This window comes from Channa argus, chromosome 5 (assembly GCF_033026475.1).
Source record: "Channa argus isolate prfri chromosome 5, Channa argus male v1.0, whole genome shotgun sequence".
Classification (NCBI taxonomy): Eukaryota; Metazoa; Chordata; class Actinopteri; order Anabantiformes; family Channidae; genus Channa; species Channa argus.
Window position 1 is genome coordinate 25,714,552 of NC_090201.1, and position 72,089 is coordinate 25,786,640.

Here is a 72,089-nt window from a genome sequence, read left to right on the forward strand (position 1 = left end):
AAGCTGTTTTGTTTTTTCCTCCCACCACAATAGTGAATAAATTAAATCCTCATAAAATGTAGGTTGTCCCCAGATTTACGCTGCAAAACTGTTGAAATATTCACTTCATCTTGTACCACTTCATTTACATTTTAGTTTTTGTTGTCCAGACTGTAGCTGATTCATTTTGGTGTCACTGTGTGAAAAAGAAAAGACAACATTTGTTCAAAATGAAAAAAAAAAAACGTTATTAGTTCCATAGTTTTTTCAGTTCTATTCTGTACAGATCAGGTAAGAAACAAAGACCACTGCAAAGGAAACATTTGGGGTTTCTCACCAAACTTCAGCTACTTGTAGGTGTAGTGACATGTAATAATAAAGAACCTCAGTTTGCCCTGATTTAACTAACTTCACCTATAGAGAATCTTCATCTACATCCACTATGAAAATGAAAGAAATTCACACAACCATGAACTTGATTCAGTACCTGTCCTGCTGGAGCACTTTGGTATCTGAATGGTGACAGTACCTGCCATGATGGGACCCTTTCTGTCCTGTCCACCTCTTCAAACTATAGTATCAAATAAAGGCCAAATAGCCCACAATATAACTTAAAATAATGCTAGTTATTATAATAAAGTAGATTAAAGTCAATACAATAATAAGTACAACTACTCTATTAGGAAAACAATAAATGTGATGATGTTGATACCATAAATGTTAAAGTCCAGTCCGAATTTATATGACAGACTCTCAAAGTTAAAAGCAGACATCCTCTAACAAGTAATCCAGCATAGCGGAGAGAGACAGGCTGCAGGTCTGACAGAGAACTGGTGTTTGTGGTGCCAGTACAGTATTTAGCTCGGGGCGCATGTGCTGGAGGAGATCAGGTGACCAGGGAGTGGTGGGAACCAAGTGATGAACCAATGTTTTACACACAGGAAATAACAGCAACTGAAATGTTAGAAACTGACAGGCGCGAGAAAGAGAAACGGGAAAATGCAGAAATGATGAAACTGTCGCCATGGCAATGCGTCATTGAGATGTAATGGCGTCCTCAGTGCTCCTGTTCTTCACTCACACTCAGTACCTGAATTACACAACAACAGAACACAGTGTGGCTCTGAGCCTCTGTAAGCTCCCAGGGATCATCAGTCATCTGCTGCCCAGCCTGCACACCTCATGCTTCTTACACATTCATCCTGCAGCCCCAGTGTGTGTTTGTGTGCGCATGTGTGCATGTGTGTGTGTGTGTGCGAAGGGGAAATTCATTTAGCTGAATCCAATACAGCAGATTTATGTAGTGTTAGCGACACTAAATCACCGTAATGCTGCTTACACACACAAATAACATAATTCTGGGTCTTTTGCTGCTTTCTGCCCTCTGCTATTTCTTATTTATCCCCTCAGCTTCTCCTCACGGTTTAAGCTCCCAAGCCCTCGTCGATAAGAAAAGCAATGATAAAACATTGAAATCTCTCTGACGATGTCATACTCATCAAGCTGCACAGCTCTCACGTAAAAATAAATCTACAAAACACAAGCTTCAGACAACACACCAACATACATTTCTTTCTTGGCCTTTCTAGTTCCTCTATCTTCCTGGTTTCCTATTTTTCTCAGTTTCTGATTCCTCCTGCAAGCCCTCCTACTCGCTCTCTCATTATCTCCTAGCCATTTGATTTTGGCTCCCGTTCTTTCTTTCTCACCCATTATTGTCAAATCTTTTGCATATTTAATGAGAAAGCACAAGAAGGAGGGATGGATGCATTAGAGGAATTTGGAGCATTAAATATTCTTTGGTGTTGGGAGCAGAGAGTGAACTGCAAACAATGAGGCTGACATCCCTTTCTCATACAGTTCTTGTGAATCCTGTGTGCATGATTTAGTAATTTAATAACATAATGTAAATCTCCTAAAATAATTTGAAAGTAAACTGTCATAAACCAGTTGATGCACAGTCAACATTATAGATGACATACGTGATAAATGAGATCACACAGGACATCGAGCAGCTTCCAGCTGCTGCCCACATTTACACACTAAGCTATAAGACCTCGTCCCTTCCTTGAATTTTGGTGTAAGTGTGTGTGTGCATGTGTGTTCAACCAGCGTAAGTGGAACATTTGGCCAACACCTGTGTCCTTGACAAGGTGTTATGTTCCCTCTGCCCCCTGCAGGACCTGCTCTTCCTTTGCACCTGCAGTACAATACAGACACTCATTAACTGAACAAGAGGACAGGGACACACAGACATACACACTTTACTGCCCACCTGGAATGTCTTTTTTCTTTAGAGATTTGGTAATTAATGACTGTTGTGTTGTGAGTGCATCCGACGCTGGAATGTCTTTTCTCATTTCTTGAGATTTATTGTGTAACGTTTCTGTTCGATTTTAAGTGAATAGAACAGATTTTACGTTTTTGTGCCCAGTCTGCGTTTACAGGGTTCGTGAGTCTTATTGTTTGCGTCCTGCAGATTTAGACCAGGAGAAAATGCGTTTAGGTCTGCCAAAGCATTAAAGGTTAGCAGAAGATTCTGCTTGGACTGATGAACTGATTAGATTTTAGCGGTCAAAGGTCAAGGTCAGTTTGATGTTATGTGTATCCCATCAATTAAGTCTGTCTCATTATCATGAGGGTGATATGCCAGGAGTAGATATCTTCAGGTGCCCACTTGAACTTGATTTGATTTGGAAGGTCAAAGGTTAAGACCAATGTGCTTTTATATGCTCAAGTCTTTCCCATTGTCATCAGCACGATGTCTCAAGAACACATGGATGAACTGGTTAGAACATAATTGTTGACGTTACATTTGGAACATACTTTCACACCCTCTTATGGATCATCTGGTATAACTTCAGCAATATTCAGTCCTTTCTTCTAGTGTCATCATCAGGTCAGATTTTTAACTTGTCCAGCACATTTCCTCATCATCAAACACCTGGGAAACTTTTAATCTTTTTGTTCGGACACATCATTGTCACAACCAAACCAGTAAGTGCAGTGCCTCAACGTGACCTCGACTACCTGGGCACGAGGTTGAGGAGTGATTTTACAGCTGCCGCGTCTGCTGTTTTGCACATCTCTCACTAGGTGGATTTTGCAGCACTGATAAAGTCTGTTGGTGTTTAATGTCTGCCAAAACGGGAGGCAAAGCTTCTGGCTCAAAAACAAACACTCCGGTCTTTTTTGCTGCCCCATCTGTGCCTGTGTCTCTTCCTTTTCCCTCCTGACTGAAGAGATGGCACACATCTTTTTGCCTCTTTAAATATCTCTCTCATGCATACAGTAAACAGTCATGATTATACATCATAACCAGCGATGACGTCTCAGTGATGTTGTACGTTTGACGTGTGGGCCGGGACAAGCTGCTGCATCGGAGGTGCCATGTTCACTTGTTGCTTGTTGTCTTTTCTCCCTCGGAGTGGGAGAGAAAGAGAAGTGATATTTTTGGGTTAGGGATATTTTTTGAATTAAACATATTCAATTGTAAATATTTGGGATTCTAGCTGTTTTCATCATTAGGAGCTCAGATGATGCCATCTGAAGGAGCTCTGGAAAAGCAGGTTTACCATAATTAAACGCTTTATAGTGTCAGCAACAAGATAGTGACAGTGGCAAGATGCTTCTCAGGATGACATGATAGGGTGTAGTCCCAGGAAAATCCACACCTGGGGGTCTTTTTTATTCTGAGTGACTAAATGCTTTTGTAAAGGTCTGTCTTTTTTCTTTTTTTTTTATGTCCTAAATCTATTTAGCCCGGTTGATCTTGCTGAAGTTCTCTTTTTAAAGGCAGACCTGGAAAAAATGGCAGTGTAAAGTTTCACACAGTACAATGCAACATGATACACACACACTGAAAAATAGGATGTAAAGATTTTAACTAAGCTAAAGAGTGTTTAGCGCCTCAAAGCTAGAAGGTCATACGTTCGCGTCTCGGTCGGCTGTGGCCCTTCCATGTCCATGTTAGCATGTTGTCACCATGGTTACATTGGTTTCCTCTGGGTACTCTGGTTTCCACCCACAGTCAAAGGCATGCATGTTAGGTTAATTAGTGACGCTAAATTATTCTGTGCATTGTTGTTGATCATTGTTTTTTTGGACTTTTACAGAACAGCAGAATCTACCCGATTGGATATAGGTTGTATCACAATAGCTGACACAACAAATTATCTAGTCAAAAAGTTATTGACATGGTCTAAAACATGCTAAACTTGATGATTTAGGTTGATGTGGTGAACAGATCAGAACAGTTTTAGAGGTGCTTCACACTCACTCTTTATTAGGTGCATCTCTTCAACTGCTTGGTGATGTAAATTTTATCATTTAGGCATGTAATCATGAATAGTTGCTGAATTTTCAAACAGAGAATCAGAATGGGAAAGAAAGTGGCAGGGTTGTTTCGGCCTGGTCTGGGTATTTCAATCTCACAACCATCTCGACAGAATGGTCTGAAAAAGAGAAGATACCCGTTGAGAAGCTGGAACATTTTGGCCACTTTCTAAATTCCTAATTGCTTTTCTAATTAATTTGTCACTGCATAGAAAATACACTATGGTAGTGAGGTGGCATGATCACAACTGCTGCTCTACACACAATAATTACAGATAGATGGACAGAATAAAACATGAAAACAGCCCATGTGAGCAAAATGAGGATATGTGCAATGTGGGCAGGACAGAACTGTGCACATACATTTATACATTTCAGTGATGTTAGATGTTTAGATCTGGTGTTAGGTTTAACATGTTAAAGGCCATTTATTACTATTCTTCCACTAAAAGTCTGGACTGGTTTTGCTCATGTCAGGTATTAATGAAAATATGAATGAATTTTTCTCATCTGTGTAAATGTATTAATAACATTTATGTCAATATAGTGAGTCACCTGCCTTACTGCCTTATTTAGTCTCAGGTTGTAAACACAACAGGAATGAAAAGCAGATGGTTAGAATTCTGTGTTGGGCATTTCCAACATGGAGACTCATATTTTACAGGCCTAAACATTTGTTTTTCCAACATCTGCCACCAGATCTCGCATTTTCATTGAAATGCATCTGGAGCAAGTCAGTCAGTTTGTTTTCTTTTGTTTTTGTCCTTATTTTTTTTTCTGCCTATCTGGAGTTTTTCAATTCTGCTATTTTGTTTATCCTACGTTCTTATTTACCTCTGTTCTCTTCTCTGTTTGGATGAAATACTGTAATCAGGAATTTTTCCAACATGTGATTGAAATTCACTGAGTTGCACAGAGAGACCAGAACCATCAGCTAACATGTTCCAACACACACACACAGAACAAACACACACACACACAACACACAATATTTAAAGGTCCATCCTTCAACTGATAATTTATAGCCATGCAGGCAAATTTGTTACAGTAAGTTTATGCTACTCTCAGCGTGTTCACGATGGCTGTGTCTCAATTCAGGGATATGCATTTTGCTCCAGTAGAATGAATGGATTGGTTTGGTCCACAGATGATTTTATGGCACTTTTGTCCTGGTCAGATCATGGATGTCTCAGTAGAACTGGTTACCGGATTGAAACATTGCACCCAATCGTAATTTTTCTGGATTCTAGCTTTTGAAATGATCCTGATGATCTTCATGCTTCTTCATGTTTGTTTTGAGTGAGCATGCAAGTGGGATTAGAATAAAAATGATTATAGCTTTTTCTTAGGCTATCTGTCTAGAGACCTGTCCAGGATTGATTCCATGCCCCACATAAATGGTTGGGATAATGTGTAAATGGACGGGTAGATAACTGAAATAAACTGAAAATGCTGACAGTTGATGGTGCTAGATCCTAAGTGTCAGGTTCACCGAGTTCACACTATTTTTCCATCCTGAGGGGCCAAATGCATTGTTATATTTAAGAATCCCATGGAAATCCATCGATTAGTACTTAAGGTGTTTCACAAAAACAGAAATGCCATTTAATTCATGTTGTGGGGTGAGTAAAAATTCAGTTTTACAACTGAACAATACAATTCTCACACAATTCAGAACAATCAGGATCAGCTATCCTGCTGAATCAAATTTCCTCCCTCCCCATGAGAAACAATTAATTTACCCTCCTCCTGCCTCAGTCTTCTGGTTCAACAGGAAATACATCATACTGAGGAGGAGCTGTTTTATTAGGACTTAAAGCAAAGCTCACCTCCTGTGGTTTTGACACAGGAAGATAACACAATTTACTGTTTCTCAAAAGCTCAGTCACATTCTTTCTTTTCTTTCTGTTGTCGCATGCAGAGATGTTCCTGCTTGTGTGTGTTGGTGTACAGTTTATGTGCACATGCAATTGTCTGTATTTGAGTCTTATCTGCAACACAGTCTAGTCAAAATTTCTTTATACACCTATAAAGACAAGTATATTTTTAGGGTGAATTTACATGTAAATGCAACCAGATTATGTTTTGTGCTATTTAAAGGTGGGAATACCTTTAAATTGAACAAATCAATATAATTTCCCCAGCTAACTTTTTTTTCCACCAAAATCTCCAATCTTGCAGTTGAACATCCAGTTTGTCTGACTACAGTTTTATAGGCACTCACAGATGATCCCCAACAGGCGACAGAAATCCACCTAGAACTTAGCTTTCATTTGGTGTCCTCGGTCTAATACAATGTCGCGGGGAAAGTATCGGTGAGGAGAATGTCAAGAGTTTCCTTTGAGGTGGGCAGATTCGAGAGGGGTAAGAAATTTTAGAGAAGCGGTCAACTACTGTCAGGATTGTAGTCATGCTGATGGAAGGGGGAAGTCCAGTCTTAAAGTCCATGGCGAAGTGGGACAAGGGTCTTCTAGGGACAGGTAAGTGGTGGAGAAGGCCTCTGGGAGGATTTCTGGGGGACTTGGCCTGTTCGCACTCCGGACATGCAGCAACGTAATCCTTGACGTCTTTGCGCATGGAGTGCCACCAAAAAAGGGTCCAGGATGCACCAGGATGACAGGTTAAGTTGGAAGTGTTGCACCAATAAATTACTTTAGAGCAAAGATTCTCAGGAACGTAAAGAAGGTGTGGCGGACAAGTGGAATGTGCTGGTGCATGGGCAAGGGCTTGAATGGCCTTGTCTTCCTGGTTGACTTTCGCAGTCAGGGTCCTGAGGTTGATCATCTGGGTCAAAGGGCAGTATAAGAGGGAGCAAAAAAGAGGTCCCACAGGGCCTGGCAGGTGTTTAGGCCTTTAGCAGAGCAGAGGTATTCCAGATTATTGTGGTCTGTAAGGACCAAGAAAGACTGTTTGTATCCCTCCAACCAATGTCGCCACTCTTCCAAGGCTAGTTTGACTGTTATGAGGTTTTTGTTGCAAACATCATAGTTCCTCTCTGCTGCAGAAAGTCAGCGGGAGAAAAAAGTGCATGGGTTTACTTTACTGTCCTTTTTGGAGTAATGTGACTGAACTTCTGCTACTCCTAAGTCGGGAGGATTCAACCTCCACAATGAATGGAAGGTCGGGATCTGGCAAGGTGAGTATGGGGGCTGTGGTGAAATGTGATTTGACTCTTTTGAAGGCAGTGGTTGCTGAGGTGGACCATGTGAACTTGACTTTGGAGGATGTGAGTTGGTGGGGAGGTGCCGCAATGGAGCTGTAACCCTTTATGAAGCAACTGTCAAAGTGGGCGAACCCCAAGAGCCTCTGCAGAAGGAGTTCAAAAGCAACAGAGGTTAGTGGGAGTGAATACCTGTTCCTAACTGCAATCTGGTTTAGGCCTCAGTAATCAATGCATAGTCTTAGCCCACCATCCTTTTTACCCACAGAGAAAATCTTTACATGCAGCAAAGATGGGTGATTTGATGTAAAGATAGGAAATGGTGGAAGGGGGTCCGCTTGGAAAGATGTAGGAGTAAGGATCCATAGCACAATGGCATGCCTGGTAGTGCATGAGTGGAACGTACCCATGGTGAATCTCCAATTCCTAATGTAAAAAAAGAACTCCAGAATCCATTAGTGGCACAACATAAGTGTACACACACGGAGTTTTGTGCTTTATACAAAACAAACCACTGCTTTCAATTCACATTGTACAGGGATGATTTAAAGGCATGGACGGGGATTGAACCCATGATCTTTGCTTTACGAGACCAACGCCTTGCCACTTGGCCACCACGCCTTCACTTAATGGAGCTGTGTTCCTCTACAAGTCTGTTAGCAATCCTGAAGACTATAAAAGAAAATATTTAATTTGTTAAAGGGATGATTTCAATTTGAAGGCATGGATGCTTATTGAACCCATTTTGTACTAAGGGACCAACGCCTTCATTAGAGGAGTTGTGTTCCTCTGCATCTGTGTCAGCAATTCTGGAGACTTCTAAAGGAAAGACTAAGCTTCAATGTTTCCGATTATCTTTTGATATTGACAGCTAACTAGTTTGCCTCTTACCAATTTCTTAAAACACATCAAACTCAAGTCCTCTTAATGGATGCACTTAGTTATAACATCAGAAGAAATGGGTACAGTAACTACTGCACGTGACCGAAGTGAGTTCTTTATTTACTTTCAGCAATACCTAACCAAAAATAAATGTGATAGTGTACAATGCAAACAGTTAAGGACATTAACAAAGTATTTTCAGAGTGTGGCAGCATATTCTAACATAGCAGGAGCAAGGTTAAAAAAGCAATTACAATTAGAAGGCGTGGATGGGGATTGAACCCATGATCTTTGGTTTACGAGACCAACGCCTTACCACTTGGCCACCACGCCTTCATTTAATGGTGCTGTGCAATCCTGGAGACCTTAAAAGGAAAGACTAAGCCTGAATGTTTCTGATTGTCCTTTGATATTGACAGCTAACTAGCTTGCCTCTTACCAAACTTAATAAAAGCCTGAACGGGGAAGTAAAGTTAGTGATCCTGACAAGGTTATCATGACAGCTACACACACATGCTTGTAACATATTGAATCTGCACTTACTTGACGTTATAAGTTGCATCGTTAGCCAGGACTGCTAACTCATTTTTTAATAAATCAACATACTTCTGTGTTAATGTAGTTGTCACGTGCAGAGGTGATCCAAGAGTCTGTTGGCAACCTAGGGAAAAATTATTATTTGCAGCATGCTAGCTAAGCTAAATATTTGACTTTTGGTGACTCCAGCAAGTTGGACACATTAGGCTGCTCTGCGAACTTTGTTAGCTAAGTTAAATGTCAAAGTAAACCAAAGAAACAATGTGATACCGGTGGAAGTTTTGTTATTCACGTGTTTCTTATTCAAGTGTTTGTTATTCAAGTATTCTAGTGTCTTATTCAAGTGTCACGTTAGCATTTAAGTTTATTATATTTATTTATATTTAATTGTTATTTTTTCCACTGCTCCACTTGACACTATCTTGCTTTTTCTCGTCTTCCTCTTTTTTTTCTAAAAGAATGATAACTCCTCTTCATTTTCATCAGCTGGTTTTCCTTGTTTCATTGTTTACACTGAATCACGCGCTACTTGCAACATAGTGAGGGTCGGGGGCCTCTTAAGGAGGTCTGCAACTGGTAGTGTCATTGCAAACTTTGCACAAAGCCAGTGCTGTACATAGTGTAACTTTTTTCAGCCCTTGGGCGCCCCCTATTGGCATGGGGCCCCAAGCAGCTGCCTGGCTTGCCTGCTGGCATGGAACGCCTCTGGTCACGTGGACAGGTCATGCTGGCAGACAGCTATGTACTTCCTTGTAGATATGTAGCTTTTGTTATGAAACAATAAGCAAAAAGTTCTTTTTTGTTTTGTTTTGTTTTAATTGGACCTGGGACTAATACATAAATTTTTTTTTACTTCTCCTTTGGAACTGAATTTCCATTCCCAACTCTGCTCATCAGCGTAATAATTATTTCAGCTCTTCAAAAAAATCATCACTAAATTTAACTCGATCTTTACAATAGATTGGCCAAAATGTCCTCACTTTTAAGGTTGGAATCGCAAACTGGTCCTCACAAATGTAGCAATACAAGGACACACAAACATACAGTACAGGGCTACCTGGTGATCCATCATGACATGGTTATATAACATTTTATCCATCCCTATCCCCTCCCTGCACATGAACACACACACACAAAAGCACAAAGGAAAAGAAGAGTAAATCTTTCTCTGCGTTCTGTTGTCTCACACACATACACAGACATTCTTGTTACACACACACACACACACTCACTGTGGACATCTTTACCTCTGGCTGCTCAGCCTTCTGTCTCTTCCTGGATGAACCCCAGAGACACAGCGAGACTGACAGCCTGACGTCATTGTGTGTGTGTTTTAGAAGCACAAGATTCTTTACCAACACACGATGTGCCAAGTCTACACGATCATCAGCTAGTGTGTAGGAAACTGTGCAGACCTTTGCAGGCAGATGTGATAAATTATGTCAGTACTGCAAGACAAGTAATATTCTGTCTCAGTAAGTACTTTAAATAACTTCCTGTTAGGTTCATACAGTAACACAAGCTTCATGTAACCCCAGTTTGTGCCTTTAAGGCACTACCAAACCACCGGGTTACAGCGGCCAGCTTATGGCATTGCCTTGCCTGTATTAAGGGTTTAGTAGTTTGGAAAAGCAGGAAAATAAAATCAATTTAGACAGAAATATTAGGTGGGTCAACAAAGGCAAAGATCTACCCAAAAGGCTATGATTGCATAGCTGTAATCCAGCTTTATGTTTATTTAGGAAAAATAATAACTATTATAATTGTGTCGCACCATCCGGCATTGTGGTTCCTGGTGCCAAAAGGGGGACGTTAGCAAATGCCTGCCTCCCTATGTGGGAGCACTCGTTCCATAAATGCCTCTGTGGGTTGAATGAGAGTTTGAAGATCTAGAGGACTTGTTAAATAGTGTTGTTATTATCAGCAATGCATGTAGTAGCTGTAGTACGTTTGTGCGCGTTTGTGTGTGGACACCATGACTTTGCAAAAGTGTCCCAAATCCAAATTTTTTGCCCATATCAGATTTTTTTTCAAATCAGACACCAGTCACTTTCTTATGTGGTGCTAACTTGTGAACATCTGATGTTTTCCGATGTGACTTCAGTTTAAACTGTCAGGTCGTATTGCATCAGACTTTGACATCACTGAGATAAGTGTGTTGGACAGAGGGTCTTGTGGAGAGGCACTGGCAGATGTAATTAGCTGTCCAGTAGCTGAGAAAAGCTGAACACAAAATATTGAAACACAATAGAAAGATAATAAAAATAGAAAACTAAAATTGAAAGCTGAATTGCAAAAGTAAGATAGACATTGTTATAATATAGAGATGGAAATTGAGTAAAAGAAAAACAGGTGTAAGGCTGCATTAATGTGTGTGTTTATGTATGAGACAGAGATGTCCAAAGCACAGGAAATGACAAAAATGAGAAAGAATAAGAGACGTGTGCTATTCCGCTCATAAACGTTTCTATGTGAGGCAGGATTATGATGGAATAACACACATTCAATTGCATAATCCCAGTGGACTACATGCTTGTATGTGTGTGTGTGTGTGTGTGTGTGTGAGCTAAGAGTTGGAGTAATTTCTTTCTTTTTCTTTCTAATTTCTTTACTTTTTAATCACTGACTCCCTAATATTTTTCCATCTCTTTTATCTGACTCTTTACCAAAATGTCACTTCACCAAAATGTCCTCATGGCCCCGGCCTGTTCCTTAATTATTTCTTTCTCTTTCAATTCACTCCCTCTCCCTCCCTGGCTGGTCTTGTCAGCTCACATCAGTGTCAGCTGATCCTGACGTTGCAACCTGCAGTTGCCGTGGCAACGTCCCAGTTTGGACTGGCGGGCAGTCAAACGGATGGTGAGGGGCGGATGTGACCTTGATGCACCACCCCTGATTGCACTGTCCAGGTCAAAGGGGAAAGACTTTTATCTCCTGATTTATGTGGCTCGTGGTACTCGTGCTCTAACTAACTTAAACACTCATGTTCTCTTTTCTATCAGCCTCTCAAAACCAAAACACAGCAAAGTCCCTCATACCACCCTTGTCCTTATGAAAAACAGTAGATGAAACAATAGCACGATAAGCAGGGATGATTACTTTGAGAATGAACCAAAAAGTTGCTGCCTCTACACTCTGAGACATTAATTAAAAGTGGAGATGAGTGTATGCGTCTGAGGGGAGGGAAAAGAAACACATGACACACCAATTCCAAGACAGATAACAACCTCTCTGTAACTACAAAAGCTTGTCCAAATGACCTGGTAGTGACATAATGCCTATGTCGGCATGTAACGGTATCTTTTCTGTCATCTGTCAGTGATGGAGCGTTAGATTCAAATGAAGAGCTTTCGCTCCATTTGCACAGATGGAGAACTAAACCATCTTCAGACAAAGTCATGCAAAAACAGGGGACACCATCATTTTGGTTTCTGCAAAGAGGATGTGAAGTTCAGAGCAGGTATGTATGCTGCAGCAGTCACAGCTTTTTTCACTTCACTTGGACGTACGTAGCTTTACGGAGACAGAAAGAGAAGCAGAGTAAGGAAAATGCACGTATCATCAAACAAGCAAATACAGGTAAAAACACATGAAAGACAGGAAGCTGGATCCAGACAGACAATAAGGGGAAGAGAGTACTTGCAGGTGGACAAACCTGTGAGGAGACTCAAGCAGACAAGTAAAGGCAGATGATGATAGGAGCAGAAGACGAACAGAGATGCAAAAATCAAGGCAGAGCATATGACAGGAGAACAGATGGACGCAAAAGGCACGGAGGCAGAGAGACAAGCAGTGACACGGAAAAGGTGGAGGCAGGTACTTGTAGTAAAAGGTCAGTGCTCCCGTGATAAGGCGTGCTTGGACAGAGTGCTCACAGCGAGCAGCCGAACGCTTGTCAACACGATAGTGCACTTCCCCGGACAAGGTACACACAGCAGAGCACACAAGGATGGAAGCATCGCAGGGGAAAATGCTCTTTATGAGGCATCGGCAGGTTCCCGACTAAACAGAACAAAGCGCAAATATGATATAAAGGCCAGTGAGTAAAAATACTGTGTCCGAGGGCAAAAAAGACTAAATCTGCACTTGGTTGTTTGACATCACTGATTTATTCTTTTACTATTCTTTACTTATACATGTATTGCTTTTCTTGTAGCACTGTACAACAAAAAAGCTTGATTCAAATGGGGGATAACACCCCTCCCCCAAAAGCCTGCTCATGTTTTCTCTTCAGCCAAACTGCATTCAAGACAGTGAGGATCTGTGTGGAAACTGTGCTGCAACTTTGTCCCTAAAAAATTACGTTCCTACATAACTAAATGATAAATGGCCTGTACTTATATATATAGCAGTTTTCTACCTAAAAGTAAGCACTTTATACTGATTCTCAATCTCACCGATGGGGGCACGTCTATGCAGCTGGCCTACACTAATCAGGAGGGAGCCACTAGGTTGGGGTTCAGTGTCTTGCACAAGGACACTTGGACATGTGACCGGAGGAGCCGTGGAACGGGATCCGTTTCAACCTAAAACAACAATATGTGGACATGTTCAAGCCCAATTCCAAAAAGGTTGGGATGATGTGTAAAACCCAAATTAATACATAATGCAGTTATTTGCAAATCTCATCAACCCACATTTTATTCACAATAGAATATACACAACACATAAGATGTTGAAACTGAGACATTTTAACATTTCATGGAAAATATTAGCTCATTTTGAATTTGATGGCAGCAACACATCCCAAAAAAGTTGGAACTTCTTTTAACGGCTTTCTGTAAATGTCTGGGAAGTGAGGAGACCAGTTGCTGGAGTTTAGGACAGGAATGTTGTCCCATTCTTGCCTGGTGCAGGATTCTAACTGCTCAACAGTTCTGGGCCTTTGTTTGTTTTTATGATGCGCCAAATGTTTTCATTTGCCAGTTCAGCACCTGGACTCTTCTCCTGTTGAGCCGTGCTGTTGAGAGCAATGCAGTATGTGGTTTTTTGGTTTGTGTACCTGAAATATGCAAGACCTTATATGAAAGAGACGTTGTGTGTATGGAAGCATTTCTTTTGTCCTTTCGGTTTATCCCGTGAGTTTAGGGTCACCACAACGAATCATTGTCCGCATGTTGACAGTTTTTACAGCGGATGCCCTTCCTGACGCAACCCTCCCCAATTTCTACCGGGCTTGGACCGGCACTGCACAGCTCTGGAGGCGAATGGGCTGTTAGGGGTTCAGAGGGGGTGCCCAGAGTTTTGGTTCCTTTTGAATTTCATTAAACTTACGGCTGCAACGTTTCTTCTTCTGCTTCTTCCTCTGACTTGTCGGCACTGTGCGCCTTTTGGCCCATTACCGCCCCAGCTTCTCCTCGCTTCACATCCACGATCTTTCTCTAACCCTAACGTCAGTGGTTTTTCTGGCCTGAACCTAACAGTTTGTGTCATTCATAAAACACGTTGCATTGGAACACGATGAATAACTTTTTTTGCAGCTACATAAAATGCAATCACGTTGGCAGTTTAGTTGTATGGGACCATTTTTTAGGAGACAGGGTTGTGTGCTGAATTCTGTGTGCAGCATAATATTTGAGTCCAGCACCAGACTGGATGCTTCTCTTCTGCACTGTAAATGCATGTTCTTCCAATTCTTGTCAGGCATTTTCACAGTGTTGTCCTTGTTTCTTAGGGTTGTCGCTCTTCTTTCATGTGCACATGCAGAACTTTCAGTTGCAGTACGAAAGCAACCGCGTCCACAGTCTGTGTCCCTCCAAAGGCGGAAACCGAGTTCTTAACGAGGGACACTGACAGCCAAGAATGGAGAATACATGAAAATGAAAACATGTTTACAGGAACTGGTGATGAACGCAATTCAATTCAACTTTATTTATATAGCGGCAATTCACAACGAAGTCATCTCAAGGCACTTTACAGAATAAATTCGAGACATTATAAAAAACAGCGGTTGTGACATTTTCAGATATGCGCTGTGATATATTAGTGCCTTGTTCTCTGAGTGACATTGTGTAATGAAGCCTGCTTATTATGCACAAACAATGCGAGTGTCTGCCCACGTGCAATGATGTGTGTGTTGAGTACTTAGGATACGACCATGTGTGCATGTGTTTTTGTGTGTCTTCGTCTATGGTTGATTTTTTCCATTGTGTGTGTGTGTGCCCTCTGTCGCTTCCGTCCACTGAAGTAAGGAGATGAATGGAGCATCCGTCTCCTCCCATGTTCGCTCTCTGCTCCACAGAAAATGAAATGAAAGAATGCACAGTAAAGAGATGGAGAAAGAACGGGTGAGAAAGGGGGAGAAATGGAAGGCAGTGAAGATTAATAGGGGAGCATGAACAAAATCACACAAAGACTGGAACGAACATACGCAGAAATGATAGACACACAGAAAAGAACTATTCCTTCATGCACTAGTTAAAACACCTGTCAACTTAAGTTAAATGCAAATTTATTTGTGCAATTTGTTTTTCAACTGCTTCTTTAAATGAACTCAAAAAAAAAAACACAAGGACTGGAAGCATCATCATGCGACGCTGTGGGACGAGAACGTGTTGGGGCTTTCTCGTTACCCACGTGTGCCCTGTGAGATTCGAACTATATATAGCTCTAAATTACTACTGTTGCTCATAGCCGAGGTCTTTAGCCGTTGAGACTGCATTTGTTTGTTTAATAAGTCAAGATGAAAACTAGAGAGCTGTTCAACACTGGACAAAGCCAGTACTACGACTTGAAATAGAAAGAAACCACTGGTGTGCTGAGCAACACACACACACACACACACAAACAGCCTAGGATACAACAACAGCTGATGACAGACAGACTGGGAAGAGAAACCCAAAATCAACAGTCGGTGACAACAACAACCTTTCCACAGGAGGCTACAATCACCACAAATCCCAGCTTGCCTGCTAACACTGACACCCACGTGGAATTGTATGTTAAAAACACACTTAAATAGTGTTGTACACAGGGAAGGGAATTATATTCTTTGTGTATTAGACCGAGCGGTTTGTGCTCAGTTTCATTTGAACGAATTATGGGCTGATTCAAAACTGACTTTTGCTGAAAACTGGCATCCATTTTGTCCCGTCGGACTGAAAACACAGGCTAAAAACAGACCCTAAGGAGAGACACTCTAACAGTGCCCGACATTCACTTCTTTTTATACAGCACAGCTCTTTGCATTTGGAGAGAGGCTGAGGTTGGGATCTTTCATTTTACACCCAGTTTCTTAGTTGTAGTTAGTTTCGTTGTAGTTATAGTTTCTTCTCCGGAATATTTGTAAAGTTAAAGTTGTTGGTCATCGGTGAAATGAGGGGACTCAAGGAGCTGGAGGCAGGAAAAAGAGAGCAACTTGTCTGCTCTGCATCACCTCCTCTGTCACCGAGCCACACCCATATTCCCTCATCCACGTTTTGATTGGTTGGGCTGCCAGCAACAGTCTGCTCCAAGTGCCCCCTTTTCCTCTCCCTCCCCCCTCCCCCCCTCCGTCCTCCCTTCCCTCTCTCACTCCATGCAGCTCGCTCAGTGAATGAGTCCAGTCGGACACAAGCCGTTAGACAGCGCAGCCTCCCTCTCCGACTCTGTGATCATCCTTTCCCGTCTCAGGAGCAGACAGACAGTGGAGCGTTGGTGCTGCAACGGAGCGACACGGGACCGACAGAGGAGAGGACGAGCAGGACAGCTGAACGTTATCTGCGATACTATTCCAAGCAAAGCAGAAGCAACAGATTGCCCCCAGTTGATGCAACTGATGCTCTGGAAGCGAAGCCGATTTGTAACAGCGTCTGCAGATTCCACCCTCCTGGGTTTTGAAAGTCCGTTCCCCTGCACGAATTACAGTCCTCTAGCGTGTCGAGACATGAGGAAATGACAAGGCTGCGCGACAGCAAGCTTTGATTCAGTCGGGGAGCAACACGTTTCATGCCGGACATCAACACCACGTCGGCTGCCAGCGTCTCCTCCCTTTTTCCTTCTTTCAGCGAGAGCAAAACAAGAGCAGGGACGAGGATGTCAGATGTGACATGCTGACTTGTGCCCGCAGAGAGGATATAAAGAGGGATATAAGTCCGCTGCACACAGCCACAGATACATCAGTCTGAATGTGACTGGTTAATCACTTCCCCTCCGCCAAAGTGTGCAGCACGTATCAAACCTCTGTGATTCCTCGCAGGGTTTCGCCAACATCTTTCTTTGATGTCAACTTACCGCGAGTAAGTTTCTCTCCGGGGTTCTTGCTGGACTCTTCTTTTCGGGGTCAAGTGGATCTGCCGTAGGGGGCAGCTGACAGCCATCCAAGACGCCGCGAGCCGTACTCCGCGTGAAGAATGCCCAGCCGCGCTTGGCCAAGCCGGCCGACCCGGGCCCGACGGCGGGGCTCTACATGGAGCGATCGCAGAGTCGCATCAGCTTGTCGGCGTCCTTCGAGGCCCTCGCCATCTACTTCCCCTGCATGAACTCCTTTGACGAGGACGACGGGGGTGAGTGGGAGCCGCACTCACACGCAACCACAACACGTAAAATATAGGACACGGGGGGGCACGTGCTCTTTGTCACCTGTCTGCTGGAAAACTGATGCTTCCATCCACATTGACAGGCACTGCGTTACATAAATCCACCAAGGCTCAGAGGAAACTGTTGTTCAGCAAATCACCCTTCAAAATGAGTATAAACAAACACCTTGTATATTATTTATAATATACAAGTGATCTACCTTTTTTTTTCCAGTATCCATTTTTTGCCTTTGATTTGTTAACAGGATAGATTGAATGTGATTTATCAATATGTTGACATTGCAAAATTGGTAACTGGCATGTCAATTTAGGCAGAAAGTACTATGCAGTAAGTATGTGTTTATGCCCCCTGATTGCAGGGGCCACTAAGTGCCAGAACTATTCTTTAATCTTTACTGACAGTGTCAAAAGTGAAGCAAATGTAACCCGCTCATTGATCTGAGCTGCCACTTTTCCATCTCATTGCTGCTGCACCCTCAAAAGAAACCCTAAACACTAAATGCCATGGTTGCCTGGTTCTATGTTACACCAAAATGAAAACGTCCATAGCAGGACAGAAGAAGACATTTGAAGACATCAGCTCAGACATATCACTCCGTCTGTATTTCATTGTGAATGATTGAGCTGTTGTTTGAATACATTTTTTTTTTTAAAAAAAAAAAAGCAAAATGCACAGACATTGAATGACATGAAAAATATGTTTTAAGAGTTTTAAATAATGAAGTGTGGCAAAAAAACACTGATGTAACACTTAAGTGATAATGTTGGGCTTCAATTAAATGCATCAGGGTTTGTATGTGTGCATGCATGTACATCTTGACATTAGGATCTCGGAAAATTACTTTTCCTATATGTGAGGCCCCGTAGAATCAAAACAGGAAAGAACAACTTTACTGAGACAAAACTCACCCAAGCAGAGGTTTGAGCCACGAGCCAACGTTGTTGCAGTTCAGGTTCTTCAAAATCACGTGGCACATCTGTAGTCTAAATTTAACTTTGAATAGATTTGATTTAGGTGCGTGTGCCTCCATAAACAGTTCATTCCGGATTCTGATTAGTCAAAATCGGCAAAACTTTAGTACAATTCTCCCAACATTAGTAGTTGTGTGTACACACCTGTGTGGTTGTGTCAGGCTTTTATGACATTGTCTGTAGGATCAAGTTTATCCACCAAGTCAGTGCATCACATGATGTAATGCGTATTGTTCTGAAACAAACTCAGTATGATATTATAGAATGGCAGCAATAAAACCAGGGCTTAAAAAATGAATTAATTAAAGTATCTCTGTTTTTAAGGGGTGTAATAACGGGCTTAATGCGAGAGAGTGAAATCATTTAAATTCAAAGACTTGTAGAGGATCAGTGCCTTAATACACTGCTAGAGCATTATTTCACATATCTTGGGTCTGATGCATCTTCCCAAGGAGGTTGTGCCACAGACCACTGGTTAAAGTGGAACCTGCGTGAAACACAGATGATCTTTTTTGAAGGACATTCTTGAAATTATCATGAACAATGAATCATCATTAATTTGGAACCGATCCAGTGCAACTGTTGGGATTCAGAATTTAGGGGATACTTTTTTTTTTTTTTTTTTTGCACCCATTTCTGAATGAAGAAACATGTGCAGCAGTAGCGTGTCTATGGCTAAGATAAGCTGTAGAGTAGCCGTCTTCGGCCATCATAGGATTTGTGTTTGCTGAGTCTATAGAGATTGTTAAAAAAAAAAATTATATAATATATAATTAATTTAGAAAAAGTGGTGAATAACCCTTATTCATAATGGAATAACAATGAAAGAGAACACCATGGTCAGTAATCGAGTACATTTTCTTTTCACAGTTATAACTTGTTGGAACAGTTCGTACGTGGCCAAATGTTCTGCTTGGCTGAAACCACCTGTTGTAATTATTTACATAGTAAATCACAATCATTTTGAATCCAAGAGTTGCAGCAGCTCAGACTAAACAAACCATTCACCCCAAAGCTCTACGAGGGCGACAGCTCATCTTTCTCTGCAGCAGCATCTTGCACGCCACTCACACGTGCTGCTTTTCATGCTGGCAACTCGTGGTATTTGTGCACCCTTGCAGAATTGGGCAGGGGGAGACTTTGAGAAGAAAATGATCGTGATGCTTCTCACGAAGTGGGTTTGACCAGCTTGGTGTGTTTTAGCGGGTTAGTCTAACTGTCCTGCACTACAATATGTGGTTGGTTCCAATCACAAAGACCGACTGCTATAGGACTCAAATCTCATAAACATGCTGATGAATGCTGGTTTCTGCATTAGTAAAGCTCATCCCTCCCAAACATCATCCTTTATGCCAGTGATTCTTCCTGCACTCCAGTGGCCTGGGAGTGTCTGAATGAATCACAACCTCCCTGCTTTGCATCCAGCTGTGCACCATTATTGAATTTCATTCCCTGTTTCTCTTTCGCTCACTTCCTGTTCTCTCTGCTGCAGAAAGTCGCAAAGACATAAGAATGGTAATTATCATTACACGTCTCATTATTTTTAGCGCTGGTAATATTGTTATTCGTGGCTGCTAGACACAAGTTCTGCTGCTCATCGCTGAGGTCACTGTGTTGCATTTAAATGTTATGCTCAGCTTAGGGTTTTTTTTGCAGGTTTCATAGCTATTAGACATTTGGGTTAATGGTAAATATGGAGCTACAGAACATTGATTATTTGTGAATATTTTCCAAAATGTAGAAAGGCACAGGCAGCAGCGCAGATATATTTATTTATAAAGTTTTTGAGTGAGTCAAGACATGTAAAGTAATCAACTTATAGCATAACTTTCTATGGTTTAATTGACCTTAATTCCATTGTAAGATCATATCCAGTTTAGTTGTGTTAAGCGTCTTCCCAACACAGGACTCACACACACGTAAGGATCCAGATTCCAACCTGCAGAGGCACTTTTGTTCCCTATGTGCATCTTCGCAAGACACGTTCAATATCAGAACTGAAACACAAACAGGTAAAAGTTCCTTCACGCCTGAGCATTGCTCCTGCAGAGATGCTGTCGTTAACGCTCGCGCATTCACAAATCTCACACGTTTTTTCCCACGTACCCACACAAACACACAAGTTTGCCCCCACACACATGCACACGTACAGATATGAAAGCAGTGTGCGAGGTAATCAGAGCGGAGCGGCAGACCGTGGTTTGTGGCTCTCGGTCTAATTAAATGCTAATATGGCTGCTGATGGTGGTTGACTGCAGCTAAATAGAGGCCTGATTGCAGGTTAATTCTCTCTCTCTCCTTTTCTGTATTATTGACTCTCTGTCAACCTTCCACTCCCTCTCAGCTTGCTTTACACTCTTGAGGTTTAAAAATCCTGGTTGCAGGTTAAGCGTCTTTCCACCTTAAATTGTCTTTAATCACCGCTTCCCCCTCCCTGTTTTCTCTTTCTTCCATTTCCCCCTTTCACTTCAATATGGTTTAATTTAAATATGTCCTGGTGGAAGGACGGGAAGCAAGTCTGTTTCTGCTCTTGTCTCCCAGCAGAACATCCAGTGCAGTGTTAATAGAAGGTAGGACATTTCTTCTGCTTGCACTGCAGGCCCAGCTTTTGTTTTTATAGGTTGAGTGATTGTACTTTGGATTACAATTTACGGCAATTTGTGATTTTCAAGTCCTGCACACTGGACTGCTGTTATTTGAATTTGCTGTAATACTCATTGGGCACATGTTACAAAGTAGTGTAGCAGGAACAGGGGCATTTAGTCGGTCAAAACAATCTGCCCTGTCTACTCAAATCCAACAACACTGACTTAGGTTTGTATTAGCACAATGAATATATATACTGATTATTAATGCAAACAGGAAGTCACAGATACATTCATTCTAAACATAGCAAACAGTTTTTCATCCAGTGTGCTGGATTACATCATTATTGATCACTTTATGAATGTGTTTGGACTCTCACGGCACTAGTGCAGCTGTGGTAGAGTGGTTGTCGGCTGCTCGATCCCCAGCTCTTCATGTCTTTATATGTGACGAGTGGGACACTTAACCTCGAGTTGCTCCTGGTGGTCAGGGCAGTGCCTTGTGTGGCAGCTGCTGTCATTGGTGTGTGAAAGGGTGGACGTGAAGCAACTATAAAGTTACAGGCCATTTACTATTTGCTTAAGATTAGGAAAGATTGTTGTGTAGCTTCCTACAGAAACATACACCACTTTAAACACAAAGTCTTTATTAACCTTTTCACAAAATCGCTACCTTTCGCTAAACTCAACCAGTGTTTGTCTCGACTAATCGTTGCCATGTTGTGGACTCCGGACTTGGTCTCGGTCTGTGGGACGACACTTGTGTGCTTTTAACCCTAAACAATAATTGATTTAAGTTACATGGACAAAATATGGACAAACACTTACATTCATGTATCAGAAAATAGACCAATGAACCATACGAAAAACTGAAAGGACAGTGAATCGACACGTATAGTTTTTTAAATACAAGTATTATTTACCGTACATGCTGCCTCCAATCTGCACCTGAAATAAAGAAAAAAACCAGTTCCTGGCACCACTTATATTTAGTGATCTATGTGATACTGGCCTCTGAGTAAAAAGCAAAGAGTTTCTGAAGCTGCATGACCACATTAAGACAAAAGTAACCTCTAAAATAAAAGTTAGCTTTTCCTTGTTACACAAACATAGGAACTGTACTGTACGTCTCTTTATCATCTCTGGCCTGAACTTCAGTTTGCTGTTTTTCTCCCATGTTTCACAAATGATGAGCAGCATGTTATCCAGCATCACTAACAGCTGAGCTGCATTACGGAGTAAATGTAAAACAATGAAAAATAAAAGCTAAAGCTCTCGATAATGTGTTTAGGGAAATACATGTACTTTTTACACTACAGGTAGATTCTTAATAAAAGTATAAGTAGCAAATACATACATTCTTCTTCTTATTTTAATATCATTACTATTATATACTTTTAATTAACTACTACGGCTTATTTTTTGTGATTTCCCACTTTCACCTAATAAGTGTATTAGGCAATTAACTCCATAGGTAGTTTGTTCTTGTGCTTTGTTCCTGCTTTAATGTGTGTTATTGACCTGAGAAGCACTTTAAATAAAATGTATTATTATTATCATTAACGCATCTAAACTAAATGTTCAATACATTTTAAAAATAAATTTACACTCCCCCCCTCCAAAGAAGTATACGAACAGTGAGGCCAATTGCTTGTAAACTTGTGGAGGTAATGTCATGTCTTGGGCTTTGTGGCTTTTTCTGGGACGGGCTCTTTAATCTTCATTGATGATGTATCACATAGTGGCAGCAGCAAAATGGACTCTGAAGTCTACAGAAACATTTTGCCTGCAAATTTAAAGAAAAATGCAACCAAACTGACTGGAAGATCCTCCATCATGCAGCAAGACAATGACCCAGAACAAAGCAAAGGAGTTCACCAGGGGCGAGAAGTGAAAGGTGTTAGACTTAAACCCCATAGAGCTGCATTTTACCTGCTAAAGAGGAGACTGAAGAGAGTGACCCCCCCCCCCCCACAGGCTTGATGCAGTTAATGCAACTAAATATTAAGTCTTATTCACTTTAATACATTTTAAAACTTTCTGTTCCAATACTTTTGTTCACACGAAAATTGGGCAGGTTCAAACAAAAGGTGCCATCTTCTAAGGTGTGTATCACATCCAGATGTAAATACCTGGAAATAAAAGCTGAAATGTTGACGCTCATATTCACCTTTTGATGTCCGACCCAAATGTTTTCAGTCTGCAGAAAAATAAAGGGATTGGCTTCACTGTTCTAATACTCTTGGAGGGGAGTGTAGTTTTCTCAGTGGAGTTTACTCAAAGTTTAACCTATAACCTTAAAGTAAAGTTTAGAACATGTAATTCAACATGAGTAAACTTTTACTTGAGTTTTAAGCGTCTGCTACGTCTGCTTAATGTAACGTTTTCTTTTTGAAGCACTTTTATAATATGTCCTCCATGCATCACTGGCTACTTCGGATTTAAAGCTTAATAATTTATGAGATTGAAATTGTCTGAGCTCGGTGCATGTTGTCATCGTGATCTGTCCATTAATCAGAGGAAGAAAAACAACACTGTACATGGAAACTGAAAGGGTTTGTGTTTTAGGAAGGAAGAGAGTGATGCAGCATGGAAGCACCGATGTAATTAGAGCTGGGACGGATGGAGAGATGAGCATTTTTGCAAAGGGTGAAAAGAGAAAGCGATAAAGACACAAAGAGAGAAGAAAGCAGCATCAATCGCACGTCCATGTTGGGGAAAATAGAGAGGAGAAAAGAATGATAGAGGTTAAAGGACGAGGGTGAAGAGGGCTGAAGTGAGAGTAACAAAATTCAGTAGATCTCTTTTCCGTCATCCTGTCATCATTCCATCTCTGCATCTCCACTCCTTGTCAAGGCGCATGGAGAAAGAAGAACTGATACCCAAGTGATGATAAAACACATTTTTACATTTTTAATGAAATGTATTACTTTTTGTTGTAAACAGTGAGGCAAAGGTGTGAGTTGTACAGGACACAGAACGAGGGGACAACCAGAGGAAGAAAGAGGAGGAAAACTGTGCTTCGGAGTTGGAGAGATGACCCAGAAAAGTCAGGAGTAAAAAATGGACTGCCAAGAAAGGAGGTCTATTCTACTGGGAGGCGGCGGAGGAGGTGAAGGCTGCAGGTGTTCATTTGTTACACTGAGCACTTTGGCGGCAGCCAAGATGCTCTTTAGCATGTTGTAGTATGAACACAACTATGCACATCCACAGCTACAGTGCACCTGAGTTGGGAGGCTGCTGACTGTATCCCCCTACATCCATTTCTACTTTAATTCAGAATCAGATTGCAGGCGTGCGTGGTGTTTTAGACGATACACAACATGTGACTGCACCTGCTTTAGATGCTTTGTGGCTGTCCATAATTTACTGTCATACATGGAACGGACAGACCAGAACTGATCCTGACATAAATCACAGGCAAACTGCAAAGATCTCAATTTTCCATCTACGGGCAATTTAGATTGATGTTTTGGACTGCTGGAGGGAAATCGCATTAACCGGAGTACTTGCGCTTGTGTACTCCAGGTGCACAAGCACAGGTAAAAGGATTTATTATGTGCTCATGAACCCCGGTCAGCAATGACGGACTAAAAACGATAATCTCCAATTTCTATATCTATTCTAGGATCTCACTTAATCATATTAAAGCAACGAATGACCTTTCAAATGTCCTCTCCTATTTAAAACTGTTGGGAATATGTGCTGGGAACACACGGACGTCCAAATGGAGCTATAGAGAAGACATTTAAGACAGGTGGCATCAATGGTAAAGAAAGTATAACAAAGGGAGAAAGCTAAGAGCTAAAGGAGGAAGAAGAAAGAAAAGAAATGGAGGTGGGATGAGGCACTTCCAAAAGGCCCGACTGTCCTGACAGGCTGCATTGTGACAGACTGAGAGCAGGAAGTCAAGTTGTCATGTGGGCTTCAAGTGGAGACAAAGCCAGACGAGACGAACGGCTGCGAGCTCTGCGCTGCCTCTTCAAACATAACGTTACATAATGAATGAGAGTGTGATTTCATTCTTAATGCCACAGCCGTGCTTTGTGTTGTAATGACACAAATCACCAAGAGGCAGTTTAAATGTGTTGATCCCTTAGGCTTTGACAGCCCCCCCCCCTTTGTCTCTGATGGCAGGTTAAAGCCTCCCTTCTTGTAAAATGCTCTGATACGAGTGTCTGTTTGGAGTGGAATGGAAATGTTAGATAAGAGGAGAAGAGCCGTTGCAGGCTCCGTTTTTTGACTTTCACTTTGATTCTTCTTCTTCTTGAGGCCTCCCATGTTTCCTCTACACTTACCCCCTTTTTCATGCCACTTACACCCACTCTTTACTTAAAGGGGAGACATCAACTTCAAAAGCAGGGATGGGTCTTAAACCCACGATCTTTGGTTAATTAGAGGAACATCTTACCGCTTAGCCAAAGGCTCCACCATAAACTTACCCATGTCATGCACGTGCACAAATATGTTTCCCTGTCGACTTGTACGCAAGTACTGTAGAGCGGGTTGCTGTTGTGTATGTTGATTGCTCTCTCAATGTTCTTAATGTTTTCCAACCTTTATTGATTTAGGTATCTATCATCTGAACTGTTAATGTTTCAAATAGATCTTTGATCAGATTTATAACTTACATTGGATATCAGTGGATCTCTTTTGTTCAGACCCATCATTAGCTTCTTAGCGTGTTTTAGTTTGTTGCATTTGAAGTCACTACATATGTGCATGGATATGTGTCCAGGTGAGAGGACGTAGAAACCTTGAAGTGGCCTCGTTGCCTCTTATTTAAACCTCCTGGTCTGTCTTGTCTTCTTATATCCTGCCTTTGTAGTTATAGACTCTCTTCAGTCCTGTCTTCTTCACCTATGACCTGCCCTGTCACCTTTCTGCACAGTGTGTGCCCCGCGTTATTCCCGTGGCGATTAGAAGAGCGAGTCTCACTCAAAGGCTTTGAGAAGCAAATACAGTGCTTTTCTTTGACTGGGACTTCACAAACTTTGCTGACAGCACCTCTCCACAAATTGCCTACTTAAAAAAATGGAAGAAAGTTACAGACTGTTGCTAGAGGACCAGGATGTTCTCCAACTTTAGCTCTTCCCGTCCTTTAGGAACTATCAACCATTACAGCAAAGGCAATGTGATGTGTTGTCATCCGATCCAATAAAACCTTTAGCCTGAAGCAGGTGGCTTCACTAAATAAACGTGAAGTGGAATTAATATTGACTGATAATGCTTGTGAAAAGGAAAATGTACCAATTAGAATAAAGCGTATTTTAGTAATATCCTGGAAAAGTACATTACAATTCCTTTTCTTTTGCTTTGTAACATGTCTGAAACCTTTTTCTAATCAAGTCAAAGTCCTTGCTCAGGCATTTTTGTCATTTTGAAAGGTCCTTGTTGGAGCCTCTTCTTCTATTTTGGATCAGTTAATATGCGGTTTCATACAGACCTTGGCAGAAACAAATCACCACAGTGCCATCTACAATAAAAGATAGACGACTCTGTTGTGTGTGTGTGTGTGTGTGATCGCTAACACAAGTGCTCTTCGTGAGGTGGTGTGTGAGTGTTGGTCAAAGATCCGGCCAAATTATGGAAAATGTATTTCATTGGAGGCACCAACAGAATTGCTCTCCTCACTTAAAGTGATTGATTCTCCCTGTAGACACACAGTGAAGCTGTGCAGTCATTGCTCTTGAGTACAAGATGAAGAATGAGGACACAGGAGCCAACTCATTCGCTTTTGCATTCAAATAAATGGACTTTGTTGAGACCTTTATAGCACTAATGTGTAGGACACACTAGTGCGTACAGTTTGTCCCAAACATTAGTCTGATAGTCTTCCTATTGCATTTACTACAAGTCTGGGTCATTTTTAACCCTTGTTTGTCTTCAACAGTGTATTTGATGCAGTGTTAGCTGATCCGTCTGATCCGTCATTCCACCACTTTGGTCCAGAATCTCAACAACTGTTGGATGACTTACTATGAAACGGACAAAGAAACGACACATACTAAAGTCCTGGTGTCCAATGCATTAAGTTCATATGAAATCTAGTTTGTATTGTCCCAGTGAGCTTGGAAATGTGAAATTGTTTGCTTATGCATTAAAACTGCTCAAAGACTTTTTGGGCAAACAACATACCAGTAAGTGGAGGGAGACACTTTATTTGATGGCATTTGCTTTCTGAATGAAAGGTAAAATATCAGCTTCCCTGTAGAAAACTGTTGATCAGTGTTGTGCTGCTCTGTTGACATCAATGATTAGAGGAGCAGAAATACATCATCAATCTCTTTCCTCATTTTTATTCTCAAAGTTATGCTCTCAACCACTCATTTAGCCTTTTTCTATCGTTACCTCCTGTTTCACTTATTCTTGTTGCTCACATTCTGTCTAGTTCTTTCTAAATCTGTCTCCTTCTCTTTTGTATCTAGACAGATTTTTCTTTGAAGACCCTCCCTCTCTTTTTTTAAACTCTCTATCGCTCTTTGTCACTGCCTAACCAGCTCTTTGTTGAATATACCAAAGTTTGTCCCCCCCCCCCAAAAAAATTGTCATATCAAACAACAGTCTCCCTCAGCATCTAAATCTAAGCAATTGGAAGCTGCATTTGCTCAGAAATGCGCCGGAGATATTTAAGCCTGTGCAAGTAAATAATGTACGAACATCCTGACGTCTGTGTCCTCAGATTATCACTTCTGCAGCCCCGTAGAACAGATCCCCAAAGGATGCTCCGGGGACAGAAATCATAGGTATTTTTAGTCAACATAATTCAGAGGAATTTGAAAGTAGATTAAAAGCACATTAAGCAATCTGTTACCTTCATCATGCTCTCGGTTATCGGGAATTGCAACTATCTAAACTGCTGTTTGGATTTTCTGCCGTTTAAATTATGAAAACACGCAGTTTGCATTGTCATCCTGTTAGTCATTTTTTCCTTTTGGAGGCACACTCATCATGTTTTGCCACCAGCAAGTCAAAGGTTTCACTGGTCCAGTGCAATTCTGCAACATTTACTAGATCCGCTGATGCAAAATGAGGCACAGATAGCCACTGCATCAGACAGCATGTTCTGACAATGTTGGAAATGTCTTGAAATTTTTTTCAAAGCCAAAGATGAGGTTGGCCTTTGTGGGTTTGAGGTAAATCTCTCAACGGCTAACATCGTTACCATTGGGAGCATTGTTGCTATTGCAATTATAGATTACGTAATCCACACCTTCGAGCCGTATGCTATTACTTCTCTGCATGTAGCTAATTTAGTGATAACCATCACTCTAACCTTGATTACAACAGATAAAAAAATCCATTCCTTGCGTGTGTAGAATGCTTGATTCATTGAAATTTGCCACAGGTGTGTGTAAATTACAGCAGGTCAATCCCAGTGCAGCCGGTTAAAAGGTCACAAATGAACCAAAGATGAATGAAGATTTTTATGAAACAAATGTTTAATCAATACAGAGGTCTAACCGGAGTATTGGCAGCTGCAGACTCAATCAATAACTGTCCCACAGGTCACCAGGACACTCCATTTACCCTCAGTGCAGATGATGGAAAATATCCACTCTAATTTGGTTGTGTACCCCTGGCAGGTAGGAGGGAAATGCGATCATGTTAAAGCCTTACATACATCCACAACTTTGAATTACTTTTAACCCGATGAAGCTGAAGTGTCCCGCACATTTATTTTCCCGTTTGTTCTGCAGAAGTTGCTTTTACCCAAAGCAACCTACTGTAAAATGTGGCCAGGAGGCAATCGAAGCAATGACTTTGTGGATGACTGCTCTGCCAAACAAACATTACTTTCCACTCACTTCGGTGCAGGTTCTGTATGAACGCAAGGCGTTAAGGTCAAACGGGTAAATGCACAGTAAGTGATGGTTGGAAGTGATGCTAACATCCAAAAAGTGGCAGCTGACCTCACTTACATTGGCAGTCAGCTTTAAATTGCATGCCACTCTATTAAAATATGAATGTTAGGTACAAATGGCTGTATAAAATATTAGAGTTTCATCCATCTATTTACCTTAAAATATGTCATTTTAGCCATATAGTGTACTTGCATTTATACTTTTGTGGTCGTAAATAAAATAGAACACCTGGGAACTCTAGTCTTTTCCCATTGGCTCACAGACCTGGGGTGTCCACGTATGAGGACCACATTGCAGTATCACACTCTTATTCTAGATGGTGGATGTTTATTCTCAGTAGTATGTCACTGTTTTTGGTACTTAAAAAGTCACTCAGGGTCTTCTTATCAGCGTGCACCAATTCTTATTTCAGCATTGTCACTATCCGCTGGTATTGTGAGTAATTTTTACGACAAATTCTAAGGCCTTGACGTTGTACAGAAAGGCACAGTAACTTATTATGTTCTGGTATTAACAGAATTCTCTGTGCCACCATTCAGACGCACTCTACCATTAGTAGTACTAATACTAGAGTCAAATATTTTTTACTGAACTGGACCAGGGAGAAAAGGTCGAGAAGGTGAGATGATTCTGACTCTGACCCTTGAGCAGTATTTCCAATCAGTTTGGAAAATCATGTCCTTCTTTGCATGTTAGTCATGATGCTGCCTTGAGCAAGTCATGTGCACCCAACCTCCCTCTGCCTGTACAACTGTACAGGACTGTGACTGCACTTTGTGTAGTAGCTCCCAAGTGTTCAAATCCTGGGCTCAGCAAACTCTCATATTTGGAGAAAGGTTAAAAAAATGCTTATCTACCAATAAAGTAATTAGTTCTGACTCTGTCTTCCGAACTGTGGTTTGTGGTGCCAAGAGGTTTCAGAAAGAAGCTTTTTATTCATCTCTTAGTCATCGCTTGTCATCGGCTGTGGCAACTCCACAGGAAACTCATTTTTCAAATAAATGCAGCTATTTAAGTGCCTCCCAGGATCCTCTTTTCCCCCCTATCTCGCTCTGACAAGCACCTTATGCCAGATTTTCTCTTTTTCCGTAATGAATAGACTGATGGTGACAGAGCAATTTCACTCACTGGATATTGCAGTACATCTATTTTATTTTATTTAAGCATTTAATCATCTATGCAGGTTTGGTTGTGCAGCATTGCCTGGCCCTCTCCCCGCATCGTGTGGCTTCATTTTCACTCAGGAATGGGACAAAGAGAGAGAGAGAAAAAAAAAAAGTTTTTAGCAAATGATGATACAACAGATGAAGTGATTGCTTGGAGCTGTTGGAAGAATTACAAATAACTAATGTTTAAAACTTGGCAGAAGAACTAATAGATAGAAGTATGTGTGTGTGTGTGTGTTTGTGTGTGGTCTCTACATTGGTTATCTCACTGCCTGAAGCTAAGATTTATCACAATGTTTTATCTTTTCCCTTTTTTTCCTAATGGCACCAAAGGAGGTGATTTACCCCGACTGTCAAACTCAGTGTGGAGGTTCAGAACGGCGGATGGGTGGGATACGCCACAGCATGGGAGGCAAACAGAGACTCAGATATGTGTGAAGTTTAGAGCATGCAAGGATAAGATACATTGAGGACAACACAAACACAGTTAGGAGTGTTTGATTCCCACCATGTAACTCGCCCACTCACCCAAAAGAAGTTTGGATAAAAACCTGGACTGAATGCTGTTTAATGTAGAGGCGTTGCTGTTTAAATAGGTAGAGGTGTGTAATGAATTGTTAATGGCAATGTTTTAACAATTATCCATTAAAAAAAAAAGGGGTAAAGAGCATTGCTGACATTTTGCCACTCAACAGTTCAATATTCGAGACTCAACTTCACTTAAGAACTTTTTGTGCTTTTGGCCTCCTCTAGACTAATATGTCACGAATTGATGGATTCAAGTGTTAATCGCTGTAAAATGGCAGATTGGCCCCCTTTGGGATGGGAGGAGTGTGTTGGGGTCATGTTCACTAGTTATTGTAAGATGGAGCAGGAGCCTGGTGAGCAGAGATTCAATTTAGTAGTAAGTTTGTAGTCCTCACCTATGGCCACAAGCTCTGGGTAGTGACCAGAGGAATGAGATTATGACTACGAATGGTCGAATGTGTAGGGTGGCTGGTCTTAGCCTTAGAGGTAGGGTAGAGACTTGGGACGTCCGGAGGAACCTCAGAGTAAAGCCTCTGCCCCTAGGCTTCATAAGCTGTCAGTTGGGGTGTTTCGGCTTGACGGGATGCTTCCTTCTTTTGAAGGTTTTTTTTTTCCAAATGGGAGACCATGGGGTAAATAAAGAACACGGTTGAGAGACTATACATATAATGTATATATCTCAGCTGGCCTGGGAACATCTCAAAAGCCCCAGGTTAAGTGAAAAAATGGGGCATCTGGACCAACTTGCTGAACCTTCTGCCAGCACAGCAAGCAGCAGAATAATAGCTTTTTTTTAAAAAAAGCTTCTTCAGTTGTACAGACAGTATTAAAACACACATAACATAACAACATGTGGAAAAAGTTAATTTGTGTGAATACTTTCTGGATGTATATATATAATAACCTATAAACTTTGACAGAAGGTTTATTAACACTGAATTGATCTGCAGAACAGAAACTTTTTAGAAAGTTAGCCTGCAGCTAAGCTGCACCTTCTCTTGGAGACATTTATAGAACAGCTGCTTTTCACAATGGGATTCTGTTTTTTGACGGTATGACCTACCTTGTCTCTGAGTCTTCCCGTCAGTCGGTGTATTGGCCAGAAAAGTTGGCTGAATGGGGAGCAGCTATTTTTGTATCCGTTCTGCTTTCATTAATATCTCTCTGCTGGGAGACAAACTAATGAGTCCTGGCTCTCTGATTGCTACATCACAACTTTTGTGCGTCACATCAGACACTTTTTGTGCTACATCACAGTGGGTGCTCAACATCGCACGCTGTGATCTACATTCACCAGGCTAAGCTATTTTAAAATGGAGAGTGTTTTTAGATGTATTCATTTTTCCATTCGAGGGGCAGATTCAGCAGAGATGCACTTGAAGATTTGACTCATACGAAGAAAACTTTCCTTGCAGACGTCTGATTACATTTTGACTATTATAGAACACCATGAGGGCATTGGTATGGTGAAAGAAAGGAGAGAACGAGTGATATAGAGTGGTCACTCTTCTTTGACTTAAGATCTAAAACATCTGGAAACAAACAAACAACCAACAGCTGGTCACAGAGGGAAAAAGTGGCTTGGCTTTCCAAGCAGATGCTGATAAGACAACATCTGTCTCCTCATACCCACAAACATTTGTATTTCAGGGAGATTACCTGTAGCTACTGTTGACTTCTCAATCTGAGCATAGAATTTGAAAAAAATGCTCAAATGTGCATGTAGTGGCTTTAAATTCCAAACCGCCAATGGCTTTAAACACACAATTACAATTAGTTATTTAGACTTTTATCCAAAGTGACGTACAAATAAGTAGCCGGCTGTATGGGCAACTTTGGGGTTCGGTGTCCTCCCAGGGGAACCAGGAGCCCTGGCCCTGTGGCTTAGTATATTCATTACAATGAAAAGGTCTATATTTCATACATTTTTATGTCATTATTGTTCAAAACACTATGTATCTATGCCACTAACAGCTTGAGAAAACAATAAATCTCTATATTTTTATGTTCTCTACAGGTGGTTCCTGTTGCAATAACAAACTTTCATTTTGCAGTTGACGTTTTGACGGTGAAAAAAACATTAGGTAATAATTAATCCCAAGTGTAGGAGAAAAGATGCTAAAAAATTATTCAGATGTGAGGAAAAAGACGGAAGATACATTTATCAGTAAGAGGCACATCGAGAAAAAACATTGATATTAAAGAAAAAGGTCTTCGCACCGTCTTTGAATGCGGCCTGTGTTTTGCATTATCTGTAGGCTAAACATACAGCAAACTGCTGGAACAGTTGGACTTGTGCAGGCTCCTTTCCTGTGTTCTAAAATGGTCTGTGAGGTGTTAAGTTTTATGACATTTCTAGGTCTCACCAGCTGGATGCTGAGCATAAATAAAGAGATAAAGCGAAAGCATCACGGGCTTAATGTTATGTGGAAAGTGTTGGGGACATTGAGAATTAGTGTAGAAATGTTGCAAATACGATAAAATGTCAATCTTTTAAATTGTAATCTTTTAACTTGCGTCTCTTGCAAGATTGCCTTTAACCCCGTTACAGATAAAGCCTGCTGAATCGGAGCGAATTGGACTGAGATAATGTCCCATCCGCAGCATGAAAGTGTTGCTGCTGCAAAGCAGGGTGGCTGATGTGTCTCCAGTCGTTATCCACCTGCAGCCTCCCTTATGTAACTCTGCTCTGCCTCAATGGAGAATCTTTAGAAACCTCGCAAGTCATTTAAAAAAAAAAAAAGACAATTCAGCGCAATCTACAGTGAAGCACCTGAGTTTCATTTTCCATACAAAAGGGAGTGAAAAGGTTTTAGTTGTTACTATTGTTATTATTATTGTTCATTTCATATCGTAACCGTATAGTGCTCAAAGTCACCTCCTGCAGATTTACGTTTTATTGCAGTATGTAATGGTGTTAATATATTTTAGTCAAAGGGACATTATATGCCTTGGCCTTAGAGTAGTCATTGCACAGACTAAATAACACCCTGTTTCAAGACTTTGATGCACCCCTCAGTCTTTTAATGGCTGTTATATATCTTCCAGACTGAGGGGACTGATGGTGTGTGCTTTGATGCTGTGGGCACAGTCTGAAGTATCGGCTTTAAAGAAAAAAAGATGCCTGACTATTAAAGGCTTTCTGGTCATCACCAGGCTTTTGCAGAGAAAATGTAAAATTCCACTGTGAGGTCTGTGACTGCAGGAGGACGTTTGAACGTTTGAATGACAAGTTGTCCCACAGTAGTGCCGTGTTGGCTGCAGGGCAAACAGTAAAGTATATTTGGTTGGTTGTAAATTCATAAAGCAGAAGAAGATTAGGATTAGGACATTTTTTTTTCCAACTCCAAAAAGTCTTTATGTGGCCGTTCACGTTGTTTAACAGGTCACACAAGCACCAAAGTAAATTCATATAGTGACCCAGTGTTACGTCAACATAAGTGATCAGATGTTGGTGGTTATTCTGCCAGATTTATTATAACAGGGTTATTAAAGGATAATAAACAACAACAACAACAAAAAAGCTAACAGTTAACACCAGTAATTAACTAAGGCCTAAATCCTAAAACGTCAACAGTAACAGCACCTCACACACAAACACAGACTTACACACTTCCCTACAAAATGCTGAATACTAAAACACAGGTTTACAAGGTTCAAACAACACACATACACACATGAATACACTCTGCAGGTAGCTGAGAGTCCAGGCCCAGCTGTGAGTCATATAGTCGTAGTTTTCTGCCTGTTTATGGATGTGCGCACGGATCCATTTGGGCTGAGAATCAGTTCCAGTCACGTAAGCACGCTTTGAATCACTGCTGGTTCCTGGAGAGATGATGCATCAGTCATTACAAGCCTGGCTTTAGTCATATTGGGGCTCTGTTGGGCCGAGTGATTCAAGCTCAAATGTATTTTGAATATCTGACTGCGTTGCAAATAGTTTGGTTTTTTGCTGTGGAGTTTTTCAGAGATCCATCCAACCATCCATTGTCTATAGGCTACTTCTCATCCTGTGAAGGGCTGTGGAAGGTCGGAGCAGATATCAGCTGTCAATAGACAAGAATGTCTGAGAAATGATTATTTTAAAATCCCTCACCATCATATGGCTTCTCTTTTATGCCATTAGTTTGCACTGATGGTCAACAGCCATAAGTGGGACAAATCCATCAGAGACGAGACTCAGGCATCAATTTCTCTCAGTAACTACAGACAACACTACAATGCTACAAGACGCCCTGGGATTAAGGTCAGAAAGGGATGTGACTGCCATTATCCATCACCGTCCGTTGACACTGCCCCAGTAGTCTAAGATGCACAGACTGGACAGTAATTACACAATGTTCCACAGTCCTGCCTAACTGCACTACTTTTGTTTGATGTCCTTTTCTTCTGCTTCGTTTTCTGTTTGTTACTGCTGCTAACGATTTTTTGTGTGTACGTGTCTCCTTTTGCACTTTTGATGAAAAGCAACAAATCCACAACTATTCTCTGGAGCCAGAGACATTCTAGGAAATGAGGATAAGAAAACCACAAGCAGAAAAAGAAGAAGAAGAAGAAGCAGGTTGAGGGAAAGTGGGTTTACAACAAAAACATCACACTCTTGAAGCACGCTGAGCATCAGACTGATGAAGATTCCAGTGTATTTTTGTTGTACTAGCAGTATAGTGTGTTCTCTAAGTATGATTCCCTCAGTTGACTCCTTCGTGCACGTTTTGACCTTTGCTCTGTGATGGAGTAACAGAAGTGCTTATGAATGACAGCGTGCACTAACACAGGACATAACGAATCATATGGCAGCAGTCAGGGAACAGAAGCAGTAACCTAAATCTGCCAACGACCTGTCCCACATGAACGTGATAGAAATAGCACCGTTCTAGGTCGCTCTTTAATAACTGCAGGACTAACTAACTTCATCGTACGGTGGTGTTTGCCAGGGAACCTTAAAGCAATAGTCATTATCTGCAAAAATTGGAATTAGCACCTTGGTCATCATTGAGCACGTATACAGTTTTTACATACATGTCACCATTAACCCATCCCCCGTGGGGAGAGGGGTCGACCACCAGAGGCACCCAGGGAGCTAGGGACATAGCTGGTGCGTGGGCTGGGATGTGATCCTGCAGTGTTCTACATCCCAGCCTGATGATTTACCCACTGAGCTGAAAAAGGTTTTATTCGGCAAATCCTCATTTTAAGAATTGCGAGCTATATTTAAGAAAAGGCTTTGTTATATACATTAAGCTGTCTCATTTAAATAACCATAGCATTTCTGAAAACATTGGGCCAAACAGTTATGTTTTAGGTGTGTGTGTGTGTGTGAGTGTGCGCTCCTATGTGTGTCCTCAGTGTTAAAAGAAAACAACTTAAATGTCTTGTCCTGAAAACAAGGTCAGAGACCTCCTGCTAAAGCACTTGATTATGAACTCAACCTCCTTCAACACACACACACACACACACACACACACACACACACACAGGACACCTTGCAGCCAGTGAAGATAAGTCCCATAAAGTGCGCCGTGCATCGATTTTGTGGTCCATTTTGCAACAAGATGTATGTCTCTGCTCCGAGGAGGAGTGCTTTTGTCCTTGGACTTGTTAATGTGATTTCTCATCAGCGTGGTCATCCTTCTTTGGACACCGACGATGTCACGGCAGGACAAAAGTGGAGCAGAAACACAGAGTACGGAGGAGAAACCTGGACGTCCCGCTGCATCTTTTGGCTTTTAATTAATTAATTTAAGCACATCCAAACAAGTTGATGTTAAAATACTCAACAGACGTTCACCTCATCCTGATTACAAGCAATATAAACAGCATAGATGGGTAATATTTGCCCTTTCCCTTCGTTAGATCATATTTAGGAATTAAAGTGCTGCTCATTTTCTGTTTGTGTTTTAATAAAATCTAATAAATGAAGGAAAATGATCCAAATGATCCAATGTTAGTTCCATTGTGTGTACCACCAATGATACCCGCTATACCTGCTATTTATATATAGGAGCCCACATTAAAGTAATAGCGCATGTACAAAAACATAACATAATTCCAAAAAATACTAAAAAAAGGAATTTAAAGCTGCACAATTCCTGCACCGCACAAGCCAAAATTGTCTAGTAACCACTTGTTGAAAGTTAAACCTGCAGATTCAGAAGGACCAAAAGCATCTCGCATCTTATTCAGTGCTGTGATTACATTTGTAGTATTGTCAGAATTATCAGGAAGGAGAGTAACACAGACATCTCCTGTTACATTTTGGGTTATGCAAAGGCCAGTTTCTGCATCGCACCAGGATTCTCTGTCCCCTTTGGACCCGAAAAGTCTGGCACGAATAAGAACCCAAAAGATGTTAAAGCACAATATTGAACATTATGGTGGACAGAACAAAGTTTTCGGGGAACATTTAATTGATCTGTTCAACATTAACGTATTTGTGTATAAGCGCAGATCGAAAATCGTAGTTTGTTTAGTTGTGTGAATGTAACATGAGACAGGGTTGAGCTGTAAACACATGATTTTGATGTGTTGCACCACAAAGTGTTACAGTCGCTGATTATGTGAATTATCTTTTCATTGTGTTTGTTTTATGGTTTTACTCTGAGACCATAAAGAAACTATATCCACCATTTCTGATTTGTTTTGTCTGTTTCCCCACAGTGGATACAGAGGGCAGGAAGTTAAAGGGAGGCATCCAGAGGAGCACAGAGACGGGTCTGGCTGTAGAAATGCCCAGCCGGACAATACGCCAGGCCAGCCACGAGTCCATAGAGGACAGCATGAACAGCTATGGCTCCGAGGGGAAGTGAGTAACAAATCCTGCTTCAGTTCCTCCAAGGTTTTCCAGGCATCTTTTTTAGATTGTTGCAGCATAAAACGGGACGGGAGCCTTTTTAGGCTTTTTGTTCATCACGCACATCCACAGACGTGAAAATGGATCAAGCAGGTCTCGGTTATTTTGGGATTTCTACTACTACTACTACTGCTTCCACTAATCATGTTTACTTAATCAAACTCAGCTTGATTCTTTCAGCTCTTGTCCCGGTGGTTTGTCGGGTCTTTTGTTCGTACGTTTCAGCCTTTCTCCAAGTGTAGAAAAAATACACTTCCCCTCTCCCGGACATTCCCTCAGTCTTCTTCTTACTAATTATTGTCCCAGAAGCTGGACATTTTTTCTCTTCTTGTTGTTACTGGATGTATCCTTTGCTCTTGTGTGTGGGTTTGACTTTACCAAAGTAACCACATATTTCACAGGGATTTGTAGTTGAATCCAACACATGGACAAAACTGACACAACTTAATTTACTTCGTTGAACTTCTGAGAAAAGCTTTGGTTTTTGTGACTGTTGCAGCTCAAAATGCCTAAATTCTTTCTGAAAGAAATTGTGATGTGTTTCATTCACATTGCAAATACCTGGAGGGATGTGGTTTTTGTTTCAGTCAGCTTTTTAAATTAATTTAATAGTGAACTTATGTAAGTGCATTTTCCTATTCAAAAGAAAGTGTTTTTCTCTGCATCATAATCTCAATGTTTTAAGTGCAACATTTTCAGCCAGATCTGCCTGAGTAACTGACAAGAGTCAACTTAGCTTTTCTGTTGTAAATCTGAAATTTTCGTCTCAGATTTACAGTGACGAGAGTGAAATCTTACACGACTGTTAAACATTGGCCTCAAGCATTTTGTTGTTTCCCCGTTTTATTGTCGTAGCAGGAGATGTAACTTCCTCTTGCGTGCGTGTTTCTATTTCCCATCTAACAGAAAGAATCAGCAGGGGTTTTACATGATGATGCACAGATAGAGAAAGAGCTATGACATCAGCAGTACTACAGTAGTACTACTGAACACTCACACACTAATGCAGATCACTGCCAACCTGGCTACCAGCTTGAATTCCTGCAGTTACATAACAAGAAGAGGCAGGCAGACGGACAGACTGACTGATGGGGGCTGGAAGGGTTTAAACACCAAGTACAGAGGGAAAACAAGAGGAGGCAGAGACTGTTAGAGAGGATGCTTGCATCATTGAATGTGTTATCATGCATATTAATATTCCTTTTACCATACATGGATTATGCAGATATTCAGTTCCTGAGCTGTGACATGTAAACATGGTTTATTTTGTTTTCCCGACAAAGAAATACGACAATGCTGTTTTTCTGGATGTCACGTTAGTTGCAGCAAAGATGTCACATTATATCTGTATGAAAAAAAAAAAAAAGAAAAAATTTTTTTTTGTTGTTGTTCACGTAAATGCCAGACCCACATGGAAGCTTTAATCATTATGAGGTTCCTTTCTTAGAATAGTAATGTACATGTAAACAAAGTCCATCAAATAATGAGGAGGCATCAGAGTGATAGAGGGAGCACAACACCGGTACGAGAGAGAGAGAGAGAGAGAGAGGGAGAGAGGCTTAATCTGTTTTACGCTGAGCCTGTTTGCTTCAACGTATTCAAACCCGACAGTGTTTATTCCTCTTCCTCTTTATCCAAGTAGGCTAAACACACCCACCAATCACATCTTATTTGCTTTAGTCATGTTCTCAACAGCAACCGTGTCTCCTGGGAAATAAGTTTAAATAGTAGTAAGGAGCAGCTGCAAATATGCTTTGGAAAATGGTGCCTGTTTAACAGAATTAAGAAAATTCATTAATTAGCGCATTTAGTGTCTGTCAGCATGTTTGTAGTGAGTATATCTGCAAAATGTTCATTAGCATTTGTTTCCCTATAAATAGGTTGGAGTGACTTAACCACGGGCTGTGGTTATGTTCCCAGAACCACAACACTTGGTTAAGTGTAGGGAGACAAGTAGAGACCGAGTAAAGCGGAAAACCAAATTCAATATAAATTTGAGCATTTAATTGTTGCTACACTTGTGACTTTCTTATTATCAGATGCTCTCTGAGCAAATGTAAGTGTCTGTATGCTCTAAGCTACGAGCATCGCATCACACGGAGGGGAGCACAGCACAATCATTACGCCGGGCTGCATCACAGCATCACTGAAATCCTGTCTCTCCGTGTTTGGCTCAATGCACTGATTGAAAAGCTCTGTGGCTGCTCGTACACGGCCACGAATGAGCAGTTTGTTAGCCGACACCATCCAATCACATTTATGAGCTTATTGATTCATGGTCAGAGGCTATTCAGGAAGCAACTAGTGTGTGTGTGTGTTGACAGTCTGACGTCCTTCTTATCAGATTCAGATTTTACAAGTGTTCTTGTTAGGTTTGAAGGAAATTTCTGGAAAGGAAAGTAAGGAAACTTACACAATGAAACATGGTCAGTGAAGACACTGTTTTTATTCATATACAGTATAATACTATGAATGAATCAATGTGCAAAGTTGGAAGTATTCAGACTGGAAATATTACGTAATTGTTAATCAGCAAACTATTGTGTTCAAGTTCATATAAAAGAGATAAACCCAAAATTATAGCATAGGTTTACTTACAGCGTTTTTGGATCCCAAACTCCCCACAGTCTTGTATATAACAAAAATGTACAAAAAAACTGTTTAACAGTTACATTTTCCACAAAATGTTTATGACAAAAATTTCAGAGAATAATAGAAATGGCAGGAAAAGTAATCTGGAAACCCGCAAATGCAACCAAGTGAGAAATATGAGAGATATTCAGAACAAAGCCTCAATGATGACAGAGATTCCTCTCATCCTTTGCATCTGCACTTTGAACTTTTACCCTAGTGAGGCTAAATAGGCAATACTGTTTTTCGAATGCTTGGATTCCTCTGGAGTCTATAGAAAAGTAATATCTTCATTTTATTTCACCATTTATGATATTTTATAAAATATTTCGTTAAAGGCCAGTTTTTGTGTGTCTTGCATGTGTTGCTAAAGCCAAAAAAGTCCCCAATCAAAGAAAATCTTACATAACCTGACATAAATGACACAGGGTAGCTTTCCCATTTTTTAGTTTTTATTTTTTGCACTATTTATCAGCTATTACCACCCAGCTGATTCTGCACAGCTGTTTAAATTGTGGCTCAAGAAACTTTACTTTTTGGAGTTTCTGGCAGCCTTGTTTGAAAATGACAATCAAAAAGAATCGTCCCCGTTATGCACTTTTTATTTTCCAAAAAAAAAAAGAAAAAAAGAAAAAAAAGAAATGCTGCCTGCTTTGGGTTCTTATTGGGACACATGATATTTTTTAAAACTCCAGTTTCCAATGTCACATGTTGATGAGATCTTAACCAACCAAAAGAAGAATTAATTCGTGAAATTTGCAGTGTTGAAAAATGAAAGTATGAAATGTTACCAGTTGTAGGGGGTCATCAGCCTGCATAGCATGCGGTTTACACTGAGGATCATACTCGTGTGAAACAGCAGTGTAATCCCCAGATGTACCTCACACACCAGCATCATAATCTAAAGCTCAGGATTTCATCACCCAGTTGGTTAATGTTGGTCGACTTATTGGATGTCAGCACTATTTACATGGACACACAGAAAGAAAATCAACAAACTCATTTGAATTTCTCTAAAACCAATTCGCTGACGTGTTGACTGCGTCGTTGTTCATGCATTAGGTGCACACATGCACAGGGATGTGAACCCACAAAACTGGGAATCTGTCAGAAACAGATATACATAAAAAAACGGTGCAACTATTATTTTAAAAAAATGTTCTCTGAGATTCTGCTCATTCTGAAGTTAATTTAAATTAGAACAAAATAAAAATACACTGGAATGAAATATAAATGTAGAGACCAGGGGGGAGAAAGATGAAGGTTAAAGTGGTGTAGAGGGAGAAAAGGGAGGAAAGAAGATGGACAGATAAAAGTATAGAGACGGGGAGAGAATGTTATCTCATGGGGATCAAAGCAGCTGCAAACTGCGAGAGACGCAGTTGAGAAGAGCGGAGATCGATGAGAACACCACACAGATGCAAGAGAGGTAAAAGCCTGTGATGTTCAGTTGTCCTGTCTCTATCCGAGCACCTTCTGGAAGGGAACACGGCTGATTTGACACTGATGCAAAGTCTAAAATGAATGCGCTTGAATAGCTCTGGTGTCGTCAAATCTACGTCATCTGTTTTTTGGGGACATCTCCATCTACAGGGCTCCCACCTGTTAATGAACAAGTGTCTGTTAATGGTGGTGACGTGTAGCGGCTCTCATTGACCCGTGTAACCCGATGGAAAATAAAAGCATCTCTCTATGCATTCATGGAGAGAACCACTTCGTTTGGCTCCGTGTTTGCTGGTCAACACACTGACTGTGGAAATCCCAATGTGGTTTATTGATTTCTGTCTGATATTTAGCTGTTCTGTGAAACCCTTTGTGACCACGGGACCCACATGCTCCAGTATAAACACCCAGCTGCAGAAGCTTTCTGCGAGCACCATTTTTTTTTTTACTCACCCAGAATGTTTATACTAACATTTCATTACATTTTTGTTTTTCTTGTTTTGAAGTTGTGTCAGAGTCAGTCAAAAGATGTCAAGTCAATCTACTGTGAAACCAGCTTTGGGAGCCTATAGCGTGCTCACACTATTCAGGGGTTTGAACCCACAGGGGCCTTTGTGTATTGCTGTTTTTCCCCTGCATGTGCTTGCTGAGGTTAAAGACAGAACACTTGGCAGAGTGAGTTAATTGCAGTTTGTACTCGGTGTCGGAAAAGTCCAATTAGAAAATTGTGGAAGCACCTATACACACAGTACATGTGCCTTGTAAGCAATGTATCAGGAGCTGGACCTTAATCCCAACACCTCACCCCTGGGCCATTCTGCTCCAGACAATTCAGGGGTGTCACAAATTAAAAATATATACCCATATCACAACATGTTGAGGTATTTTTGCTCTTTAACCTCACACACACACACACACACACACACACACACACCTTTGATGGCGGTCTGCCACTAAAGCACTCTGTGCTGATTCCTTCGCAAACACCGAAAATAAAATAAACACTCAACGGGCTGAGCTGAGATTCAGCAACCTAATTATAACTTGAGGAATTTTACAAAGTTACAAAAGGAGTGATATACATCCACTTATCACTTCTCCTTCCTGGATTCCTCCAGGCTGTCTTGCATTGTCATCATCATGCAGTCTCAGACTCATTTGATCTACAGGGCCTTGCAGAAGTATTCATAAATACTTATGAAATGTTCCCCATTTTGTCATGTTACAACAACAAATGTAAATGTATTTTATTGGGATTTTATGTGATGGACCAATAATTGTGAAGGGATACTTTTGCAAGGCCCTGTATTAAGCTGATGTACACCGGTGAACTGCGTGAACAGGTGCACATCCAGACAACATGTTCCTGAACCAGGAAACATTGGAAAACGGGTCTTGAAATTCGAATGAAAAGCTGAACATCTTCCCTAAACTGAACCAAACGACTGCTGTAATAATTCACATTGGCAATAAAAAGCTGCCTCATAAATCAGTACTGTTCTACAGTTTTTCCTCATCGCACACCGCATTAACTCGTTTCCAGGCTGTATATAATCCAAATAAGTGTATGCAGCCTGTCCTCCACAACACTGATCTACTGTAAGTGGGTCAGTTTCCTCGCTGGCAGCTAGACAGTGTCCCTGGCCTGACTACAGTGTCACAAACTGGACCAACTCCACTCCAAACCTGCTGTCCAGTCCAATGTTACATAATGTCAGAGGTACCAAAATTAACTCTGTTGCTTCCAAACCGATGCATTCGTTATTTGGTGGACATTTTGGTGAAGAAAAAAAGCTTCATTTCAAGCGTCTACACTGTGTTTTCCAGCCGTCTATCTCATTCACGTCTGACAGGAACAGATAAGCTCCCATTTAAATGTATCGAGGCATCTGTGTAACAGCTTGTGTGGCACGTGGACATAACCATGGGCTGAAAACATATTTCCAGGCTTCGAGTGTATTTTTCTGCATCGTAACCACAGTGATTGTGCAGTGGGTTCTGAGTGCTTCCAAAAGTAGAGCACATTCTGATATTGTTTTCCTCACAGAGCCTGAATATCCAGTCAGCCATTTAAAGAGGCCATATTATACCTTTTGTGATCTGGTGTAATCTATATACTTCATGAAAGACAAAGGAGGTGAAATGAGAGAGTCAGAGCACTTTTGGTAAAAACTAATCTAATCATAAAGCTGCATTTTAATAGAGTCCCACAACAAAATGGAATTCAAATCCTACTTTATGTATAATTATAAGACTTTTAAAGTTATATTTAGCCTTTTCGCAACATTTACAAATAAGGTACACGCATCAGGACACACTTAGCCTAAGTTCAGTGTCTTGCCCAAAAATTGACAGATGTGTAGTTTTGGAAATGCCAGAGACCCACACACACACACACACACACAGTTGTAGTACACTTGGCAGTGTGCCACTAAAGCACTTTTTTTTATTATTCCTTTTGTGCACACTCACTTAGGAGAACAGAGGGGGTCAAGCTCGAAATCCAGCCGACTGAGTTTAGTTTCAGCTAATTAAATTTTGGGAGTTTATCTAAGTCGAAACAAGAGTGATGAATGGCTTCCAGTTATCAGTTGTTCTCCGCCTCCTCCTTATTTCTCCAGACTGTCTTGCATCCCGTTGTTATCTTCTAGTCTCTTGCTCCCTTTTTCTGTATACGGTAGAAGTACAATGCGTGTTCCATGTTTAAGCATTGGTCCCTTTGTGTCCCTCTTTCTCCGTCTCTGCAGTCTCAACTACAGTGGCATGTGTCTGGCATCTGATGCCCAGTTCAGTGACTTCCTGGATGGGATGGGACCCGCCCAGTTTGTTGGACGACAGACGCTGGCGACAACTTCCATGGGTGAGAGAGCATTGCACTAAGCTTTTTATGGCCATAGAGCCTCATGAGACTATCAGCGGTCCATCTACAGAAAGTCTTTTGTTTATTTTTATACTGACAATGAAACTTGGATGCACATTTTATAGGGTCCATCGAGCATAAGCCTTTTCCAAAGAAAGTAATGCAGCGCTTTGCTTCTGAACCGACTTCACTTGGCTATGGTCCCTGCATTTACTGAGACCTGGTCTGGAGTCTGGATTCTGCTGACCTGGGGTTACACAGGGCCATCTTGAACAGCAAAAACACACAAATGTCCTTTTACAATTTAGCACAATCTTTTACTGACTGCTCTGTTACCAAACTGTGTTTCACTTTATTCACATTATTTACCTATTGTGAACATGAAGTTTCTCATGCTTTTATTATTGTATATTTATTGTACTTGACAATAGATACATTCGCCTCCCTACATCTTTATTGTTTTGCTGTGCTTTCATCCATCCAGGGGATGTTGAGATCGGCCTGATGGAGAGGAACGGAGGTCTGGAGGTGGAGGTTGTCCAGGCAAGAGGACTCACTATGAAACCAGGTTCAAAGGGACCTCCAGGTGAGTACCTCCCATGGCAGTGAGTTATCGTAACAATCACAAGAATGTTTTTTTTACTGGATGTCAGAAAAACATCAGAATCGTTGCACTTTACATTCAAACGTACACTAAGTTTTCTTCCAGTAGAAAAGCTGAATGGTTACATGAATGCATCACAAGCCAGCAAATAGCCTAATTTACACACACACACACACACACACACACAGCCTGCAGCAGACATTTGTGGTGCCATTTCAAGTACTGTTGTGGTACTTGAAGATATGAAAGATGCATGAATGGAGAAGAGGCTGTTTTCAATGATTAGGGGATTAGCACACAGAACCGGGGGAGGTTATCAGCTACGTAAATAAGTAAGAGCGACATATGGTTTGGATATTGCGGTTGTGAAGTGTTCTCAGGCTCCAGATGTTGGTCTGGTTGGTCGTAACATTTGGTCAGGATGGTCAGATGTTCCGCATTTTTTCAGCATGTACTGTATGTTCTCAATGTAGGAGGAATAAAAAGAATTTAAGTCCGAGCAACGGTTCCTCAGCTTAGGCATCATTGAACTCTGCTCAAACCAGCTTTCCCCCTCTGCTTCGCTCTCTTGCTGTCTGCTGCACTGAATGCTCCACCACATTCTGCACAGTCCTTCAAACGACTATAAAAAACGCTGTAAAACTAACTAATCAAGCAGACATTGGTGAAATTCTCAAACTGAACCTGAATTCAACCGGAAGAATGATGAGGCAAGGTAACAAGAAAAGAGACCTTAAAAATCCCACAATGTGCAGAACATCGAGTCCCCTTTAGGCTATTATTCCCCTTTGCAGTCCCACAAACACTGAGGACATGTCCTAGGTGTCCTCAGTGTTAACAGCCATGAACACAACTGCAAATGTAATTCATTGATACAGTGTTTGCACTTGAAAACAACACCACAAGGTTCACCAGCTTCATGCGTCACTGCACCGGAAAGATCTAACTTTTACTGTGCTGCAAACACAAACACAATAAAAATAAAAATAAATCACATTAGCTAAGATGTTTTTCAGGTACTAGTGCAGTACATGGTCTTTTTTTTTTCTGACTGCAGGTTGGATTGTGTAACAACTAAACACAATTAAATCTGATTGTAGTCCCTCTCTGTGGTTACATAACATTAAACCAGCCATTGATCCTAATTGCATAAGAACATCACAAAAAGACATTAAAAGAATTGGAATGAAAATGGGGAGGCACAATTAAAACAAAACAGCAAATCGCAAACAACAAAGAAACCGATGAAAGAAGAGCTACATATAGGGCAAAGGAAAAACCCTGCTCCAGAGTCCGATCTTTAACCTAGTCATCTTTGGAGTGTGTGTTTGTGTGCGTGCATCAAAAGCTCCAGTCCATGGTATTAATTTGATGCTTTTACCTTGCAACAAAACCTCATCACATGCATGTAAAGTCACTAGCACATAGATCAGCCCCAACAGTGTGGAGCTGTGGTGCACAGCTACAAAGTGAAAATAACACTTTCAAACTCACAGCTGATCATGCACCATCCTGAAAAATGAAAGCGAGATCACAGTGAACCTTTGAGCCTGCACAGGTGCCAAATGTGGTGCTGACATTCAGATAACCGGAGAAACTGATGGTTCCAAACTCTGTTCACTCCTGCTTCATCAACTGGATAATGTAAAGTAGACCAACCCACCATCACTTTAACTACCTGGGGGTTTAAATGCTGTGGCGCACAGGGGCCACCATAGACACTGACCAGTCTGCAGCTACATAGCCCCATACGCAACAGGCTCCAGTGTTCTGTGTGTGTTCTGACACATATTATTCATGGCCAGCATTAAAACTTTCCCATTGTGACTCCTTCATCACAACATGGTGGATACAGCTGATCAATGGTAGATCTGGTGATGAGGGCAATGAACCAACAGGAATCCGTGTTAATTAAAGTAATTTAAAATGGAAGTGATCAATTAATATGGTTCAGAATCTAATTAACTAGTTTTCATCACATGAAGAGCTTAAAGTATTTAGTTTAAATGTCTCATACTTGTCTATTTCACATTTGAATCGTTTGCCACTAAATAAACTGTTTAATTATTACTATCATTTTTTTTAAACCGCTGTGATAAAACCAAAGCAACCACAACGGGGCATAAGTCTGGATAAATGCAGAGGGTCGTCTCAGGAAGGGCATCCGTCGTAAAACAAATGCCAAATTAAACATACTAATCCTGACCTTCCACACTGAATCTGACTTTCATACCACATCGGTCGGGGTCCGGGTTAACAACGACCGCCACCGGTGCTGTTGACCTACAGGGCGCCGGTGGAATTTGGGCTACTGTTGGTCGAAGAAGGAGAGAAGCAAGGCGTGTATATGGGCGGAAAGAGGAAAGAGGAAAGCCACGAGTGTAGGACTGACAGTAGGGACTTTGAATGTTCGGTGGTTCCAGATGACTAGACCACTACAGCTAATGTCATAAGGGAGACAGGTGGGAGGTTACTCAGGGTGTCATCGGAAAGAGCTCTGGTGATGGACTGGCTGACAGAGGAGGTTGGACAGGAATCTCCATGGACTACGATGTTTTGCAGATGACATTGTGCTCTGTAGCGGGAGCAGGTGGAGGAAAATCTAGAGAGATGGAGGTCTGCTCTAGAAAACAGAGGAATGAAGCTTAGCCGCAGTAAAACAGAATACATGTGTCAATGAGACGGACCCAGGTGGAACAGTGAGGTTACAGGGAGCAGAGGTGAAGAAAGTGCAGGACTTTAAGTACTTAGGGTCAACGGTTCAGAGCAACGGAGAGTGTGGAAAAGAGGTGAAGAGGCGAGTGCAGGCAGGTTGGAACAGGTGGAGAAAAGTTTCAGGTGTGTTGTGTGATAAAAGAGTATCAGCGAGAATGAAAGGAAAGATGTTCAAGACGGTGGTGAGACCAGAGATGTTGTTCGGCTTAGAGACAGTGGCACTGAAGAAAAGACAGGAGGCAGAGCTGGAGGTAGCAGAGCTTAAGATGTTGAGGTTCTCTTTGGGAGGGACGAGGATGGACAGGATCAGGAATGAGGACATCAGAGGGACAACTCATGTTAGATGTGTTGGAGATAAAGTCAGAGAGGCCAGATTGAGGTGGTTTGTTCACGTTCAGAGGAGAAACTGTGAGTAAAAGGATGCTGAGGTTGGAGCTGCCAGGCAGCTCTTTATCATCTTCTATTGTGTTCTACTGTAATCTGTGTCCTAATAATAATAATAATAATAATAATAATAATAATAATAATAATAATAATAATTTTAGCTACTACTTCATGCTATCTATCCTCTAAATCCTCGAGTCTTATCTGACCCAGGCTCTAGGCAGACTGACTCTGAGTACTTTGGAAAGGTCACTGACCTCAGGTTTAACTTTTCCCTCTACTGTTTTTCCAGCTGCCTACATCAAAGTTTACCTCCTGGAGAATGGGAGCTGTGTGGCCAAGAAGAAGACCAAGTCAGTGAGGAAGAGCCTGGATCCTCTCTACAACCAGGTCCTGGTCTTCTCGGAAAGCCCACAGGGCAAAGTGGTTCAGGTGAGACACAGCACAACTAATTCACAGCGCAGAGTTTAAGCAGCAGTTCATAAAACAAAACAAACATAGAAATATATTGGAGCTTTGGTTTGTTTCCTGATTTGTTTCCTGATTTTTCTGAAACACAACAAAGTAACAAAACAGGAAATATCTTTTATGTGATTAAAGATGAAATCCAACAAAGCTGCATCTCTTTGGAAAATACTCCTGTAGTAGCACCATCATCTGTGTGCAGCTGTCCAACACTAATTTCCTCATCGGGGATCAATAAAGTCGTTTAAAGTTAAACAACATGACAATAACAAGACGAGATTTAGAAAAGGGTATACTGCAGGGTCAGTGGTTTGATTCCCTGTTTGTGCTGGCCCCACAGGATCATTTATAAGAGAACAATAAAAGTCTGTTGTCTTCGTTCCCTGGGGGATTCAAATCTATGTACAACAATTCATGGCAGCTGTTGAGATGCTCAAACAACCCTGTCGTACCTATAGGGCTACGTCACTAGTGCAGTTAATAACCTGCTGGGGTAATGGGCTCAAGCGAACTGACCACCCCACTCACACATAAACGTCACATCCTTGTGGATTGATGAGACTGTGCTAAATGGTAAATTATCTGCACTTATGTAGAACATTTCCACCTCATACCCAAAGTTTTTACGCTGCTTCTCATTCACCCATTCAAACTCGGAATCACACACTCAGTCCCCAGGAGCAACTAAGTTGGGGTTTAGTATCTTGCTTAAGGACACTTCATCACATACTCCTGAGTATGTCTATAAGTCTGTGCAGGCAGTTGGTTCAATGTTGTGTGACCTCAGGTAGCACGAGCTAAACAGGAAGTCAGGCATTGTTCACATATATTTCATTTAACCGTGATTGTTTCATAACCATAACTTCACCACAATGAGAAATGTCATATAACCTTAGCAAAGTACTTAAAGGATGCTCTCACTGATATTGAGCTTGCCTGTTTTGGGTCTGGTGTGAGTAGTAGATGTAAATGAATGCCAGATGACATCACTTGGAGGAACCTCTAGTTCAGATTATGTCATCTTGTTGCTCACATTACGTATGAAATTTGCTTTTCCAGAGCTCCTCCAGAGTTCATCATCTGAATTCCAAATGATGAAAAACTCCTCCGCTTGATGTCATCTGGAGTTTTTGAGCTAGAAGCAGAGAAATATTTTACTGCATGGAAGTCTGAGGGATGTTAAAAAGCATTCAAGTACCTTTACACAGTAAACTAAGGCCATAAAAAGCAAGTTGAACATTGGTGAAGTCGCCCTTTAACTTGACCCACACTGCAAATTTTCCCTAAACGAGCTGCACTGGGGACAGACAAATACTGTAGAGGACAGAGGACCTGTCCGCATTGATAAATGTCAGAAATCCCTCCGTCTGTCTTTTCATGACTTTGTGGGAAAAGTTCAGCCGGTGCAGAGGAGAGACACAGGAGAGGAAGCAGGGAAGCAGAGCTTGACATTTACACTGAGTCTGACCCGAGGGAGCAGGAGGCCGTTTGAGCTGAGTTTGTTCTTTCATTGTTTGAGCTTCCGCTGCTTTCAGGATCAAAAATGTCACAAAAGACGAACTAAGAAAGACAGATTATTAAGGCTTCTGTCCATTCTGTATTCTTTACCTTTTTTCCTTATTTAATTCCTTCTGTCATTCATTCAAAAGTATTTAATGAATGAATGAATTTATTCCTTGTCAGTTTTGTTGTTTGTTTTTTTTTTTTTTTTTGATGTAACCGTTTTACAGCCATGCTCCATCTCTTCTCTTCATAATGGTTAAACATATTACCAATGTACACACGTGTGAGTTTTAGCCTGATGTGTGTCAGTTTTTCCTCAGTAGTCAGCAGGTGGAAACGGTGGTGTTTTCAGTGGAGAGGCCTTCGGCTCTGCCTCAGGGAGTCCGCTGCTCCTGTCACTGCGTAATTAGCCACTAAACGCCTCCCTCTTAATTATCAGCCGTCTGTGTCGCTGTCCTCCGAGTTTCATCAAACTCATTCACGCTGGATAATGAAAATCGCTGAAATCAGCAGCGCTTTTCCACTTCGTGATGTAGCAAAGCAGAGTGCTGCTAATGTCTGCATAAAAATTCTTAAAACTCCACGTCTCAACGGACTCCAACTAACGACAACAAGTTTTTGTTTTTCTTTTTTCCTGAAGAACTGTTTTTATTCTTAATGACAAAAAACGCTTCCAATCTTTACAATGGCTGCCAGTTACCTTCACAATAAAAGAGCCGCTGCTTCTGTGTACAAATCACTGAGATTTCCCATCTCCTCCCACTGTAACTGCGTGTTCATTTTTGTCTAATTGTGTATTTGTGTAATTGCGTAAATTTTAAAGTATTTGTTTTGTTTCAGTGCGTTTTATTCAAATCCAGCGCAGACAGACGTCAACAGATAACACACATTGATACTGATTGATACACTGATTCTTTGGATTTCAGTCACTTTGACTCTTCAATTAATGTTGGAAGTTCCTGTAGTGGGGTATTTACATGCAGCTAGAAAACGCATGTGACTTTGTTAAATCAAGCTGGCAATTAATAAAGTTATGCAGATTCAAGTGTAGAGACTTGTACAGACTGCAGTGGTTGTGCTAATAATTCCTATGACTTTATGGGAAAATTAAAAGTGCGTGAGGCAAATTGGTGGGATAAGGACATTGTAGTGGTTGAAGGATCGGATCAAAGAAAGAAAGAGATGGATTCTTCTGGACTGAAACAGATTTGGCCCCTGAGTCTCTATTGAAATGACTTGCAGACACACACACATGTCAAACAAATTAGTAGGCTGGCATGTGCACAAGACACGCAAGAGCACCACATAGGACGACGCACGCACCGATGGATATTGATTATTTTGTCCGCTACTTGACAAGATGTGGGGTCATGTGGGATGAGCCCTGACGCGAATGTCAGGAAACAGAGCACAGAGGACGCAGACAAACCACCATAATCTCTCTCCGTGCCTCTCACACACAGTCCCTCTTCATTTGCTGTAATTGACACCTCATCCTGCTCTGCTGTAACAGAGATGGAAGCTGTTTAAATCCAGTGTGGCTTAAGAACAAATTCCCAAAGCATCTGGATTAATGCTAATTTCCCCTGCCCCTCTTAACCCTATCACTTTGTCAATTAATCTGTCTGCTTCTCCATTGCCCCAGAAAGCTTTATGTGCAGAATTCAAGGGCTTTTGAAACTCTGTTCAGGTGCCAGAAACTGTAAAATGAATTAAATTCAGTTTATTGAAACACCTATAGTTTATCGAGCTGCAGACTGAGCTTTGCTGATCGATCTTCTTTTCAATATTTTAATATATGAAAAAATAAAAGTGTAATATACCGAGTGACTATCAGCTATAGTGATTATCCTGTAGAGGAGATGAAACGTCTCACAGTCTCCACACACAAAGGTCCTTGCTGTAGGGCGACATAACTACTCTACCCCTCAGATGCTCTGCAACACTGACCGCCCAGCAACTCTAATGTTAGCAACACTGAATTGAAAAGAGTTCAAACACAAAGCGGTTGCCACTGCTACAGCCCATGAAACCCTCTAAAACCCCTACTGAACCCGTTAAAGCATAAAAACAGTTTCACTGGTAATGTTTTAAAAGCTTTAAAAAAAAGACTTGGTTAGGGTATATGGATTAAAATAATGACCTGTGCTTTAGTAGCCTAAACTTAACAACCAAAAGTCAACCCATAGCACCATCCCTGACCCCTCCCATGTGACCTCTTCTCAACGGTTTTGTCCTTTCAGGGGTCGCCCCAGCGGAATGTGTTCCGCACGTTGATTTGGCGTGTGTTTTTACCCCAGATGCCGTTCCTTCCACAACCCCACCCTTATTTTTTTGGTCCGGGCTAGGGACCAAACAAACCAAGGTTGCCTTTGTTTCCCATGTGTCTTCTTCTGTGTTACTGTAATGTGACATAGTCTTAAATGGTAAAGCAAAGTTCATGTTATCCAGGCAGCAATTATGGTGCAATTATGCCAAAATGACACGCGAAGTATTTTACTGTATAAATACATTTTATGTTGTACACATGATTACTTTTGCAACACTGTTATGTAAAAGCTCCAAAATATGATATTCTTTCCTTACTCTTGAAAATTTAAACGTGTTAATTCTGCTTTTATAAACCATTACAATTATGATAATGCTAATGCAAATAAATAAATAAACTTTGTTAAAATTGTACTAATACATTAGCCTTATCTCTAATGTCCTCCTAATGTTTGTCTTGCCATCATGATCTGTAGGTAATTGTTTGGGGAAATTATGGACGGATGGACCGCAAATGCTTCATGGGCGTAGCTCGAATACTATTGGAGGAGCTGGACCTCAGCACGATGGTAATTGGCTGGTACAAGCTCTTCCCTACCTCCTCTATGGTGGACCCAACGATGGCGCCACTTATTCGTCACTCCTCTCAGATGTCCCTGGAGAGCACCATTGGACCCTGCTGTGAGCGATCCTAAGACTCACATAAAACTATTAAAGTTTTGTTGTTGCGACTAAGTTTCCATTGCTCAACCAAGTCCTAGGACATGTTTTTATAGCCCTGCACCCAGGTCAGGTAGGTGTTAACAATTGTACTCAAGGGCACCTCGACAGGGCCAAACACACGGGGGAATGAATCACATCCCTGATTGGGAAATAACCAACCAGTATTGTAATTCTTTTGATACTGTATCAGACTGTTTCCCTGAGACTTATGGGAGGCACATTTCTTCTCTTCAGAGCTCTTTGATGAAAAAACAAAAACCTAATTAATGAGGATACTTTAAAGCAGGGCTCAGTTGCCAACACTGATCATGTCCAACTGGGACTACAATGCACTGCAGGCTCAGCTTTGCTCCAGCTACACACCTTCTTCACAGTCTACATTCAAGTCTCATTTCCAGGACTGCTTGTTGAATTTCTGTCTCCTCATAAGGGGCTGGACAACCCTCGAATGTTATCTGTCTATCCATGAGGCAGTAGAGTACATCACACTACCCTCAGAATGTCTGAGACATCAGCCGCCTCCCATATTGCAGGTGCATGGGGACATTAGATTGTAGGTGACAGGATCTGTACAGAGCTGGACTAAAGAGGACTTTAAAGGACAGAAAGTGCGTGTTGTAACCAAGTACTGTAAGACATCTTGGTTTTGAGCACTATGACATGAATGTTTTTTTGGTTTTTTGTGTCACACATTTGGTCTTACAGTGTCCAGTTTATTTGGTACTTTGTATGTGCTAGCTGATTGGACATCCCCTTTCACTTACTGGAAGGCTCTAGACCTTTAGCTTATCTCGGGGATCCAGAACACTGCTGGCTTTCTTTCCTACCAGGCAGTTAGGGCAGCAGTATAATGCACTTACCTGCGATGCTAGGTATGCATTGGTTTCTGGGTACCTTTTATAGGCTACGAAAGCAGGTTCTAAGTGCCCAAAAATGTGCCATCATGCTTTAGGAGTATGTACATCTTCCTTGCAAGCAAGCAAACAAAACAAAAACAAACACAATCACACAACATTAGCTGAGTTTGCAGACTACTTTGTCATCGTTCATGTAAGGTGCTCATAAGTCAAATCAACTAATGCTGTGTTGGGTAGGAAGGAAAACATGCAGCCTTATGGGTTTTTAGATGAAGACATGATTGAAAGAACCCATTTTACCTGGTAGTTAAAACCTGTAGCTGGTGGATTGCATCCAAATTGAAATTTTCATCTTAGGGGAGCAGGTGTATTAGCGGATTAGATACAGGAGTAAAAGCATTGTCTCTCCACCCAGAACCCTTCTTGGAGCACAAGATGAGCAGCAACTTGGCAACGCCGCATTCACACCACTGATGACAAGTTGCAGGACTCCGGCAAAGCTGTTGTTCTTGAGGTGTGTAGTGTTGACTATTTACATGCTATGCTATGACTGGACAGTTGTTCCCTGACATATCCGCCAGCAGCAGACACAGAAACCATGATGGATATTTGCTATTACATTCTTTCTTTTGTCCTGGTAACATGCATTGAATAATGTTATGGGTGGGAATCTTTGGCAAACTCACCAATCGATTCTGATTCTCTGTGTCCTAATTTGACTTTGAGTTTAAAATCGATTTGATCCAAAGCGCCGCTTTGTCCAGTCTCTTTGCGTTACACGTGAGGTTTGCGGTAACCGTTTGCCTTGGTGATCATGTACGTGTAGTACAATGGAAACCCAGCTGCTTCAATATTTGATGCGTAAAGCAATGACTTAAAATATAAAGTGAGTGGATGGTACAACAAGACGCAGGACTTTCCCGCAGGAGACCATGGCTCGACTCTAGTGTGAGACATTGTGCGCTTTATTGATGATCGTAACACAACGTGGCACACGTGGTTACTATAGTGAGGAAGTCTGTGTACGACATTGTGACTGTTTGTAGCATTTAGTTTTTAAGCTGTTTTTCTCGTCATGTAACCTTAAGCTGAAGTTGTTTTTGTATGTCTATCCCACACCTTTAGCAACCGTCACTATCTGACGCTGTGGGACGAGAACGTATCGGCACCAAATTCATGGTCCTGCTGTCTGCTGGTGATAGGGTATAGTGTTTCTAAAACCTTCTATTGTCAAAAAGTCGCTCCCAAGCCACTAAAATGTGCCCAAATGTTTTCTCTGGTGGCGGAGATGGACTAAGTTAACCGTAACATATAAGCTTTCTGTGTTGTCTGCGTTGAAACGTGTGTTGAAAAGTTCCACCTTTTTAGTTCTGTTCTGTATTATTTACTTATTTCTGGGTCACTAGGAGCCTTTAATCTCGGTTTTCACTGACAAGGAATGACAGCTGCCCCTGGCCAAGGGATTTGTTGCCAGTAGTGTGAATGCACGGTAAAGAGGACATGTGAAACATACAGATATATTCTGTTGCGGCAAAACTAAATTGGATTTATTGCATGCATGAGATTACAGCTCAACCAACTAACCACAGATGCATGTGACACACATGCAAATTCAATTTGGTCAAACTTCACTGGGAGACAACTGCCTTGAAGCTGCCGGGAGTAAATGGGGCATGTACTGCTGAAAAAGTCCGTTCTGTTTGAAATGTTCACGTTCCACCTGGTAATGCATGTCACATCAAATGCAGAGGAGGTGGGGGCAGTATTGTAGCGCTGACATATGATGCTAATATTATGAAGACAAATGTTCCCAGAAGCATTGAGGACAGTAGCCTGGCTGACAGCACGGGGCTGACAACTTGCTCTATGTCCCAGTTTAATTATAGTTCGGAATGATCCTTAGCTCTCTAGAAGTAGATCCATCCTAGCTTTTTTTAAAGCTTCGGCTAACAGCCTTCAAATAGCAGTTTCTACTGTGCCAATTTCTACCAGCAAGTGTCTTGTCCTTCCTGTTCTTTGATTAACTTGCGGCATGTGCCATTGTGAGGGAGGAAACAGAAACAACCGCTCACATCTGACAGCGCATTCAGGCTGTGCAGAGAGGCGTCCCTTTTATTCTAAATTACAACCCTAATCCACAGACCACCGAGGCACCTGGTGATTAGCCATGCTACGACTCAGTGCGGAGGGAGGAAGAGAGGCAGGAAAAGAGACGAAAGAGGAAGGAAGCATGAAATGTACTTTGCATAATCCAAACAAAGGATCTGTCTGGACTGTCATCAGGTTCCACAGACTTCAAAAAAGGACACAAAAATAGGATGACTTTAAAGGGAACACAATGTGCACACTGTAGAGAAATATATAGTTTGTTAAAGAATTAATGTATTTGATTTTGGGCACTTTATGATCCTTTATGTCTTTTTTTTTTAAGTGTAAATATTATGGTTGTTAGTGTCTTTTGGAGTGAGCCAAATTCCATCTATTATAAATTGATAAATGTTATAACTGAGGGAGGGAATGGAAGTCCTGCTAGATACCGTAAGATTGTAGCATTAGCTGGTAGCATCTGCATGACTGAATAAAACTCTAAATTAATTAGCAGACGAGTTGATAATACTATAAGCATGAGCTGTACGCTACAAGAAAGAGGAGAAATGAATGTGGTATGTTGGGTTGAGATCCAACATCAATTGATGAAAATGTATATGTAGCAATTTAATCCTTATTCATAACAATGTAACTGAATTTTATTTTTAGCCTTTTTCTTTCATAGACAATAACTGCAATCAGTACTAACATAAAGATCTTCAATATTACTTTTGCAATTGAAGTTTAGTTTTTAACTTTAGGGAAAGATTTCAGAACAACATATTTTCTCTTACACTAATCAGCGATTCTTTTTATTAAACCACACAATTTTGGAGTAATTGTACTCTTAAAGACTTTGCAAAAGTGGCCAGGTTACCAGTAGCAGTGTTGCAGGGATATTAATACTTTATGAGTTTCCAAAAAACTTCTGTAAAGCAATAATCAAAATACATGCAGTCATCGCAGAGTTTAGTTGCTTAGTGGAAAATGACAAACTTACCAAGTGGTTTTCACTGTCACATTAATGAAACATCACACCTAATGCATGAAACCTAACCTAAATATATCAATAAATAAACATAAAATAGCATAAAAATGTAAGGCAGCAGGATTAATATGATTTAAAATGCAGTGAAAACTGAACACAGGAACTGAAAATCACTTGTTCTGTCATTTTTACTGCATCTCATCTTCTTTTCCATACGTTATACCATGTAGTCTCTGAGGATCTCGGTTTAACTCAAAAGAAATCGAATTTGAATAACGAGGGATCATTTCAATTAAAGTTCAATGAGTATAATTCAAATATGGGATTATATATAAATGTATACAAAATCAGTTAACTCCTTTTATTGTGACCTGGGAAATGTGTTGTTGTCCATGTTTTTATGTGCCAAATATTAAAAAGTTTGTATTTTGAAGGATGTATTCCTATTTTAGGGCCAATGAGGAATGTTTACACACTTTGCTTTGTAGTACATTGTAGTAGTTGGCTTCGTTTTCAAGAACAGGCACTTTGCAATTAAAAGGTCAGGAGTGATAGAGTTTCGATGATGGTTGCAGGTGCAGACTGTGGTATTTATGTGAATTCAGTGTAATACATGTATACAGCTGACCCTTGAAAGAGCATTTTCTTCAGTACTTGTTAGTATAAAAAGAAAATATACGCCAACACGGATAGCAAGAGTAAGAGTAATCAATGTTTTTTTTTTGTTTTTTTGTTAATCTGATGTGTGTAATCAAAAGCTCATCAAAAGCCTCTTGTTCACCAGTCTGAGTTCGATTGTGACATGTGTTGCGACTTACGGGGCAAATGAGTGAGCTAATGAGCTAATGCAGGTGTTTAAGTGGACGTGTTCAGCACCAAAAATGGACCTTTTTGCATTCCCCCATATTCTGACTGTGTCCACCAAATGGATGCTAATGAAGTACTACTATCAATTGTAATGTAAGTAGAGGCCTTAAACACACCAATATACATTTTGTCAGGGCTAAGGAATTGTCACAATACGTAATCAAAATGACGCAAAAAACAAACAAACAAAAGTTTTACAATGTCACCATTTCAACACATTACTTGAAGTAAATTAAGTGTCATCCATGGAAACTTTTCTCTTTGTGTATGTTCGTAATGAATTTCTGATATACTGATATTTGAACTGACTATTTGTGTATTCTCTTAATTGAACAAACTGAGCAAAAAAAAAAAAAAAAAAACCTACAAAAAAATGATTTTTGCAGCGTAGATACTCAAACATACTGACTTGCTTCTTGACAAGACTTATTTTTTTAAACTTATGCTATTGGTTGCTTATTGGTGCTCAGATGCACGTAATAGTATGTCACGGTTTCAATTGAATCTATAAGAAACAGGCTAATTTCCATCCTACCTGCCTTTTAGATTGTTGTTCTGCAAAACCATACATTTTTCTGTTCTTACTCAACGGTGTGACACCGCAAAGGGTGAAGAAGCCTTAGAAGCATAAACAGGAATAGATCATTTTTAGCTTTTTATCTAATGTGAAACAAAGGCTGTTTGACACAAAAACTTTCTTCAGCCATTTCAGACATTGGGATTGTTTTTTTTGTTTTTTTTAGTGCCATGCATTTGCTCAGAAAATGTACTAATAGTTTAACTTTTGCAAAATGTGTGCATATAAGTGTGTGTCCAAAGACCTAGAAATTTGTTGGTACCAAAACACTGGCAAAAATCCACCGTTCTGATCAGACACACGAGCAAAAGTGCGAAAATGTGTGTTTACCTACTCATAAGCTTTTTTGACTTAAGCTCAGAGGGCTCCTCCGACATCGGGAAACATACAAAATGCAACTGTGTTTGCGGTTTAGTCATATAAAAAACCGGCATGTTGTTGGGGAAATAAATTTGGTCGATGAAACTTTACGTATCTTTTAATGACAGATACAGTACAACAGGTACATGGACCACTGGTGAATGTCATTCATACAACTGAAAAATGACTCTTATAGTAGAAGAAAAAATCATGCAGGAAAATTTGCGAATGCGAAAAAAAAAAAAAAATTGAAAATCTAAAATGGCTTGTACGTGTCAGATTAGAGCAAACCTTTGTGTACCAGTGCTTCTTGCACGAGCCCTTGACTGCAGCAGAAACCACCAGAGATTGGGAACACGCTCTTGACCTAACCTTACTGCAAAATAGATTTTAAATTTGTTGTGTGAAGTTTCTGTTTCTGCAGAAGATCAACCTGAAAGTGAATCTGAGTAGAGTTCCCTTTGAAGTTCTTACCCTGAGCTTAAATCTTCCACATCTTTTAGTATATTGGTTCTACTTATTAGACAGAAATACAGCACAGCTTGTGTCCCTTTCTTTTAGAATGACAGTATGTACGTTCTTATCATATCATGTTCTCTCTGTTTTGGGGAGGAGTTGGGGGATGTAAGGGTGTCTGCAGCTCCCATGCGACTCTTACGAAACGCTGGCTGGTGGATCCCAAAAGCAACATATCTCCTCCGCTCTGCCGTTCTGCAGAGGCAGTCTTGCATTCGGGCAACAGATCCTTCTGATTTTCCACTTATATAAAGCCATTGCATCTGCAAAGTTTGCAGCCCTAAACACTTTTCACTAAACCGTAACTTGAGGCCTTTTGAGGACATGTGAGATATTACCAAACAGGAGATTTCCCGAAGGCCGCCAAAATATTATAAAAGGGTGATGTTTTGGTTTTGGGATGTGAGATGACCACAGTCTCACTGTTTCTCAGGCTGACATGGGCAACTTGTGGAAGCAACGCTGATGGAACGTTATCCAGGGAAGATGTGCCAAACATTTGGTCAAAAGCATTAAGTGTGAGCTGCTCCATCCTTCTCTATCTGCATCTGTTGGCCACTGAGGAGCATCACTGTAGCAACGGACTTGCTCATCGGCACCTTCGCAGCAGCAAAAAAGAAGGTCGAGGGGCTTTTAAAGGTCAACAAGTACCCAAGTCCAAACTAATGTGAGAAGAGCATTAAATAGCAAAAGCCCATCTGCATTGCTTTCCACTTGTTGCTCATGTTTTAAAGCCTTGAGGACCAGAATGTTGTCAGAAGACTAACACCACAGTGTAACTTTAGTTTTTCTCACCGTACTGTCATTGAACTCATGAGCATATTTGCCGATTCTTTCTTGGAAAACTGTTATATTGTTGAGTAAATGCACAATTTGGTGTATTGTTATTCTATTCCTGCTGTCAATAAAATAGTTCAACTCTGTCATTATATGGGTTAGTGTTTGCTTTCACTTGCACGTTGGTTGGAAAATTGAGCTGTTAATATCCTGTAAGAGAAAACGGAGGCTGTCCTGGATGTGACACCGGACTCTATTCACCTTCACCTTTTGGTCCTTCCCTGCACCAGTCTACCCACTCACACTCCTCTCTTCCCATCAATCCCTGCCCTCCTGCCTCTTTCTGACTCTCACTGTCGTTTCCTCTATCACCCTGTCTTCTCCTGCTTTCCAGCTTTTATTTTGTAGTCCCTCAGCCTCACTTCCTGTCTGTAGTCACTTCGCGCCAGAAAATGGCAAGGACACATTGGAGTGGGACATTTACGCATTTTAATATTAAATAGGGTCAACAAATACATACAGTAAAAATATTAACAAAAATAACTTCCAGATGCAGATGGACAGGAATGTTACAGTAAAGCCACTGTATATTTGATCTGTCCAGGCTGGACGCGGACTCTCACCCGGTGACAGCTGGGATACACACCAGCTCCTGCTCTTAACAGGATAAAGACAATAGATACATGAAGGGATTTTATTTTTACTGGTAAAATGAATTGCTAAACCATTTCATTGTCTTCTCACACTGACCGTAAAGCGTCCTACTAACCTCTCTCTAACTAACCTTTTTACAATTAGTGCTCCCCCTTCGTCACTGAACAGGTACCGGTTGACCCACACCTGAATATTCTTCAAACTCCGATGAACCTCAATACATCTCAAAACTCTTATGGAAAGAGATGGGAGTGAAAATGAGCAGAGAGAAAAGAAAAGACAGAGGGGAAACAAAATAATGCGAGGAGAACGACGAGGGGGCGCTGGAGATAGAAAAGCCGAAGAAGTGGGGGTTCATTTCGTTGGAGGACCATGTGTAAAGCTGTAGCCTGACTATCAGGATGGAGAAGTAAATCCATCCTCGCTCTCTACACCAAACATTATTCTACCTTGTTCTACTGCCTTGCTTTCTCTATATTTCTCATTATTCCTCCCTGTCTCCTTTGTATTCTATATCACATGTGCTTCTTCTATCTTTCTCCTTTCATCACTCAATAACCGCCCCCCCCCCCTCCCCGTCTCTGGCAGATCTCCAGACTCCCCAGCGATCGAAGTGATCAGCTTGGATTAAGGTCTCGGTCTCGCTCACGCACACACACAAACCAATCGCGTGACAGGAAGGCAGGTCACATTAGGCAAACACACACACATGCTTTGCACGCACATGCGCAGACTGACAGTGAAGACACATCACACACACACACACACAAACGAGTGCTAGCGTGACTTCCATACACAAAGACAGTGAGCCAGATTCACATGCTAAAAAAAAAAAAAGGACCCACAGCAGGAGATGCTGTGATGGTGCACATGCAGATCGAGAGAGGAATTATTTTCTCCTGAGGGAAACGGAAAATCCCATCAACGTGTCTCTCACTGACACCAAATGGACACACTGGTTCAGCCCTTAGGTAGCGCCCCCTGCTGCATCGCTGTCTTGCTATGGGACATTTTCAAGTGCTTTAATTTGTGCAGAAAAATAAAATGGGCAAAAAATATTAAACTTTGGCTCATAGAAAATAATTTTAACACTGACCGTTCACCACCATCATATCGTCCTTTCCTTCACTCCAGCCTTCTCTTTTCCTCTCTTCCTTTTTACCCACTGCCTCCACTTCTCCCCTTTTACTGTCTCACGTTTCTTTATGTGTCCTCTCGTCCTCCATCTCTTCGTTTTGTCCTGGTTTGTCCCTGATACAGTTTGTAAAAATGTATGCACTATGTATGTGTCCATACTCTACAATGGTCAAATAATGAAAATAAAAAGTTTCATGAAGTCACAATGGCAGTTAGGTTTTTCTAGTGTAGACATGCGTGATTCTCATCCCCTTAAAAGAAACAGACCACGTTCAGTTTTGTTGTTCTCTTGCTTTTGAATTAAAACCAGGATTTCTCCATAACCCTTTCAGTGGCACGACGTCTGGATGCTGCCATTTGAAGAAACTCAAACGTCTCAAATGTCAAGTGGTTTCTTGTCAGACCATCCACCTGCATCTGAAAATAAACTCCCTACACTTCCTTGTTCCCATGATGGAGCAGGTCAAGCTGTGTCTTGCAGCTACTGTAACTTTCCAAAAATGTCTATTCTGCCCTTTGTATCTTCCCGTCTTCCCTTGTCTTCCCGTGTAACCCGTATTTACTTATCATATGTGCAAACTATTGGAACATCAAGACTCACTCATGTTTACGCAACCACAGAAGATGACTAAGGTTTGACTTATTAGAGAAAAATAGAAGAATTACTCACACAGGTTTGAGTTCTACAATCTTTCTCTAACTTTAATCCCAGTGCAGCGACCCTCCTTCATTGAGACGATAACCATGCATTGATTACATTTTTATTTTTTGGGCCTTTTGGCTTATCCCGTGAGTTCAGGGTAACATGTTCATTTGGCACAGGATGCCCTTCCTGATGCACGAACACAGCTGGAGATGGGAGAGGGCTGTTAGGGGTTCAGTGTCTTGCCCAGAGACACTTTGACATATAGCTAAGGCTACCCAGCCACCCCCCATACTTGTATTGATGATATATTACCCATAAAAACACAATCAGAGCAATGTACTGCAAAAACATTCGCTTCCAAAGGCATCAAATTGTTTTTTTAAACATCCTTTTCCATATTACATTGACCATCAGAGATGCAGGCTTTGGATCGGTCTGCTGATAACAAGGCGGATGGTCCCTCTCCTCTTCAGTCCACAGGACAGTGCATCCATGGTTTCCACAAAGAATTTCACATTTTGATTCATCTGACCACAGAACAGTTTTCCATTTTGCCACAGACCATTTTGAATGAGCTTTGGCCAAGAGAACACAGCAGCATTTCTGGATCGTATTCACATATGGCTTCTTCTTTGCATGATCCAGCTTCAACCAACATTTGTAGATTGCACAGTGAACGGTGTTCACAGACGGTGATTTCTGAAAGTGTTCCTGAGCCCATGCAGTGATGTCCAATAGAGAATCGGGCTCATTTTTATTGCAGTGTCGCCTTAGGGCCCGAAGATCACACGCATCCAATTTTGACCGTCAACCTTGTCCCTTGCCCACAGGGATTCCTTCTTTTTGATAATATTATACACTGTAGATGGTGGGATCTTCAAAGTGTTCACAATTTTACACTAAGGAGCATTTTTCTGAAATGATTCCCGATTTTTTTTAAGTTTCTCATGGATTGGTGAACCTTTGCCCATGTTTACATTTGAGAAGAAGAATTAGTTGTCAGATGCTCCTTCGTTTGTATTTGATTTGCAGCTGTTACTTTTCCAGCCTTTTGTTGCCCCTCTTCCAACTTATTTGAGAAGTGTTGCCAAATTCAAAAAGAGCTAATATCGAAATGGTAGAACGTGTCAGTTTCAACATCTGATATGTTGTTTATGTTTTATTGTGAATAAAATATGGTTTTTAATAAATTTGCAAATCACTGCATTTTGGTTTCATTTACATTTTACAGATGGTCCTAACTTCTTTGGATTTGGGGTTGTAGATGGGGAAAGGACTGATCACTGACTGATAAAGCTGGTGTAGGGGGTTGCACGCATTTATTGGAGAGATTTGTAATTTGCAAGTAATTACAATCAGCTGGGGAAAAAACGAATGGAAAAGTGTGCACGTTTGCAAGAAGTGACTTTTGCTGTGCTAAGAAGGTGACAATGGCGATCAAGTGGATCTAAGTTTCATTAAAACAATTAAGAAAAGCCTGCACACATGTGACTAGTCTGAGATGGACACGGGAACACACACCAACCGATAACCTGCTCGAGCATAACCGTGTGTCTGTGTTCTGTGTATTAATATCCACTTTGGGCTTCTCTGTAATCTGGGGTGATTGATGGTTTACTTCCTGTTGATCATTGCAATAAAATTGGCAACAGTTGACTCCAATTTTTATTTACTATTGCCATAACATCACACTTACAGTACTGCAAAAGTATATAATATTGTTAGAAAATCCATTAAAAACTTGGTGTGATTGAGATGCTCAAGTCAAGTCAACGCTCCCAGATGATCGGTGATTTTCCTCACTACTCCTCTGCATCACTGCTTTCCACCCTCCCTGGTAACAGAGTGAGTGTAAAGAGAACAGTGTCTGCTCTGACAGCCGCATAACCCACAGTTTAAGACTGTCTCAGTGCAGCATCAGCAAGTGCTTAGGGGCTCTCGAATGAACCTGGAGACTTCCCCAAGGATTTTTTAGCAAGTCTGCAACCTTGTGGACTTTTCAGAGCAAATGGGGCCATAACTCATTGCAACAGTGACATCAGTAAATGCAAGTGGGGAAGCAGCCAGCCAACATTCGGTCTGCCAGGTGGAAATATTAAGTTAACCTACAGCTATAAATTCTTACATGTTTTATTGCTCTTTTGTATAATTGTGTCATAAATGTTTTATTATGTGTCTTTTATCTAATTGGTTTTTATCTAAGAATATACGTTGGCAGTAAGATGGGACTTTTTGTGAACATGTCACAGATCCTTTTTACTTTCATATAAATAAAAAAAGTGGATGTATTGAAATGTATTTCTACACAGCAAAAGATCTTCCTCATGATCTTTTGTCTTTGCCAAAGGAAAGAAAATTGCCTGAACGTGGTGTTGACCTTTAGTGTTGGTTTGAGGCGTGTTAGATGCGTGTTCTCCCCGTGCTTGCGGGGGTTTCCTCAAGCTTCCTCCCACTGTCCAAGCACATGCACGTTGACTGTAAATGGAGATTAATATCTAAGGATCAGTTGTGGTACCACACCTTAAACATTCCAATTCTGGTCTGTGGAGTGATCAATAGCAAGGCCTGCTTAAAACCTTCCCCAAACTAGCCTATGGTTCCTCACTGCAGCCGTCACTCCATTTGACCATGGTTCCTCACTCCAGATGCCATCCCAGTCCATCATCAGATGCTACTCGTCCATTTTATCCTCAATAAACTTTTCCTTTCTCATGAAAGGTGTGAATGTGTGCGTGTTTGGTTTTCCCATGCAATGAGAGCAGGGTTGGGTTCCGACCTGGCCTGGACTGGCACTGCACAGCTGGGGATGGGAAGAGGATTTTAGGGGTTCAGCGTCTTGCCCAGAGACACTTTGACATCTGGCCGGGATCGGAGATTGAACCACTGACCCTGTGGTCCGTGGACGACTGCCTTTACCAACTGAGCTACATATAATTAAATTTGTTTCACGTTATTTAATTTTTAACGCTACACTTTACAACTCTGTTTTGAAGGACAACTCAAAACCGTGGGATGGGAATATAACATATTGACCTATATGGGCCCTTTCAAACATAAACTGTTGGGTGTCAGTCTAACTCTTTTGTGGTTATACGCTAGTGTGGAAGCATTCATTTTGCGCCAATATTTGAGACTGAACAGCTGCATCAATTTAAAATCTCTCCGTCTGGTTCCACACAAACCCTGGCTCAACGTTTTTATTGTGTGAAAGCCAAACACACTGAGCACTGCTTTCTACGACGGCAGATGCGATTTCAACAGAGGCTAAACTACCATCGGATGTTAAAAGTGATAATGGGGGCTGAGAGTCACTGTGGCCAAAGAGCAGGTCAGTCACAATGACTTCCTGGACTTCCTGTTTACGTCTCTTAGATACATCAATGTGAAAATGAGAGACCTGAACTAAAAGGCCAAAGTGTATCCTTTCTACTCTTTGTCAAACTACAAGTTAAATGGCAATGCAAGTGACTTTGAGCAAGGCATTAGGGTACCCCAGGTTCCTAAACACCTCTAAATGCCTAAGGAGCTTCTGTATGACGTGTAGCAGCGGGTTCTTCCTCATCACATGAATAGACAAGAGCTCTCCAAACACAAATTAACAGTCTTGGAGTGGAGAAGCCTCATCAGTGTGCTTAGGTTTTTATCACAGATGCACATCACAGTTTACTGATTATGTGGTCCAGGAAAGTGTAGTGGTTTTATCTGATATGGTTTGAGGGACAGATGTGTGGAACACACAGAGAGACTAGTCTGTTTTTACATGCAACAACTGGCTCAGCAGCATGGATTTGAGCCCCATTCTGTCATGTGGGCAACTTTAATCTCTGCTGGCAAAAGAAACTGAATTTGGTTAGAGGAGGGTGAACAAACTTTGTTATTCTATCTGATAAAGACAAGGCTGAGACCACTGTGAGGTCTGCCAGTGATTGGTAATATGGAATCCACTGCCACAGTTTCAGTAAAGCTTTCTAAGATGACTGACATTGTGCCGGAGTCTTGAGGCTTCCAGCGTGTGGATGGAATAACCTTTCTGCTAAGTGAGGAGAACTAATGAGTGTATGTGTGTGTAGCCTCCATGGAAACACTCTCATCCCTGTTAATAACATTGTTCTCCTCTATCATTTCCTTCCACTACGTTTATCCCTAAAGCTGTTTATATGTGTGCGTCATCGTTGGATATTAGTATCCACGGCTTGGCGCTGCTCCACTGGATGAACTGTGTCGTGTGTTAAATGTGTTATGTGTTAAATCTGGTGGTTCGTGGGTGAAAGTTCATGAGACATCGCCTCAGTCCCTTAATGTAATGATCACATCATCATCCTGTCCCTTCCACAGCATCTCACCCTCAAAGTCCAGCATCTTGTGTTTGCGGCAGCGCAGCAGGATGCCCACCACCTTATCCGAGATCTTCACGTAGCGGTCGAAAAGCCGGCCAAAGGCGATGGCAGTACTCCCCTCTTTATCCCTGAAACCCATGTCTCTAATAATCCACACCATCTCCTCCATCTCCCTGTGGATGTGCCTCTGGGCCCTGTCGCCCCTCTCGGCCGTCTTGGAACCGTCTTTGGGGCGACCGTAGCCGGAGTCACCCTTACGGAGGCGCTGGGCCATGGCGTACTCGTAGTCAAAGTCTTCGCTGAAAGGGTTGAGCTTCTGGCCCTCGGTGTGCTGTTCGGACCATTGCTGCCAGCGGCTTCTGATGTCGCCCATAGTTGCGATTTTAATCTGGAGATTCAAAAATGAACACAACTGTTCAAACCGTTTTTCTGTTTGCAGGTCTGACAACAGATTTGCCGGACAAACCTGCTGCTATTGTGATTTCATTAATTCTGTCAATCATTTGAGCCACATTTTCCAGACACTGTGTTGTCTCTAGTTTCAGTTCGGGCTTGATAACAGCTGCCGTTTTAGACCTGCTAAAAATGACCCTCCAGCTATAAATAACTTGGTTGGTGTAATTGATCCCTTGCATGGCCTTAACGTTGGACTACTGCTATGTATTAATGCAGAATGTAACCTTAAAAATTAAACCCAACAAATAGCGCAAATGACACTAGAAAATTGTCCAGGGGCCAAACAGATGTCTCAGTGTAACCATTAGAAAGCAAATAATAATTTATATGTTGCCTTTTATGCAACATCACGAATGGTTGATTTCAGTGTCCCAGCCCTGTGCACCACTTTTTATTGCCTCCTGGAAACATTTGTTGCCTCAATGCTTGTTTTTAGATTTAGTCGTTTTTCATTTTCAGAGTGTTTTTGTCTCTTTTTGTTTTTTCTAAATGTAGAGTATATGTTGTCCAATTGTTTCCATATTTTGCTTTTTTCCGTGTCGCAGTGCCATCGAATCCACACACTAACTGCTTTGACTACGGACGAGAATCAGTGCACAAAGCAGAAGTATTTTTTGTTTGACTGTGGTCATTTTTATCCAGATTGCATTTAGCAAGCAGCTAAGTCTTCACCCACAAATTATTGTAATAAAATATACATTTGAAATTTTTCTGTGAGCTCATTTTCTCCTCGTGTCTGTCTGTCTTTGTCTCCCACATGTCCCCTCTCTCCTCACTGACTGTTCCACCTGAAGGTCAGGTTGGAGAACATGTTGCAACACAGTGACTATATTTACTGATGTTCCACTGCACTGCGGTCCAGCTTGGGTTTTTATGAGCTGGACTCGCTCTCTGGCGACCCGTCCTTTTATAGGAGAGACTTTATGACTGGTGTTATGCAATTGTTTGGTGTCCACGAGGGCCTTGAACTTCTCCAGGTGACATTAAAGGGACTTCGGCTAAAACTCCCTGTGGAAATATTTATGCTCCATTCTAGAATATTTGTCCTCCACTGTGTGTTTGATTCAGCGACACTCACAGTGGCTTTTAGAGGAAGCAGACGGGAGAGGCTCCAAAATTGGTGCACAATGAAATTATTTTGCAATTTTGCACTATTCAAATGGAAAATTAAGTACAGGTGTCTAACTGAAGCCAGCTAAACTAGAAATTATTATTTGTTTGTTATATGTCATTGCATTTTTGAGGCACTTGGAGATGGCAGAACCAGCTGTAACATAACATCTTCTAAAGTTTTGGTGAATGTTTCCATGTTAGTTTAAGCGTAAACTGGCTCTAGTCTGCAAATTAAAATAATACTAGCTTAAGACTTAATCAGTCTTCTCTGCTCTGCTCAATCCTTCCTCTCCCTGCTCTAATACCATTTTCCTTTGGCGTATTTCTATTAAAAATATTACTATTAAACAATGTTGTGTACTGTAGTTTTAAAAAACTTTTTTTTTTGGGAGATTTTTTTGTTTTGCTGGAAACAAAGGACTCTTGAGATTGAACCAAACAGTAAACCTGCCGTAAAACTGGAGCAGTGAGATTGAAAAAAAGCTTGACTCTCCTTGAGCTTCGCACTAAACGTGACACCTCACAAATGAGATTTTGATTCATGGTTAAATAAATGCTTCAAATTTTAATAAGTGGGTATAATAATTGTTCTGTCTACTCGTAATCTTCTTGATTAATCACTCTACCTTGGGCCTGTTGCTTTGTTTCACGGGCCAGATGTCACTCTGCTCACTTCTGGATTCACTATTGTCGCTGAGCGCTGCCTCCTCTCCCAGGCCGCTGTCCTCCGTGTCCACACTGCTACTCCTCGACCCCAGCTTTTTCTCCTGGAGCATCAGTTTCCTGTCTTGGATCCACCCACCTCCTCCTTCTGTGCTCTGTAGCGCCCTCATCTGGCGCCGCCGTGTCGGTGACTCGTTTCGCAGGAATGGCTTGCTCTCTGCGGGAGATGCCTCGATCTTGCCTCGGATGGCGTTGACCAAATCGCTGTTGCTGCATCCGATGCGTTTTGGTTGGACCGTCTTGGTGACGGAACAGGTCCTGATCTTACTCCCGCTAGTGTCAGCTGCATCTGCTGTGACTCCACGTGGGGCGACATGAAGTTTGTCCACGTGATTGCACTCTTTTTTAGGTTCCTCCTCAACAGATGAAGGCATCCAGCCTCGGGGGGTGGCATCCTGCTTGTCTGCATGCTCACTGGCCCAACCTTGCCAGCTCTTGGCTAGGTTAGCCACCATAGCAGCACATTTTATCTTCTGCACAGCCCGCCTGAAACCTTGAGGCTCCTGTGGTGAAATTGCAGTGGTCCCCCAACTACCCATTGTGAGTGGATACCAGATGGGATGTTTTCTAGAGAATTTTTTTTAACTTGTGTTTTTTAGAGATTATTTCTAGTAGAAACTTGCTGAGTGTCTTCCCAGTGTTATTGTATCTTTCAAAAAAGTCTGAGAAACTCAGATTCTATTGTTTCCAGACGCTGACTCAGATCTTTATAGCACCTTACGTTAATACTTCAGACGATCATGAGCCTCAGTCTTTGTAGTCAGGATAGATCCTCACAGAAACATCCAGAACCTTCCAGATCATCAGTCGGTCAGTGGGTGAGCTGCTGGTGTGAGGGGCTTAGGCTTTAATCCCCCGCTTAAACCCCTCTGGTTGCACACCGGTCTTTAAATAGGAAAGGGTCGTAAAGGAAGTGATGTTGCACAGGGTCCATGTGAGACAGGAAAATCCAGTGTCAACATTCTTGTTGCTTCCATCAAACACACACACACACACACACACACACACACACACACACACTCACTCACACATACACACACATGGACTGAGGAGTGGAATTTCTCCCCGTGGGAAGCAGGGAACAGGTGTCCAGTGTTTTTAGCGGCTCTGAGGTTTCAGTCTTTACAGATGACAGACGCTGACCAACACCAACAGGCCTTCGCTCTGACTCACCTCACTGTACAGCAGGGAGCAGCGTGTGCATGTGTTCATCATATATATCGGGTTGTTTTTCTTAATAAATACACAGCGTTTCTCGATGGTACAAGAAGTTACGCTTGGTCGCTCTGATGTGCTTTGTGAGTGTGAATTTCTAAAGTGAATTTCACGTGTGTCACATCACATTTGAAGCACCTGAGGTGTTTGTGTTCATGTCTACGCATGTGTAGCAGTAAGTATTTTAGTCCCTGTGTATTACATGAATATGTGAGAGTGTATTTCTGGATATGATTACAGTGCTGACTCCTAGTTTGGCTTTAAATGCAAATTACTCACTTGTTTCAGCAAACAAGTACTGTTATCATGACTCATACAATTTATTTTCTGAATTACTTATGTGGCTATTTGACTTTACAGTGTATTGTTTGTGCTTTAATATTTAGTATGAAAACTGGCCTATAGGTGGGATTTCATTAGAGCTTGCACACACAAGCTCATGCCTTGGTTTGGAGTCACATTTTCTATTAACTGACTGAGGATATGTTCACACTTGACATCAATGTGATTATTAAAGTTATTAAAATGTATTATTAAAATGTACCAAGCCCTGCAGACAACGTATTGCCAAATATTGTTTCTCCTACATGCTCACAAACACAGGATCGAAACTGTGCAAACACAGCGGTCTGGTTAGACTTAAGTACTAAATAATCATGTTTAGGTGGATTGTCGTGCGTCAAGTCAATCACGTCGCATGACTTGCTACAAAAAAGCAGCAAACAGTTATTTCACACTGGAGTGGAACAGTCTTCGGTGGGAGATTCCTCACTGGTGGACCCATCTATCCCAAACACCTCTTTACAAACTTCTGTGTCTTAATACTTGAAGACTGTCTGATGAGTTGATCATATCAAAATCACAGTCCATGATCTGATTTACATTCGTCCTGACAATGATTAAATGTACCGACGAGTATAAGCAGGAATCACCAATATAAGGCCACATCATTCTGTCGGTTTGTTGACACAGGGTCGATCCACATTGTTGATGCTCAATGGCGCCTAGGCGTGAAACATAATAGGAGCAGGGCGATATAAAATGTCACCATCTCTTGATTTGGATTGGTGACCCTGACCCTAATGCAATTTTTGTATGTATATGAAGTCATTCCTGTGGCATCAATGTGATACACCAAAGAACCACAAATATGCCGTTACCTGGAGCTGTGGGATCAGATTGTGTTGAACCTGTCTTATATATATATATATATATATATATATATATATATAGACAATACAATGAAAGAAATAATTGGGCTTTAAACAATAATAAGAATAAGAACATACCACCTGAGCAATAGAAGTCACGTCTACATTGCTTCTTTCTTTCTGTTTGTTTTTCATGAGTCAGTGTGAAGAAAAGAAATATCACTTTATGTTTGCAATAAACAAGGAAACAATTTTGCCGTGAACTAATAAACCTGTTTATTTTCCAGTGCATATTCCCCTGTGATGTGCTCTCGGGTGGCTTGTTGCATAATATTTAAGATTCGGTGCAACCTTCTTCAGAATGAAGCTAATTAATAACCATCATTATAGTCAATAGAGGAGAAAGCGTGATAAAACCAAAGTTATTGTATATTGACTGACAGAAAAAAAATTATTTAGTAGTTGATTAAATGGCAGGATGTAGTTGTGAGTTTAAGAGGATTAAGCAAGTGTTTATGCATCATATTGTAGCTAATGTTTATTTTTAATCTCTTTTTTAATTGCAGCTGCCATCAGAATGCATGTGTAATGAATCAGAACAAGAACATGCTGATGTCTGAAACCCACCACGAGCAACTTTTTAGTTTTAGGCC

The 72,089-nt window shown here is 41.2% G+C and overlaps 2 protein-coding genes and 2 non-coding genes across 4 annotated transcripts; 1 reads left to right on the forward strand and 3 right to left on the reverse strand.

The window, feature by feature from the left end:
• Positions 1 to 8,023: 8,023 nt before the first annotated feature.
• trnat-cgu (transfer RNA threonine (anticodon CGU)) lies at positions 8,024 to 8,095 on the reverse strand. Its single transcript has one exon. It is a non-coding gene; the product is annotated as a tRNA-Thr (tRNA).
• Positions 8,096 to 8,617: 522 nt separating this feature from the next.
• Positions 8,618 to 8,689, reverse strand: trnat-cgu (transfer RNA threonine (anticodon CGU)). The gene has a single exon. It is a non-coding gene; the product is annotated as a tRNA-Thr (tRNA).
• Positions 8,690 to 16,394: 7,705 nt separating this feature from the next.
• On the forward strand, positions 16,395 to 60,153 carry rims4 (regulating synaptic membrane exocytosis 4). The gene is made up of 6 exons (XM_067504490.1): positions 16,395 to 17,376; positions 37,186 to 37,330; positions 44,200 to 44,312; positions 44,797 to 44,898; positions 48,308 to 48,447; positions 52,728 to 60,153. The coding sequence occupies exons 1-6, from the start codon at positions 17,280 to 17,282 to the stop codon at positions 52,944 to 52,946; spliced, it is 816 nt and encodes a 271-aa protein (XP_067360591.1). The 5' UTR covers positions 16,395 to 17,279; the 3' UTR covers positions 52,947 to 60,153.
• Positions 60,154 to 64,088: 3,935 nt separating this feature from the next.
• On the reverse strand, positions 64,089 to 70,040 carry abraa (actin binding Rho activating protein a). The gene is made up of 2 exons (XM_067504488.1): positions 68,974 to 70,040; positions 64,089 to 67,166 (listed from the first exon to the last, which is right to left on the reverse strand). Exons 1-2 carry the CDS (start codon positions 69,607 to 69,609, stop codon positions 66,729 to 66,731), a joined length of 1,074 nt encoding a protein of 357 aa, XP_067360589.1. The 5' UTR covers positions 69,610 to 70,040; the 3' UTR covers positions 64,089 to 66,728.
• Positions 70,041 to 72,089: the final 2,049 nt, after the last annotated feature.

Bases quoted from the DNA above. Each gene is read 5' to 3' on its own strand.
- rims4 (XM_067504490.1), top strand. From the start codon at position 17,280: ATGGAGCGATCGCAGAGTCGCATCAGCTTGTCGGCGTCCTTCGAGGCC. The intron at 44,899-48,307 runs GTGAGTACCTCC...CTGTTTTTCCAG, and splicing joins AGGTTCAAAGGGACCTCCAG to CTGCCTACATCAAAGTTTAC. The intron at 48,448-52,727 runs GTGAGACACAGC...CATGATCTGTAG, and splicing joins CACAGGGCAAAGTGGTTCAG to GTAATTGTTTGGGGAAATTA.
- abraa (XM_067504488.1), bottom strand. From the start codon at position 69,609: ATGGGTAGTTGGGGGACCACTGCAATTTCACCACAGGAGCCTCAAGGT. The intron at 67,167-68,973 runs GTAGAGTGATTA...TTGAATCTCCAG, and splicing joins AACAAAGCAACAGGCCCAAG to ATTAAAATCGCAACTATGGG.